General features: G+C 41.0%; 2 protein-coding genes and 1 long non-coding RNA gene across 3 annotated transcripts; all 3 read left to right on the forward strand.

The window, feature by feature from the left end:
• The first annotated feature begins 957 nt into the window (after positions 1-957).
• LOC118709102 lies at positions 958-5,311 on the forward strand. Its single transcript, XR_006740536.1, has 2 exons — positions 958-1,345; positions 5,203-5,311. It is a non-coding gene; the product is annotated as an uncharacterized LOC118709102 (long non-coding RNA).
• A 9,019-nt stretch (positions 5,312-14,330) lies between these two features.
• Positions 14,331-14,563, forward strand: LOC118709474 (60S ribosomal protein L39-like). Its single transcript, XM_036421587.1, has one exon. The coding sequence runs from the start codon at positions 14,393-14,395 to the stop codon at positions 14,546-14,548; it is 156 nt and encodes a 51-aa protein (XP_036277480.1). The 5' UTR covers positions 14,331-14,392; the 3' UTR covers positions 14,549-14,563.
• Positions 14,564-40,335: 25,772 nt separating this feature from the next.
• On the forward strand, positions 40,336-44,609 carry KCNE4 (potassium voltage-gated channel subfamily E regulatory subunit 4). The gene is made up of 2 exons (XM_036421920.2): positions 40,336-41,579; positions 42,131-44,609. Exon 2 carries the CDS (start codon positions 42,157-42,159, stop codon positions 42,676-42,678), a length of 522 nt encoding a protein of 173 aa, XP_036277813.1. The 5' UTR covers positions 40,336-41,579; positions 42,131-42,156; the 3' UTR covers positions 42,679-44,609.
• Positions 44,610-72,089: the final 27,480 nt, after the last annotated feature.

Below are 72,089 nucleotides of genomic sequence, written 5' to 3' on the forward strand. Positions count from 1 at the left end.
AATTCATAATGCCACCAGCAATTTCATGATCACCTAGGAAACTTCCAAGCATCTTTAAAAACATGTTACTTTCCTGTAAGTGTTATTTCCACTAATGAGACTGGAGGGCAAGGTGACCTTGTCTTTTTTCCTTCAGAAGGCAGTCTCCATTCTTCTGCCTGCTATTTATGTTGCCACAAGGCCATCTGTGTTTCTCTGAAATGCCTTCTTGAATTTTAAACAATGTATTTTTACTTCTTTTAGAGAAACAGCAATGACTCAGGCTCAAGGTGGTGCAATTCAGTATAACTGGATGCCTGCAAGGTGGACTCACTCTCCAGAGTCTGTCTTCAAATTGGACCTGCTCATGTGTCTCACATCTGCAACATCCAAGGTCAGTGAGGCCCAGGGTGCAGTCCTGTGGGGAGTGGGAAGATACAAGGTGAAAAGACTAACTGTCTGTCTTCAGGGAGTTAACAGTCTAATATGAAGAGGAAAAAAACAAAACCACAATACAGAAAAACATATGAATGATGTCTTAAGAAAGCTTTTCAGCCTGACTGGTGTGGCTCAGTGGATAGAGTGTCAGCCTGTGGACTTAAGGGTTCCAGTTTCGATTCCAGTCAAGGACATGTACCTTGGTTGCAGGCACATCCCTGGTAGGGAGCATTCAGGAGGCAGCTGGTTGATGTTTCTCTCTCATTGATGTTTCTAATTCTCTATCCCTCTCCCTTCCTCTCTGTAAAAAAAATTACCGTATTTTTCGGCATATAAGACTACTTTTGAAACGAAAAAAAGCCTGCTCAGATTGGCCAGAGTCAGAGAGGTGGTCTATTAAAAAAAGAATTGGTGTTGCCTCGGAAGTGGGGCGTAGTCTTATACAGAGAATATAGGCCTAAACCTATGTTTTAACTGTAAAATTAGGGGGTCGTCTTATACACTGGAAAAAGACGGTAATAAAATATATTTAAAAAAAAAGCTTTTCACCAAAAGTACTTTAGAAATCAAGAGGAGGAAACGGTATTTGCACACAAGGTGTGTAGAAATCCTTCATTTTGCAGAGTTGGCTTCAGTACATGTTGATACCATATAACTCTAAACCCTACATGATTCTAATGCTTTCCTGTGAGTGACCTAAGTTGAAAAACTGAAGTCATTTACCAGTATAGCTTATTCTTTATCCAGGTCCCTTCTTCCCTGCATTTGGCTGGGTGTCCCTGAAGGTCACGCTGATGTCTAGGTCAGGGGGGCAGCATGCCTTCTCCTGGGGAACCAGGCCATCTGTGGCCATTTCTTTAGGGCCTGGATTCTGACGATGGCACCTGATGTGACTCCCACTTACTTTGAATGGAGACAGGCTTCTCCAGTAAGTTTTTAAATCACTCATGTAACTTTAAAAAAATTGTTAAAAAAAATTTCAATTACAGTTTATATTCAATATTATTCTGATTAGTTTCAGGTGTACAAAGTGGTTAGGAAATCATATACTTTACAGAGTGGCCCCTAATGTTTCAAGCACCCTTCTGGCCCCATATACAACTATCATGATGTTATTGACTATATTTCCTATGCTGTAATCTTCATCTCCATGACCAATTTGTGCTATTAAATACTTTTACTTTTTCACCCTGCCCCAATCCCCATCCTCTGACAACTGTCACTGTTTTGTGCATCTATGAATCACCCAAATAACTTCTAAATCTCATAGAAAGTTATGACTTTTCTGTGTATGTTATGTCTACAAATGAGGCTGGAGGGTCTTTCTCACCCATCACCCTATTTCCATCCTCCTTTATCTCATCAGTAAGAACTGCTCTCAGCCACCTCTTGTTTCTCCCTATGCTGCTTTCCTCCGATTTCTCGGCATTCTTTGTTTGTTGCCTCACCCTTCCACCCAGCCTTCAGTGCTGGGTCCTCAGGACTTGCTCATAGACTCTCCGCCTCTGTCCCTGAACCCACCCATCTCTCCCAGCAATTTCCATGGATTCATCCTCCATTGCTCTCCCCCTCATTTGTAAAAACTAAGGCATAACTTACTTGCATTCAAGTGCATGCCTCTTAACATGCAGTCTGATGAATTTTACTTATGTGTGTATACATCCATGTAACTGCCACTTAGACCAATGGAAGAACTTTCCAGCCATCAGGAAAGCTCCGGCACGACTTTCTCATCCAAAAGCTCACCTCGATCACCATAGATTACCTTTGTCTAGCTTTAAACTTCATGTGAGTGGAATCATATAGTATGTACTATTTTTATGTTTAATTTCTTTCACTCATCTTTATGACTGAGAGATTTATTCCCATGGTCTGCATTAGTAGCTTGTTCTTTTTCATTGAAGCGCAGAATTCTGTTATAATATTTCAAGTGCATTTAGTGATTCTACTGTTGATGGACATTTAGGCTTGTCTCAGTTTGGGCCTATTCAAATAGAGCTGCCATGAACTTTCTTCCGGTGGACATAAGAATCCTTGTACATGTGCCCAGGGGTGGGTCATGGACCACACACATGTCTAGCTTTTGTAGGCATCATCACAGATTTCCCCAAAGTGATTGTGCAAATATTTACACACTCCAGGAGTGTAATAGTATTCCAGGTACCTCTTATTCTTGCCAACACTAAGTACTGTCACATTTTAATTTTAGCCATTCTGGTGGCTATGTAGTGATGTTTCATTTGCTTTAACCTGAATCTCTCAGCTGACTAATGGTGTTAACACTCATAATATTTGTTGGCCATTTTGATATCCTTTGTGGCATGCCTGTTCACACCTTTTACCTGCTTTTTAATTGAGTTGTTTATTTCTATTTCAGTTGTAGGAATTTTTCTTTAATATTTATTTTGGATATGAGGGTTCTATTGCTTTTTAAGTAAAATCCAGAATCACCAAAATGCTCTTCAAGTATTGCCTATGACTTCAGCCAGGTCTTGCATCATCTTCTCTTCCTTTTGGCTCCCTATCCTCTCTGACCTTTTACTATAGCACTTCCTGCATCGGGATATTTGCATTTGTGGTTCTATCTGGTCCACTGTACTATTGATAAGCATTTAGGTACTTTTCCTAAACAACCAGCCTGTCCTCTTATTGCCCAGACAAGCTATAGTTGTAGCTATAAAAAAAAAAAAAAATCCCAGAAACCACTTCGGCTATTCTCCATTGATGGTAGAGCATGAGTTCTGCAGTAGAGGGCACGAGGGGAATTCCAGAATGTGCAGTTGCACTGAGATAAAAATATAAATAACACCAAATTTGCTGACTATAATGGCTTGGGAATTCAAAGATATTTTGAGGATTTTGAGATGATCTCAGGCAATGATGGACCTTTGGGGGTTAAAATACAGCCAGGACTATTTCCAGACATGGTTCTTTTGAGCCCAATGGTACTTAAAGTTGGGGGAGGTGGTTTCCCTGGAGGGGGACCATGTCCACTGCATTGTTTCCAGAGCCCTGGTATTTGCTGTGATGTGGTTTAACCTTTGGACACCTAGACTGACAAGGCACAATTTGGGCAGAGAAGGGTCCTTGTGGTCCTGGGAAATGTAAGTTCCCATGAGGAACCAAAGATCAGTTTGTACATCAAGCATTAGACTTGTGAATATTGCATCTTACAACTGTATTTACCACTACTTTTCTAATGTGCATAGATGCTCTTTTTTTTATGCTCTTCTAATTAGTAAATAGACATGTATTAAGAGTATCACTGAATCCATTGCTTTCTACCATTTACATAGTTTTTAGAATGAAGCAATAGGAAATGCACAACCACGTTCTTGTGAAAGGGTTTTGGAAAATTTCTGGTGCTAAGGTTGGTTCTTTATTTTATTTTATTTAAAAAATATATTTTATTGATTTTTTACAGAGAGGAAGGGAGAGGGATAGAGAGCTAGAAACATTGATGAAAGAGAACCATCGATCAGCTGCCTCTTGCAACCCCCCCACCCCCACTGGGGATGTGCCTGCAACCAAGGCACATGCCTTTAACCGGAATCGAACCTGGGACCCTTGAGTCTGCAGGCTGACACTCTATCCACTGAGCCAAACCGGTTTCGGCTAAGGTTGGTCCTTTATAATAGCCACCTCAGTTTGGTTAGCATGGAGAATGTTTAGGGCTCAAGATGTGCTTGTGAGATGTTGAACAGATGAGGCGATGGTGCTCCTGGCAGAGTTTGTGACTAGGGAAAGGTCTCTTTTCAACAAGTGAGAAAACCATGGTGGATACCCATCTTATAACCCCAGAAGGTCTTAGTCTTACCTCTAAGGTTCTTCCTTGGTAGTGATTCCTGGGGAAAAACCCAGCCTCATTATGTGTCTAAGTCTCTGTAATTAGGCTCTCTCCCTTGGATTCCACTGAATTCTCCAAAAACACCACTGAGGATTTTAGGCCTAAAATGGAAAACAATACACCATTTTGTGATAGTGCAGAAGGAAGAATTTAGGAGCAAATGCTATGTTTAAGTAGAATAGCATGATTGCTTTTAATAATTGGGTTTGAGGTGGTTGGAAGGTTATTTGTGCATAAGCAGCTTAATTTGTAGCTCCTAGCAGCCTTGTCTCTATCTCAGTCATGCTGTGAAGGCTCTGTAGGCAGCTGGACCCAAACGACCTGCTCCCCAGCCACTGCAATGCTTGTATCCTGCTGGAGGCTGCTCCTCCCCATCTGTGAAGCTAGTCCCAGGAGTTCTCATTCTCACTAGGGAGGTTCTGTTTCAGTTTCCACTGTGCTCAAAGACTTCTGGGACAAACCTCAACCCAGGTCTAGCCCCTTTCTCAAATGCAGTCTTAAGAGTGTTCCGGGTCCCAGCTGGAGTAGTGAGGAAGATGTCCCCTGTTTCCCTTTGTGGTGAAGTAGCCTGAGACCCTGCTACCCCTCTTTAAAAAAATACTAGCTCATTTTAACAGCTTTATTAACATACAGAGATTGCACAGATTTAATGCATGCAATTTGATGAGTTTGGACACATGCATACAAAAGTCTAAAACTTGCTTTATAATATAAATACAAAGACAGAGAATACTGGATAGTGTAAAGGTTGCATGTTAGTCATTCTTAATGTAATATAAAAGTAAAAAGACAAACGAATTAAGAGCACCTATAATTTCACAAATCGGTTAGTGGATAGGCATTATAAAAAGCTGTAAATTTGGCATCTATCACCCTCTCCTTTGTCAGTCAGGTCTGCTAAGCCATTGTTCATAGAGTGGAACACACTCTCCCTGCAGGAAAAGAACCTTCTCTCAGCTTCATCTGCAGAACTGGGCTGCCTTTACCTTTCCTAAGCAGATTACAGATATAAGATACTGAAAAAAAGATTCAGAAATGGGGACCACACAAAACAAAATAAACAACAGAAAACAAGACAAGATAATACAAGACAAATCTGTGATTGTTTCTTGAATGAAATATGTTTTTATTTCTGGTCGATGGCTCAAACATTAATTTAAGAGATTTAAAAAAAAAAGAATATCTTTGTTGTAAGAGTAAAGAGAATTTCCCTGCCCTAGGTGGTTTGGCTCAGTGGATAGAGTGTCAACCTGAGAATTTAAGGGTCCCAGACCTGATCCCCAGCAGGGGACATGCAGGAGGCAGCATTTTTCTCTAATCATTGATGTTTCTCTCTCTCTCCTTCTCCCTTCCTCTCTGAAATCAATAAAGACTTTTTTTTTTAAAGAGAGAATTTCCCATATAAAATAAAATAAAATAAAATAAAATAAAATAAAATAAAAGGCTTAGATAAAAGAAAGCAACATTACCAGCTCGCTTTCTCCCATTGGCCACACCACTGAAATCTTCATGCCTCGGGATCTCAGATGGAACTTCTGAAAACTCATCTCAAGTCCGGCTTCTGCCCTGGGTGTAATCACTTTGATTTTAGCACTAGATCCGGCAGAACTGACGCAGCCCCAGAGCTTTCCACAAACAACTCCCTTTGCAACAGACCAGCTGTGCTTTTCATTCCGTCCCGCTCTTGCTTTTTCCTCTGATTTTTGAAGGTAGACTGGCCTGTTTGGAAACCTGGCATCTGTACTCTGAAATCCAGGAGAGCAAAGGAGCCTTGAGAGTATGACCAGGTGGCCTGCAAGGCTGATTTTGACTAACATGAAGATTTTTACGACTTTGAAGACTTGTGTATCTACTGGGACTCGGATTCTAAAATGTCACAGTCAGTAGACATCTTCTGATCTCCAGCAGCACATATTGTAAGTTCTGGGTCACTCACCTTCCCACGGCGTCCTGAGTTTTCCCAGAACCTTTGTTGCTCTTAGCAAGCCTTAAGGAAAACCACTTCCTCTGGACGTCTGCCCCTGTCTCCTGCTAGTTGCTGTCTTCCCAGCCGCCCTTGTATAGTGCTCTCGCCAGCCGCCACTGTCCCCACTACTTCCTTTCTCCCCACCTGCTCTCTTAATAACTTGACCCTTTGCCTAATCTCTTCAGGGAGAAGAGCAGAGGTGGAGAAACACTCATCTCGGTCATGCATCTTGGGGTGACTCCCAGGAGCTCTGAGTGCTTCATTCAAGGAGGACATCAGTTTTAACTTTCCCTCTTTCAGCAAAATGCTTTACCCAACAGCCCTTCCACAGGGCACTGGCCACCATGTATCACAGCTTGGGAGCTCTTTCTGAATGACCAGAGGAAGGCCCCACCCCATGGAGCGATGACCTTTTTGAAGCAAATGTGTGCCTCTGATTCTCTGCAACCTTGAACTTTCCTTGTTGCCTTCTCTGGCCAGCCTGCAGCTTCAGCATCTGAATATGGACATGTACAAAGGTTCTGCTCATTGCTCTGCAGCCCACCTTTACCCCATATAGGAGCAGTGATAACCGTGCTGAGAAAAAGGGTGAGAGCTCTGGGGTGACTGGCTGAAGGGAATCGTGGATTACTAGCTGAGTGACTTGGAGTATGTTAATTAATTAGTGGCTCTATGTCTCACCTTCCTCCTCTGCAAAATGGGAGTAACAGTAGAAGCTACTTATAGGTCATTGAAAGGGTTATTTGAGATAGTACACATGAAGAGCTGAAACAGTCCATGGCATATAGTAAATGGTAAAAAATTGTTAGCTGGTAGTCAAAATAAAAGTAGAAGGAGATTTAATTTCATTAAAAAAAAATCACTCAAGTTTGCAAACTCCCAGTCCATCTTAGAGAGGCATGCTGTCATCATCGTCCAAATTTCATTCTTGCCCTACCAGGTAAGAACCCAGAGCTCTGTCCTGCCTTCCTCTATCTGTGAAGTAGTCATGTGAGTGCCTTCTCCTTCTCCTTTCCTCCAGGTGCCCGTGGCAGGATAGGCAGTATATGCAACATTAGGACTCCTCAAATCTTCATGTGCACAGGAATCTCCTGCAAGTCTTAGGAAAATACAGATTATGACCACATAGGTCTCGGTTGGTGCCTGAGACTCTGAATTTCTCTCACAAGTAGGTGCTGCTTCTGGTCTGGGGACCACATTTTGAACCTATACGATGATCTGACACGGAGGAGGGAACCCATCCAGAATACGGAAAGGAAGGCCAGGGGTTCAGCTGTTCTGGTTTGGTGTGGTATTTCAGGCTCCCACGCTTTCTTCTCCAGAGACACGGAGATTGACTCTTGCTGGGAGGTCCTGAAATGGCTATTACATACTTCCTGTGGCCAACATCATCTTATTTTGCCTCAGTCTTTTTATTTTATTTTAAAGATTCATATGTATATATGTGGGAGTTACAGTAAACATCTAAAAAGGGACTCAAATATGCATTTTGAAAGCAAAGGCAGTCGCAATAAGTGCAAGTAAAATATATTTCGAAGAATGATTCAGATATGCATTTTTAAAGAAAAAGCCAGTTTCCCCTGTCCCCATTTTTAAGTTTTAGAAATACATGATAAAAAGTTCTTTTGACTCTGGATGAACCCTCGGTCCCTGACCCTGCAGACCATGTGAGGACAAGTGGAAAGACCTTGGCATGTGATGCTTTATTGCAATTTATATTATTACTACAAGAGCCGTAGGCCAGAGGGTATCTGGATTCTTGTTTGAGAACACGAGGGTATGGGCTAACCTTATTTATGTTGTAATGTCAATGATTCCTTGACTTATGAGGGGAACATTCCCTTAGTCAATTTCCGTGAATGCAAATTATGCATGTTACCTAATTTTTCTGTTTTCTGGGAAAAGCTCATGGCTCCCACCAAGCCGATAAGCTCTTTTGGTATGTACATGACTTTCCCCTTCTATGTCTAAAATCTTTGAATTTGAAAGGATCTTAAGAAATGTAACTTCATACACTTTAGAATCCTTGTATCTTTTTATATTCTTAGGACCTTACTGCACATATCCTATCTTTAGGTAAAGATACCTAAGTTATATCCTATTGGATTTTGCATATTTTCTAAGGCTTTGTCTGATTTGAGACCAGAACTCTTTGTATCACTCTATTATTACCCCTCTTTGAGTTAAAAACTGATGTATTTACATTTATAATTTCTGTTCTTTGTTGTATCAATTACATAAACATAGAAAGACACTGGAGTTATTTACTCCTTTCAGAATGTTTTATGTTAATTCTTTCTCACTTTGTGTATAACTAGTATCTTTCTACACACTTTGTTTCTCAGACCTCTTTGAGAATCTGATATGCTACTGACCCTCTCTCTAAAAAAATCTACACATACATGCCATTTTATCCTGATTCTTAATCAGGATAAAAAAAAAGTTTTGCTGTTGTTGTTAATCCTCACCTGAGGATATTTTTCCATTGATTTTTAGGGAGAGTGGAAGGGAGAGGGAAAGACAGAGAGAAACATCAATGTGAAAGGAACACATTGAGGGTAGCCTCCTGCACCAGCCCTGACCAGGGCCTGGTCCAGGGAGGAGCCTGAAACCAAGATAGTGCCCTTGACTGGAATTAAACGAAGGACCCTTTGGCTCATAGGCTGATGCTCTATTCACTGAGCCAAACCATTTAGGCCTGGATCATATTAATTTTTAATCTGTATTTCACTGTTGGTTGTATTGCTATCTTCCAATGATTATAGTTTCTCACTAATCTGTTCATTCTCTCAGCCAGTTTTTCTTTTTTTCAATGTGATATCTAAGGACTATAACAGTTTGAGCACAGTGTCACAGGCACATGCAATACTAAACAACGAAGTCCACTCTAGGATAAGAGAAGGTTGAGAAGAGGCAGCAATGACCTTGGAGCTGAAAACTGAGAGAGAAGTTGTTTCCCAGGCAGACTAGGTGAAGGAAAAAGCTCCTACTTATATAGAACAGCATGTACAAAGACAAGAGATATGGGAAATTTGGTGAAAGTTTGGTGTGAAGGGGCAAGGTAGTAGAAGACTTTGGGGGTGTGGTTAGAGCAGCAAAGAGAAGAGTCAATATCAACAAGAATGCATATAATGAGGCCTCTCATTCTATATTTAAATCCCAGAATCACTAAATCAGTAGATATTTCTGTTCTTTGATTCTTCAGTGCCTGAAGGTGTCCTGGTTGAAGGCAACAATGGCCTCAACCAATAATGGTGACTTTCTCTTTGAAGATACAACCTCAAACCTTTTGTGGAAATCTTAATTCAGGATAGTTTGAAGTTTAATTTCACATTGTACATGTGTGATTATCATCATCATCAACATCAATGACAATCTACCACCACCACAAACACTGATTTTGTGTGAAAGAGCTTAGTTTAGGCTCAGGGTAAGATAATTTTGAATAAAGAGAAGCAAAGAAAACACACAATTCTTTTTTTTTTTTAATATATATTTTATTGATTTTTTACAGAGAGGAAGGGAGAGAGATAGAGAGCTAGAAATGTCGATGAGAGAGAAACATTGACCAGCTGCCTCTTGCACCCCCCCACCGGGGATGTGCCCGCAACCAAGGTACATGCCCTTGACCGGAATCGAACCTGGGACCTTTCAGTCCACAGACTGATGCTCTACCACTGAGCCAAACCGGCTTGGGCAAAAACACACAATTCTTGCCTTAGGATGCAGATAGTCTCTGGTCTGATTCCACATTACAATATATGGAAAAAAATGTTGCCTTAAGAACTGAATGACAACATGAAGACTTCTCCAAACTGATGGTACCACTTACTCCAGACCCTCATCATCTCTGACTTGGACTTCTCAGTACCTCCTGACTAGCTTTCCTGCCTCTGCTCTAGCCCTGGCTGAGTTATCCCCAGCACCATGCCAAAGCGGTCTTTTGAATATGCAAATTTGATCATGAAGATTTGTAGCTTAAAGCACTTAAATTTCTCTAACTTCCATGAGACAATGTCCAAACCTCTAACCACAGAACATAAGCCCCTCCTCTCCCTGGCTTCTACCTACTTGTGGGATTTCATCCCTAATGTTGCTGTTGAATACAATCTCCTCAATATGAAAGTTATTTTCATCTTCTCATGTTTTAAGATGATTTCTCTTGATCTTGATAGCTTTCTTTCTTTATTTACTTTTTTTTTGACTGCCTAGAGAATTAGTATTCATTCCTTAAGAGTCAGCTCAAATGTTGCCCCTTCCAAAAAGCTTTCCTCAATATCTCAAGGGACAATTAAAATGTTTATTTCACGGAATTCCCACAATGCATTGCTCCTCTCTGTATAAAAACCTTAAGGCACATACACAAATTATTCTAATACTGAGAGTCCTAGAGTAGCAGGATTTGTACTCTATTCACCTTCATATCTTCCTCACAGAACTGGGTACAGAGTTGGTGTTTAAAAGCTATGCACAGAGTGAAAACACATGTTATTTAAGAAAATCTCTAAGGATAAACACTAAAAGTTTATTTTTGTGATGAGAAAGTTATACTTTTTTTTCCCCCCTCCTGAGAATTCTTTTCCCATCTACTTTGGTGAGAATGGGATGGAGACTAAGAACAGAGCTATGTAGGATACAGAGAGGGAGGAAATTAGAAGATATTAACATGTGGAAAGGGAATTAGAGACAAGGGGGAAGTAAAAACAAGGCAGTAGCTCTTTATATTAGTATATCAAGTTCAGGGCCAGAGAGAACAACCCCCGTGGATTTTCAGAAAGTGTGCTGGGGTTCCTAGTCTGAACATGTGGCAGAGCAGTGTCTGTCTATCCCTGCTTCTGAGAGGAGAGAAGAGAACATGTGAGGTCTCCCTGGAGAAAGTTCAGAAGGAACTCGGGCTTCCACACTCCAGCTGTCTCTCTGCTCTGTTTGTTTTCCTTTCTATATTCTCTTCCAGCACTAAGAAACCTTCCCTTTCAGCCTATTTAGCTGCAGTTCACTGGAAAACATAACCTTTGCAACCCCAAAGGGCCTTATGGGGCCCATTCAGGCTTCCTTTATTTCCAATCCAAGAGCTAGATATCAAATCGTCTTCCACTGACAGCTCATTTTGCTTAACTCAGTGTCCAATGCCTTGGCTGTGCTCAGTAGCTATATGAAAATATATTGGCCTCTCTAATGAAATGACTGGATAGGCATCCATGTGGGTGGCACTATTGGCTGGCCTAAACTGGGGAAGCAGGTTTAGATGAATAATATTTAGTGCTGTGCCTTTTTCCCTGTAGGTGTGAATACAGCCAGGAAAAGGTACTCTAAGAACATTTTTCTAGTAGTTTAAAGAAGAGACTCCGCGATAGAGACAAGAGCACCTGGAACCTGGCTGCGCATATCATTGGCAGCGATCTTTCCAGGAAGTTGTGTTACCATGTTTAGCTCTGAAAGCAGAAGCTACCTCACTCACAGCAGATTCTGCTGGGAAGGGGTCAAAGACGTAGAGTGGTTCTTTTTTTCTATTCTGGAATATCCAGACCAATTGCCCTCCATTCAGGGCCATAGCTCTGAAGGGCCGGAGGAGAGGAAAGAGACTAATCCCTCTCCTGAAACTGGCATGTAGACAACTGGTTAATGAGAATGTGCAGAGTAGATGTGATCAGTAGAACAAGAGCATTAACAATAGGAAGTACAGCTAGTGGGAAGAAGTGTTTCTGAACATAGGAACCAGGGAGGGATAAGACTAGATTGTCCTGTTCAAAAGAAACACACACACACACACACACACACACTGTTGTGAAATATACTAGAAGATTGAGGGTTAGTGCATCTATGTTTCTGAACATAGGTACCAGAGAGGTGACAAGGAAACCTCTAACCACAGAGCATAAGCCCCTCCTCGCCCTGGGTGAGGACAACGGTAAGATACCTGTAGTTGCGTTTCAGGGACTAACAGGCAGCAATTCTATTTCAACAACCAGCTGACAGTTGCCTGCTTCTCTATCCACTCCCCCAGAGTGCAGATCTTGGTGCAATCGTCCCTGTTTGCCCTTTCCTGGGCTCCTACCCGCAAAGGGAAGATAAGAATGGAATATTAAAATACTCAAATGTATGATTTATCTAAGGGATTGCTAGACTCAAAATCTCCAATTAGTTAGACATTTTGACCAGACTGTATTCTACTTGCATGACCTAACTTGCTACCCATAGACAAAGATTGCATTTTCCTGAGGGTGTTAGTACTCCACAAACCAACCGGAATTCAGTGGAAACACTGACACACACACACACACACACACACACACACACACACACGTGTGCATGTGCATCCTCTACACATGCATATATCCACTTTATTATGATTACAGTTGGTTCTGGTGAAAAAAGTAGTTAATATTCATTCATTCACATGATCTTTTTTGAGCACATAGTGAGATAATTTTTCTATGAGGAGCTGGAATGTAGCAGGGAATAAATCAGAGGGTCTTTACCCTCATGAGGTTCAAAACTAATATAACCAATATATATACCTTGACACTGGCTCATGTCTGCCAGGTGATCGGAGAAGCCAATGGTGTTTCAGGGCCTTCCCTTTCCATGGTTATATTTAGAAAAAGCCGACACCCACTCTAGCTGTGAGAGCCATTCTGTTTACTCCCAGAGCTGCTGCTGTTCTAGAAAGCATCCGTGATGTTTTCCCTTTGGTGTTTCATGCTTCTGTCCAATGTCCCTGCATGTGGCGGAGGACCACCTGGTCAGAGGTGGCCTGCTCTGCTTCAGGGTGGAATCCTGGCTTTGCCCTGTCCCTTGTTTACAAAGCTCCGTCTGTTCAGTCTCAGATGAGAGGAGAGTGCCGGGTAGCTCTGCTGGCTGCTCTTAGCTCACTCTGCAGAGAGTTCTGGTAATTTTCCTCTGTGACAAAAGGGGCTGGTTGCCAGCCTCAGCCTGCCAGCCCTCTGCTGTCCCCGCCAGTGTCAGCTGATGAAATAAGGGCTTTTGATTTCCCCTTCTCTGACATGGAACCACCAGGGAAATGAGGCTAAAAACTTTCAGGCTATCCCAGGCAGCTCAGAAAGGTCACAGAAACAGGGCGATTAGACTCACTAAATCCCAGAACCCGAATTGTGACGGTATACTAGTGCTTATGACGGTGTTATGTCCATGCAGATGTGCAAGTATGGTTGTTTATGTGCAACCGCCCCCTCCCCCTTCCAACCAGCATTTGTATCAGATGAGAAAGAATAATACTCCCTTTGTATTATCTTTATTTTTCTGGATGCAAAGCAAAAACAGAATTCAGCTCTTGGCCAGAAAGAGTTTCTCCCCTATATATTTCTAGGGCAGGGTTTTGTGGGGAATCTGGGTATCTCATCTTTTTTATTTTTTATTTTTTGGTAGGTTCCTATATTTCAATTATCATGGGGATACTTCCTCTTAGAAAAATGCAGTGGGTTTAGGATCACAGGTGGGTTGATGCACTAACCCTCAATCTTCTAGTATATTTCACAACAGTGTGTGTGTGTGTGTGTGTGTGTGTGTGTGTGTGTGTGTTTCTTTTGAACAGGACAATCTAGTCTTAATTAGGGAGAGCATTATTTCTCTCATTATTAAGACTAATTCTTCCTCTCTTTGGTAAATATTGTAATAAAGTTAACATTATTTCTCTATGGAGAAATTTGATTCTTGTGTTTATTTACCTTAAAGGACCCCCCAGGTTCTGAGAATGGCTCTGGGTGAGCCTCTATAACCAGTGGGGCCAACCTCAAATAGGTTTATTTCTGATTCTCAATTTTCTCCTTTGATGGAAGGACACAGAGGGCAGGGGCTCAGTAAACATTGCCAAGAATCTTTAAATTGTGAACACATATACATGTATAAACAATTCAAAAATATTTGTCAATTTGTTCCATTGATTCAAGTTAGTAAAATATACACTGTAATAATAAAATATACACTTAGACTGATTCCCACCATGACTATGGTGGCTGGAACGAAACCAGCCATTTCAGGGTAGTGGCCACAGTCAGCACTGTATAGCCTAAAGTCATTCAATTGGTCAACCATAGCGGCATAGTATTTCTAAACTGTTCAAACAACAAAATAAGATTGCTTTTAAGAGTTTTTAAGGGCTCTTTCTATGCCACCGTGGTGCACGTGTTTGCTTCTCCTTCACCATGTCTTCCCACAAGACTTTCAGGATCAAGAGGTTCCTGGCCAAGAAACAAAAGCAGAATCGGCCCATTCCCCAACGGATTCGGATGAAAACTGGTAATAAAATCAGGTACAACCCGAAGAGGAGACATTGGAGAAGAACCAAGCTGGGCCTATGAGAACTCACACATGAGAGATGACTCACATATTTGTGCTGCATCCAGGTTGCCTACCCCTTTAAATGATTAAAAAGATGCTACAGTCTGGACAGTTTGGGCATTTTAATTGGAAAATTAATAGACTTGTGATTTTGCTCTGTTGATTTCCCCCCTCTGCAATAGTAGGTTGGTTCAGCAATAAATGCGTGAGACCTTAAAAAAAAAAAGAGTTTTCAAGAAGATCATTTTACCATAGTCTGTTGGATCTAGGAGAGACAACCATGTCGCCTGAAGGAATATTGATAGTGTTCCTCTCTAATAATCAGCTAAGGTTCCATGTGGGGTCATTTAGCTAAGCGATATGCAGTCATTCTGTGTTCTGCGACACTAATTTCAGGCGCTACACTTGTCATACATTACGGGTAACCATGGCAACAGACCCGGTGCAGACAAGCTCTGTGCCTACCATTATCAGAAATGCCACAGTCTTGTCAACAATAATTAATTAAGATCCCCCTACCTCCCAGATTTGTAAGGCAATTGGCATTAGCATTTCCAGGTTGCAAATAAAGACATTTTGGATGTGGGAAAAAAAAGCAGACTTGGTTTTAAAATTATGGCATTCGTGCTGAGAGACAGCTCAGGGAGGCAAATGCAAACGAGAAAGCATCAGCCTGGTCCTCCTTTCTCTTTTCAAAAGAAGGGAGCTTGTTAATGCATCTGTGTGTGAAATCTGAGCTTATGGCTTTAGACACAGCCATGGGTGAAACCACTATTTTTTTTTCTTGCAATATTTAGAGAGAAAACATCCCAGAGAAAATTTTCAATAGTGATACAATATTTTGGACAGCCCTCAAGATGGTTTTTTCTTAGCTTTTCTAATGAGTTGTTTGCAGTTTTATTTCTCCAGGGTTTGTGGTAAGAAGTGTTTTGACTTTCAAACTACTTAATGGTATTTTGACGTGTCATAAATCCTTACACAAGGGAATAGGGCTTCAAAAGAGCTCTGTTTTCTGGTATATTTATACCATAACTAGAGGCCAGGTGCATAAAATTTGTGCATGGGGGCAGGGATGAGGTTGTCCCTCAGCCCAGCCTGCACCCCCTCCAACCTGGGACCCCTCGAGGGATGTCCCCACCTCAGGCCTAAATGGGCAGTCAGACATCCCTCTCACAATCCAGGACTGCTGGTTCCCAACTGCTCACCTGCCTACCTTACTGATTGCCCCTAACTGCTTCTGCCTGCCAGCCTGATCACCCCCTAACCACTCCCATGCCAGCCTGATTGATGTCTAACTGCTCCCCTGCCAGCCCGTTTGCCTCCATCTTCCCTCCTCTGCCGGCTTGGTCACCCCTAACTCCTCTCCCCTGCAGGATTGATCACCTTCAACTGCCCTCCCTTGCAGTCCTGGTGCCTCTCAACTGCCCTCCTCTACTTGCCTGATCACCCACAGCTACCCTCCCTTGCAGGCCTGGTCCTTCCCAACTGCCCTCCCTTGCTGCCCATCTTGTGGTGGCCATTTTATGTCCACATAGGGGCAGGATCTTTGATCACATGAGGGCAACCATCTTGTGTCTTGGAGTGATGGTCAATTTGCATATTACTCTTTTATTAGATAGGATAGAGGCCTGGTGCACAGGTGGGGGCTGGCTGGTTTGCCCTGAAGGGTGTCCCAGATCAGAGTGGGGGTTCCCTTGGGGTGTGGGGTGGCCTGAGCAAGGGGCCTGTGGTGGTTTGCAGGCCAGCCACACTCTCTGGTGACCCAAGCGGAGGCCCTGGCATCTGGAATTTATTTACCTTCTACAACTGAAACTTTGTAGCCTTGAGTGGAGGCTTAGGCCAACAAGGGCAGGTAGAAAGGTTGGCTTCTTCTGTTGCTGGGGAAACGCCTCCCTCCTGCTCTCTGTGGCTATAGCCATCTTGGTTGGGTTTATTTGCATACTCATTCTGATTGGCTTGTGGGCATGGCTTGTGGGTGTGGCTTGTGTAGTGGAGTAATGGTTAATTTGCATATTACTCTTTTATTAGGTAAGATAGGGTAAGGAGAAAGTTTATCTTGGTGCCTGATGTTAAAAGCTGAGAGGTCCTCAGAAAGAAATTTCAGCAGATTCCTGATTACTAAGCATTTATTAAGTACCCATATGTGCCTCAAACAGCGGTAGGTAATTTCACATTTATTTCCTTAGCTAAAAATTTTATATCTTTATTGAGGTAAAAAAAACTCTTACCCTGCTGAAAGTGGTTTGGCTCAGTGGATACAGCATTGGCCTGTGGACTGAGGGGTCCCAGGTTCAATTCCGGTCAAGGGCATGTATCTTGGTTGTGGGCACATCCCCAATGGGGTGTGCAGGAGGCAGCTGATCAATGTTTCTAATTCTCTATTCTTCTCCCTTCCTCTCTGTAAAAAAATCAATAATATATATATATATATATATATATATATATATATATATATATATATATATACTTACCCTTAGAATTACTTGAAAAAAATATATATATTGTACTTCATTAACAAGGGATAATGAAGAAAATGACTTCACCTCATGAATCTGAATAGAGTTGGATGCAGAGAAAAAAAACAAAAAACATAGAACCAGTCCAGTAAATGTTTGGATGATCTGATCTTGTTAACTCTGGGACTACTACATCTAAGACTTTATTTTCTTCTATTAATGTGATGGGCTATTTATTCCACCATGTCTTTAAAGATGGGAAGTAGACACTTAAATACTAATCAAGTAATTTATTGATTCAATGCAAGTATAATAAGTTCTGCAGAGAGAGTATGAGGTGTTCTGAGAGCAGGTAAGAGGACAGTAACATAGCCAAGGGCATGGTCAGGCCTACTCGACCACCATGGAGAGGAAATGCAAGATTATTGGGAGAAGAATGGAAATCTTACAGAGTTCTTGGCACCTAGTGAAGGTTCAAAAAGTTTTGTGAATGCATAATTATGTGAATGACTGCTGGTATTGTATGTATTCTGAAGAGAAAAAGGTCAGCAGGGATTGGAGTACCCAGAGGAGACTTCTTAGAGAAAATGGGCTGAAGGTAGACCATGAGGGTGGGTGGGTCTTAAATGAGTGGGTGGAATAGTGGCTAGCATGGGACCTCTGGAGGACATCTGATGCTCCTGCCTGCCCAGCATCCTTTCTTTCCTTTGGAGGATCAACTATACTTCCTCTGTTGCTTTCAGGCTGGGAGGAACTGCCAATCAAGGACTTTCCTGAACTGCTGTCTTTCCTGAACAAGAAATAGGTGGGTAATCTAAGCTACATTAGTAAGAAGCTCGCTTCCTAGCATATGGATATCACAGGGAATAATCAGAGAGTCATGGTTCAACCGATGAATCCTGATGGCAGTGCCCTGAACAGACTGTTCTTTGGTTCCTCTTACCTAGATCTCCAGAGCATCCCTAAATATTTGCTTTTCTGAAAATTTGACCACTCTCTACTGCTTTACTTTCATTTCTGTGAGTTATTCCATAGCCCTTTTCTATGTCCATGTCCATATCCATGTCTGTGTCATATCTCTATCTCTATCATCTCTATCTCTGTCTCTATCTCTATCATCTCTATCTCTATCTCTATCTCTATCTCTATCATCTATATCTATAGATATTACTTAATGTAACCAGTGTCAATTTCTATGGCTTGCAACCAACAAATCCTGGTTTAAGCAGCTTCCAGCTTCCCAGTCCCATCAGATTTTTTTTCAGATGTCTTGATTGGTAAGTAGCTGATCACAGAATAATTTTGAATGTTTATTTTAGAGAACAGAATTCCCTACACTTTCCTTACAAGCAGACCACTACTTTAGTCATAGACTGAGATGTCTGGAAATTGAATGTTCTTTTTTATGACTCAGTTTTACGTTTTGCTGCCCATGACCCTGTAAGGGTTCCACTCAGAATGCTGCTGAGAATAAATATGTGAAGATAAAACCAATCATCCTGTAGAATTTTGAGAACAAAGACACAGTCTGATAAAAAAATATTCTTAATTCTATAATTTAACTTATTGCTGTGATGTTGCCCTCCCCATCCTTTCTTAGCCCTCACTAATTTCTCCACTAGCTTCATTTATTGCTACTTACTTGGAACACTCCAGTGTGTGCTTCTGATGAGTGCTAATTGAACTTCACTCTTCATTTTTTCTCATGAATCATGGGGAGAATAGGATTTTTTTCCCCCCAAGGGAAAATAAAAACACAGCAGAGGACCGAAGTAGCTATTAAATAAACAACAGAGAAATCATAGAACAGATTTCTGTGGCCTTTGTTCAAAAGGGAGAAGTGCAATTGGAGTACAGGGCTGGGCATGTGGACTTGTCTTTTTCAACAATAGCACGGTATGAGAAAGAAGGAGGGCCTGTCCCTGAAGTGTTCCATGTGAAATGGCTGAGCCAGTAGCTATTATCATAGACCTAGTGGACTCAGGATGAAAGACAATAAAGCCCTAAAGAAAGTAAAAATGGTACAAATTCAAGAGAATCTGTCTGAAAAGGAATATGATCCTCAACAATCTGATTCTCTCTGATTGATTGATAATAAGAATAAGTGCTTTTTAGCAGGGAGAAAATAAGCATAGACTTGGGGAGTGAAATCTGCCCTCTGACTTTAAGGCAAGCAATGTATCCTTTGGTGCTTTGAGAATTATCTACCTAGACTCCCTGCTGTCTGCTCTTACCATCATGGATCTTATTTGAGTACTCATTATTTCTGGCATAATTTTCTATGGTCTCACTTCTTCTGCTTTCTCCCATTCTCAATCTTTCCTCCCTCCTTCCAGAATAAATAAGACATGTCAATCACCTGTTTGGATACCTTTGATGACACTCCTTAGTCAACAGGACCAAAGTCCATATTTCTGTGTTCAAATATAACAAACAAGATTTGACCCATGTGGGTCTCCACATGCCTTCCCAGGAAACATGTATATTCCTTGACCCAGTGGGTACGGGGTCACAGGAAACCCTGTGGAATCTCTGAGAGCAATGGTTGCACACCATTGGCAAACAGCCTGTTCTTTAATCCTACACTGTTACAACCTCCCCAGTATGAGAGAGATAGAGTCTGCAGTGAAGACTCTTGGGATTTCAGGATGAAATTAATCAACACAAAGTACTGTAACATGCATCTAATGTACTATAAACAAAATCTCTTCTTCCAGAATAGAATTCTTAAGAATTATTTAATGACTTAAAACATAAATAATGGTTGCATCTAAAATAATTATCCAAAACACATAGTTTTGCATGCCTTAGCTAAAATAAGATCTCATTTCTAACTGCTAGAAGATAACATTCAGATGACACTCTTGTCATTTCTGTCATCAAATTCACCATTTCACTTTGACTTTCCTAGTGATTTTATGTTTTAATCTGTTTATCCAGTCACTGATTCATTTTGAGTCAAACTACAAATGTATCACTTGCACTATGATTCACATGGGCCTTGGAAATGATGAAAATCATTCTAGATAATATTTTGGAGAGTGTCTGTTATTTTTCAACATATAGATATGACTGGAAACAATTTTACTTGTGCTGTAAAAGAATCAAAAGCTATAGTCAAAAAAAAGTAAAGTAAAAAGAGGCAATGACATTAGAACTTTGGCTTCTTTCTGTCTTCTCTCCCGAAGAAGAAACTAGACACTGAGAGCTGCAACAGACAAGGTCTTGGTGGACAATATCGAGTCATGTGAGATAGTCTTGCCTCCAGGTGTGCACATCTCAAGACCTAACAGAGCAAACTCTTTCATGTGCTGAGGAAGGGAATAACCAAATATGGAATAATAGTGTCAATTTTCAGGCCATTTTGAATCTAATAATAAAGCAATAATGCAAATAATATTTAAAAAATTAAAAGTTCAGGTTCAGCCGAAACCAGTTTGGCTCAATGGATAGAGCGTCAGCTTGGGGACTGAAGGGTCCCTGGTTCGATTCCGGTCAGGGGCATGTACCTTGGTTGCGGGCATGTCCCCAGTGTGGGGTGTGCAAGAGGCAGCTGATCAATGACTCTCTCTCATCGATGTTACCCTCTCTCTCTCTCTCTCTCCCTTCCTCTCTGTACAAAATCAATAAAGAAAATATATATATATACGTAAAAAGTTCAGGTTCAGCCCAATTATTTAAGCATGTACTTGTCTTTTTTAATTTAAGTATAGTTGGTGTACAATCTTATCTTGATTATATTAGTTTCAGCTGTACAACATAGTGATCTGACATTTCCATATCTTACAGTGTGATCATGAATCCAGCAATCATCCATCAGCATATAAACTTATCACAATGTTATTGACCACATTCCCCTTCCTCTTTTCACTCATCCTTCCCCCCTACCTTCTGGTAACCACACTTTGGGTCTCCGTTTCTATGATTCTGTTTTGTTTATTTACTTATTTTGTTTTCAGATTCCAGTTATAAGTGAAACCATATGGTATTTGTCTGTCTCTGCCTGACTTATTTTATTTGGCATAACACCCTCTAGATCCATCTATGTTGTCACAAATGACAATATTTCATTTTTAATTGCTGTATAATATTCAATTGCATATATGTACCACATCTTTTTTATCCATTCATCTTTCAATGGACACATAGGTTGCTTCCATATCTTGGCTACTGTAAATATTGCTGCAATGAACATAAGGGTGCATATATCTTTTTGAATTAGTGTTCTTATTTTCTTTGGGTAAATACCCAGATTTAGAATTGAGGTGTGTTTGCTTTAGTATGTCTTTTTTTTCTCTAGACTCAGACATTAATAATATGAATGAAATTTGGGACTTGTCTAAATATAAATCAACATCTAAAGGTGAAAGTGCACTTGAAGGGGCTGTCCCACATGGCCCCCTAACCTCCCAGCCAGGACAGCTCTCATGGTTTGCTGGAGAAATGCTGCAGGTTCCATAGTGTGTCCCTGCCTTGTTTTTGCCCTTTCCCCACACATCCCATCTATGTGGTGTTGAGCTGGGATGGAGATCAGACTCTGGTGTCAGACAGACCTGGGCTGTTTATTTGGCTTCCTTATCTGAACATGCTGGAATTCTGGACACAATAATATTATTTGTTTCAAATATGTCTGCAAATTCTATGACATTTCGCCATCAAAAGGTGGGTCTAATTCCTCTTGAATGTGGATTAGCTTGGTGACTGCCTTGTAACTGATAGAATGCACTGGAAGTATTATCACACAACTTCCAAAAACCTTTTCTTTATATTGTTCTTTTCAGTATACATATACCAACTTAAATCAATGGTACACATTCAAACTTTAAACATTTTAACGGAATTTGATGGATGGTAAATTTAGTTGTTTTTTTCCCCCCAAGAGCCTAACAAGTAGAAAAATTCTACGCCCTCCATTGCAGGCTATCAACGTTGGGATATTTATTAGACCAACTAACAGAATGGTTGGCGTGGCTAATTTGGAACAGCATAAAACTAAAACAACTTTTATTTGGATTCTCTTTGACTTGGCTAACTTCCAGTACATAATATCCCTCCATGGTGAAGGTCAAGTATGGAAAACAGTAATAGTTTGCCCCCAATTTTAGAAAAGCTAATAACAAAATTAAAATGTACTAAGCAAATGAAATAGGGGATAGTCATTTTCTTGGACAAGAGAAATATTTAGATTATGATTTAACCTTGGGTTCCTTTAAATCAGACATTCTCAGTGGAACCAAGTCTATCCTCTAGGGAGCATTCTGAGTGTGACAATAATTGAAGTAGTGTTACTGGCATTTAGAAGGGAACTGGTGGTGCCTGGCTGTCTCAGAGCCTGCACAAATGACTGGTCTCTTGGCCTTCACAATTATCAAATGCCCAATGGGACATTCGTTCAGATGTAGACCTGTTTATAATGAGCTGAGTCTAGAATCTCAAATGAATATAATGCTATATGTCAATTATATATCAATAAAATATACTTATGACAAGAAAATGGCATTGAGTTTGCTCAGGTTAAGATGCGAGCATCATTAGAGTTAAATGTGAAGCACATTTTAAATTTTGTGTTGCTTGGACTCCACTCTGAGAGATTCTACTTTGGGTGGAGTGTGGCCTGGGAGTTGCTAAGCTCCCCAGGTGATTCTGATGTATAAGCAGGATTGAAAACCACTGTGGGGGCTTTAAAGTTAACTGCCATGCATCCAAAACAAAAACCACCCTCACATGCCATGACATTTTGAATTTAATTTAAAAAATAAATTTGCAATAAATATTGTAAAAATAAATATATTACAATTTGGATGTTCTTGAATATTTTCAGTTGAAAATTTTCACAAAAAATAAATTTTAAAAAATATCTGTAGACGCTTATGGCACACCAAGGTTTAAAACCCATTTGTAAATTCTTCGGCACTCCTTCCATCAAGACATGGATCAAATTACTTTTCTATGTGGACAGATTCATGACTGACTTCTAACCAGATTCATGAATGTACTGGAAGTATCTCCACACAACTTCCAAGGCTGGCTCATTAAAGGTGATACAGCGTCTACCTGGCTCTTGGTTTCTCTCTGTTCTCCCTGCCTCTCTCGCCCTCTCCCCATGTCCTTAGGGCCCTGAGCAGCCATGTGAGAAGAACTACACTGAGGCCACCACACAGGAAGGATCATGTGTAGATACCACCCAGGGAGTAGAGAGGGATGACTGAGGAGCACCAGCTGTTCACCCCCCTGCTCTTTGGTTCTTCCCAGATCCAGTACCAGTTGTGTGAGTAGACAAGCCTTTAAGATGATCCCTGATTGCCACCGTGGAGAGACCTTGAGCAGAGGAGGACTGCCTGATGGAACCCAGTCAACTCTGGAACCCTGAGTGGTAATAGGTGATAGTTATTGCATTAGGCCACGGTTTGGGGTTGTTAGTTGTGTAGCAATAGAAAAATGCAACAGGCTTTGTTGGAATTGCTAAGCACTTTCTTTGATGGAATTAGACTTGTTCCGTGCCTTCATCTTGTTCTCTAGCTCTTATTAGGGTGAGAGGCATCTGCCTTCACTCTGGCAAGACTACCTGAGTCTGCTAGATGGATGTCTTCCCTTGGAGTTATGTTTATCAGGCCTCATTTATTTATAATGTGAATTGGAGGAGACCCAGTTGCCAGTCCAATACAGAAGAATTCTGACCAACTCTAGTGTGAAGGGATACACCGGAGGATAACATCGGTTAAAAGGACACAGGAGTAGAGAAGCCTGTATTTGCTTTGCTGCCTGATTAGTTTGTATTGTACACTCTGCATTTCCAAGAGCTCTTTAAACATTTTCCTTCTCCCACACATTTCTGGCCCATTTGGATAAATGCCAAATAGTCCAATTCTAGGCACATCAGCGCTGAAATTTCAAGTCTCCTCCAGTGATTTTGCTGCAGGCTGCCCAGGTCTGACACAGCGAAGGGTAGTGGGCAGGTCATCACTGTCCTCAATATAGTAAAGTGATACAGAAGGACAGTCCTGGCTCACAAGTAGACCCTGAGCACCTGACTGAATCCTGCAAGGTGCCCAAGGTCATAAATACAGAACGTGGCCTGCTCTTGAACAGTCACCCAGAAGGCAGAAGGAACCAATACTCTAGTGATGGAGGATGCATCGTGTCTTTTAGGAGAGCACTTTCCCTTGTCAACTTCCATGTATTTCCTTTCCAAAAAATAGTTCTGTGCAATTATCTCTTCCTCACCCAGAGTTCAGTTACAACCAAGCTGAGTAGGAGGTTGGGTGGTCACAGGAGTTATGGTTTTCTAAAAAATGATGAATGAACACATCTAGAGAGGAAACACTGGCAGCAGCAACCCATTGTCTGGCAAGAGCATGGGGTTAAGAGTCTGGAGAGTTTCTAGTCCTGGCCCAGCCACGAACTTGCTCAGGGGATATAGGCAGGCCACTGTGCCTCAGTTTCTTTCTTGGTAATAAAAAGGATTGACTAGATGGATAGTTTTCAGAGTATGATCAAGGTTTGGCAAAGGAGCCCTATGGGGCGTCATAGAGAAAGGGGGGCAGTGGTAAAGGGGCTCTGGTGCCACCAGCTCTGCCTTCATTGCAGCAGCTCAGAATTTGCCTACTTGCTTTATCTGGGTTCTTTTTAGAAATGTGGGCTCCGGTGCTAAGCAATTGCTTGAAATGCCCAGGGCTTTGCTTTAAGGCAGGCTGAAGTTTCAAGTCTCTAAGGCTAGTCTTGCCAGTGTCTGTGGAACCATTGGAACAGAGTTTTGGTGATTCCCCTGAATTTAAATGCAAATAAAAACATCATACACATTTAATTCATTGGTTCTGCTTCTCTGCAAACTAAGAACCCCAAGTTCAGGTGAGCAGATGGGGGTTGGACTATGTTAAGGCCAATAATTAATTTAAATAAGCACAGCTGAGCAAACAGAGGGCTTTCAACTAGGGCTGTATTTATAGTAGCCATTTTCTCAGGGGGGCAAGTGCCAAATGAATTCAATGTCTTTTTTACCTTTTCCTTTCTGATTTGAATTTTTTGACTCAATTTTTTAAATTAAAAAGTCCATTAATAAAAAACTGGGGAACCTTTTTTGTAAAGGGCATTTTTAGCTAAGCCTCTCATTGTTAAGTGGGGTAGAACAGAGGGTTTAAGGGACTTCTAGAAATTTAAAACAGAATGATTTGTGTATCTTAATATTCTTTGCAATTTTTAATGCAATTTTTAATTCTTAATACACTTAAGAAAGGGGGTTTCATGTTGACACAATCGGGCTGCCGTATCTTGGGCAACTCTGCAGAATCCTCCCGAGTGGCTATTGTGGATTTTCCTGGGACTGACCTGAGTTGGATCATTGCTGTTTCTTAGGGGCGAGCACTGATGTCATAGCCTTGGGATCTACAGTCTCATCACTTCATCAGCAGAGCATGCAGATGGCATCTCTGTGTAATTAACTGGGTTGGGATATCTTTTTATGTGTTTGAGATGCTTCCCATTTGACTTATGTGTTAGTAATAGAGCAAGCTTCTGTAACAGCTGAACCCCTAAACCTCAGTGGTTTAACACAACAAAAGTTATTGCTTACTCCCATAAAGTTTAAAGTGGGTTTGGCATCCTGTTTTTCATGCAGTGTTTCAAGGATCCAGCCCCCTTTCACCATGTGGACAGGTGCACTGGCTTCTTTCCCATTTATCTAGCTGTGACATTCACCATGTTTATTCTTGCTCCAATGATGAGAACTGGCCCTCCCAAGTGTAAAACAGACTGAGAATATCATCCTGGTTGGCAGCCCTTTCCCAACAAAATCTATATAATGGAAAGAGGGCATAAGTTTCGGTACACAGCTAGTTATCTTGGCCACAACTGGCAACAAAAAGCTAAGGGATGTTGGATGATTACCAACTAAGCATGGCATTTTGATACTTAATTCTCAAATAGTCAAGTTGGTGGCATTTTCGACCTTAATCAAAGCAAGAAAGTAAATACCGAAGGAAGTGGCACATTGTGAGGCTTGTAGAAATGTCCCATCCATCCAACCTGATATTACTTTGGGCAAAAACTCATCTTTTTGAGCAGCTCAGGAGAATGTGACCAAGCAAAGGTCAGTTTCTTCTGTAGATTCAAGGAATTCCTTTAGCTGTGCTTCGGAGATTTTCTATAGAATGAAATTATTGGATTAGGTAACACTAACGGCAATATGAGTTTCATTTCTTATGTTATTTATTTATTTTTTAAAATATATTTTATTGATCTTTTATAGAGAGGAAGGGAGAGAGATAGAGAGCTAGAAACGTTGATGAGAGAGAAACATCAAACAGCTGTCTCCTGCACACCCCCTACCGGGGATGTGCCCGCAACCAAGGTACATGCCCTTGACCGGAATCGAACCTGGGACCTTTCAGTCCACAGACCGACGCTCTACCACTGAGCCAATCCAGCTTCGGCTTCATTTTTTATGTCATTGAAAGCATTGAAATGAGCATATCTATCTTTGAGTTAATCGTGGTCCTCCAGGACAGGCATAGAAAAACGTGTTCTAAGAATTACTCAGAGGAAATGGTGAGCTAAATGTTTGCTTTATAAAAAAATGAGTCTTGACTGTGTTTCCAAACATTTAAATGTAAAGTATGTATCATTTAACCACAATTTCAATGCTAAGAGCAAACATGAAGCAGATGGTTAAATGACATGCATCTTAACGTTTTAATTCTAAACAATCTACACAGGCAATTTTCAAATAAAAATAAGCCTGTTAAGTTTCCACCAATATGAATTTTAAGAATTATTACTTGATCAGTTTCAGGTCTAATTTTTCTAAGAATGAATTTTCTCTCCCTTTACTTCGTGTCATTCTTGGTTTTTAAAAAGGCACATATTGCCCATTGTTGGTTTGGCTCAGTGGCTAGATAGTGTTGGCCTGCTGGCTGAAGGGTCCTGAGTTTGATTCTAGTCAAGGGTATATGCCTCGGTTGCTGGCTCAATCCCCAGTAAAGGATGTGCAGGAGACAGCTGATCAATGATTCTTTCTCATCATTGATGTTTTTCTCTCCCTCCCTCTCTGAAATAAATAAGAATATATTTTTTAAAAAGGCTCGTATTTGCAAAGGTACCAATGGTGAGATTCCCTCCTGAGTCACTGTGCAGAATGGCATTTGATCCTGAGCTGTTGGGCCAATGCAGTTCGTCATTCTGTCTGCACCAGAAAAGTAGCCCTTCATCAAAAAAGGCTTTCCCACCTTGCTTCATCTGAAGACTTTGACTTGTAAATGCAGAAAAACATCTAGGTTTTGGTGCCGAAATGCCAACTTGTGTGAGTTAAAACAGGAGAAAGATTCATGATGCACAACTGTTGGCAAGGTGAAGGGAGAGCCCTTCTGTTTTTGCCTAAAATTGTAATAGCAAAGGATCAGACCTGAGCCCTGGAATATATATATCGATGAGAGAGAATCATTGATCAGCTGCCTCCTGTTCACCCCCTACTGGAGATGTACATGTCCTTGACTGGAATCAAACCTGGGACCCTTCAGTCCACAGACTGACGCTCTATCCACTGAGCTAAACTGGTTTCGGCAGCCCTGGAAATTTTTTCTGTGAAGATACATTTAGGTGACTGTTTACTTCATTTCTTCTATTTGAACCTCAGATATCTTGTCTATAAATGGGAAGGGCTGCATGCGATGATCTCTGAGATCTCTTCTGTGGATTGAATAAAACACATGCTCCTGTTAGTTCTCCAGTAAGGTAGTAATAGTCTGCAGAAAACCTTCATTCAACTGCTTGGCAGATAAAAGCATCACTAGCTGTTGTGTCCAATAACAGAATGTCCCTCCTTGCTGCCCTTGAGGAAGTGACCAAAGTCCACTCTTTTCCCTCAGCATTCCAGGAACTTGTGTCTTTCTTCCCTGAGAATGAATCATAGAATCACCCCACTGGATCTCATCCAAACCTCAAACCAATCCAAGCCATTCATTGTCTTTGAACTTAAGATTTCCTCTCCCCTCCCCCCAGTGTCTAATTACTGAGTCAAGAATATGGCCCCTTTCAGACTACAAGTATGTTTAAGAAGAAGAGTTTTGAGGGGGCAGGGCAGCAGATGAATGCAGACTTCAAATATTTGATGGCTGTCATGTTGGAGATTGAGGAGAATATCTATAATTATGACAGTCATAAGAGGAAAGGTAAGACTGACTGAGGCTCAGAGGCTACAGGGATGCAATTTAAGGCTTATACAAGAACTTTCTGGCAATTCTAGCCATTCCGGGAGGAAGCTCTTTGTCCAGAAAGGTGTCAAATGCTAAATAATGGATTAGGTCAGTAAATATATAATATAAATATACTACTAGTTGAGATCTGGGCTGGGTTCTATGGGGGAAACAAATATGAATAGGATGTCATCTTAATAGCCAGAAGTCTACAGCCTGGTGGAGATATATCTCATTCTGCTTCATAAAATACAGTACTTAGATACCCATCTTTAGGACCATAAGTCAGCCATAGCAAAGCACTTGGGAAGAAGATGGGGTGGTGGCCCCTGGAGCTAATGGCTCTCTGTTGCTTGAGCCCTGACTTATTTTCATACTTAACTCTTAACTTCTTGGAGCTGGAAATGGATCCTTACCTTTGGACTCTCCTCCACCAACCAAAAAACCCCTCTGGGAGTGGGTGGGGAGGTGAATGGTGTCCTTTGCCCAAAGATGGTGCTCACTATTTGTTTGTTAAATGGAACTGCTTAAGGCAGGTGGCAGAGGAGGCAATAGCTGGGAGTTGGCCTGCAAGGGTTTTGTACCTACTAGTTAAGTGCTCATGAAGACAAGGTGAGAAGTTTGGAGTTGTGTCTTCTGGATGTGACCAGATTCTAGAAAGAGGTGATATAAACTATAAACATAAATTAGAACAGATGAAGGAATCTTCTTCCTCTCAATGGTAAGTAAGGGTGAAAATCAAGAAATAGAGAAAATGACATGCTTCATCTTATTGATTTTTACTCCCTCGAGTCATTTCTCCATTTGTACTTTTCGTTTGTTAGGCCCCCTTTAGTCTTACTTTGTGCATCCTGTATGCATAGCCTGTCTCTCCCTTCCTTCTCTGTTGTGTATACTGAGATGGGGAGGTGCAGTGGGAGCCTCCAGGCTCAGGGGATCAGTGTTCACAGACTTGGAGCTCAGTCTTTGTTATATTTGTCTTCAGGCCTTGACTTTTCTTAAGGCTGGTGAGGGGCATATGAAGCTGTAAACTTGGGGATCCTCTGGTATGATGGAGTGTACAACTATGTGACCCCTGGCAAGTTCCTGAACCTCTCTGTGCTTCCCTTTCTTCGTTTGTCAAAGAGATAGAATTAATAGCACCTTCTCCAGCAATGTTTAGAAGAATGAGATAACAACAATAACAATAATAGCAGTACCAAGAATACCAATGTTTATTGAGTAGTTACTAGATGCTAGGCAGCACACTAGGCTTTCTTCAGGTAGTATTCACTTTTCTTCTTTTTTAAAATTCTCACCTGAAGATATTTTCCCATTGATTTTTAGAGAGAGTACAAGAGAGGGAAAGACAGAGAAAAACAACAATGTGAGATAAATACATCAATTGGTTGCCTCTTGCAGCCTGGAGAGGAGCCTGCAACCGAGGTATGTGCTGTTGACTGGAATCAAACCCTGGACCCTTTGGTCCAGAGGCCAACGCTCTATCCACTGAGCCAAACCAGGTATTCACTCTTAATCCTTATGACAATCCCATGGAGAAGATGCTATCATTATGTCTCTCCTTAGAAAAGGCTGCTAAGGCACAGAGAAGTTAAAACACTAGATAAACGTGACAAACTAGAAACTGGTGGAGTTGGGATTTAAACCCAGGCAGTGGCTACTAGAGCCCAAGCTCTGAACACAATGCTATAATGCATAGGAAATGCTAGGCAGAATAAGAACCCCTGAAAATTCTCTCCTCCATAAAAACAATAAGAAAACTGGCAAAAGTGGTCAGAATCAACTTTTTCAGAACTGAGGAAATTAACCAAAGGCATACAGCAATCTGGGAAGTGTTTATGCAAGAAAAATGTCCCAAAACTCAGCAAGTTCAGCAAGCTTTAAGGTGTTTTAAGTTGCTCTGTTTCCATCCTTCCCTTCATCTCAGCAGTAGCCTTGAAAATTAACAGCCCGAAAATGAAATGACACTGAAATCTAGCACTCTGGCAGCCACCAGAGGGAGCAGAGTGGGGTGGGAGCTGCTTTAATCTGTTAACCGAGCGGGACGTATAAATACGTCAAACGTAAACAATATCGGGTACGGGTAGGACGTATGAATACGTCCTTGAAATGTATGTTGCACCCTGAAACCAGCGGGACGTATATTTCCGAACAACAAAGGTATTAGTAATCCATACATGTCGCCACATGAATTTAAGACATGGAGGGAATCAGTATAATTTCGCTAGTGAGAGTGGTGGATGTGTTCAACAAGAATTGTTTTGGAGTTAACACATGACTTACTGAATAAAGGGTATAGGATTTACTTAGATAATTTCTATACATCAATTCATTTGGCTGAACTCTTGTGTCACAACAATACAGACATTTTTGGAACAATGAGGATAAACAGAATCAAAATCCCCAGTGAAATAAAAACAAAAAAATTACAGACAAATGAACATATAGTAAGATTCAAAGACAAACTTAGGGTTTTAAAATGGAAGGATAAAAAAGACGCATTGATCCTCAGTTCTATTCATAATGACAAAAAGAGAGGAAGAAGGCAAAAAAAACCCGAATGTTGTCCTGGATTATAACAAGAATATGGGCGGCGTAGATTTGGGAGATGGAGTTATGGTGGCCTACACGGCTGCCCGTAATAGGGTAAAAAAATTTTTTTCTACGATTAATTGCTATGTGCTGCTTCAATGCATATATTATATACAAAAAAGATAAAGGTCATTTGGATTAATTACACTTTTTGATAGAGTGTGTAGAGAAATTGGTAGATAATAACATAGTGAAACCCCCCCCCCCCCAAAGACATCAACAAAAAGCTGTACATCTAAACCATCACACTTACTTGAAAGGCATTTTCCAGAACAAATGAAAAGCGATATAGGAAAAACTAAATCCAGGAAATGCCGAGTTTGCTACAAAAAAGGTGTTAGGAAAGAATCTACATACTGGTGTCCGGATTGTAAGGTAGCACCAAGTATCAACAATTGTTTTATTTTTATATTTATTTTAAAAAAATATATATTTTATTGATTTTTCACAGAGAGGAAAGGAGAAGGATAGAGAGTTAGAAATATTGATGAGAGAGATACATCGACCAGCTGCCTCCTGCACACTCCCCATCAGGGATGTGCCCGCAACCAATGTACATGCCCTTAACCGGAATCGAACCTGGGACCTTTCATTCCGCAGACCGACGCTCTATCCATGGAGCCAAACCGGTTTCGGCTGTATCAACAATTGTTTTAAAATATATCACACGGAAGTTGAGTTTTGAATTTTTACATCTATATTTTAATTTTTTAAACTCAATATTTCTCTTTTATTTGTGTGCTTTTGTTTATTGTTCTGTAATTGTTAACTTTTTAATATTTTTTATTGTGTATGGAAATAAAAAATATGTATTTTTTGTAATCTTTATAATTGTTTGTAAAATTTATAATTTTTTAATTCGATGTTTCCATTTTTTTGTTGGTATTCTTTTCTATTTGTTTGTAATTTAGTATTTTCCTTTCTGCTTTATATATAAATAAATGAAAAAAATATATATTTCATGGTCTTTTCATTTTATTTATTTATTTTTTAAAATATATTTTATTGATTTTATATAGAGAGGAAAGGAGAGAGACAGAGAGCCAGACACATCGATGATAGTCATCGACCAGCTGCCTCTTGAGTACCCCCTACCGGGGATGTGCCCGCAACCAAGGTACATGCCCTTGACTGGAATTGAACCCGGGACCCTTCAGTCCCCAAGCCGAAGCTCTATCCATTGAGCCAAACCGGTCCTGGCAGTCTTTTCATTTATTTTAAGTATAAATAAAAAAAATAATAATATGAAATTACATCCCCTGGGCGTGACGTACTGACACGTCCTAGTGAAAGATTACGCGCCCCTTATATGTTGTGTAATTAAAAAGGGAATTCCCCTGTTAACAGGTTAAACTTAAAGCTTCATTAGCAGAGAACTGTCATTATTTTACCTTCCTGCTTGTGCTCTGGGAGACATGTTGGCAAGACCCGGCTTTCTTTGCTTGACTCCTAGCTCCTCCAAAGAGAAAAGCCTTTACCCAGGAGCACTTGTTGAAACAATTGGAAGCAATTGATTAAATTTGCAATTGCCCAAGGCAGTGGATAATAGTTGGGCAAACAAGAAACTTACAAGGAAAGCAACAGTAAAAACTTAAAAGAAAAAGAAAAATGAGGGATGTGATATTGATAGGGGTTTTGTAAAGCTCTGACATATTTCTGGGAATCTAGAAAGTCCCACATACACGAGGGAGGGGGATGGGAGAGGCGTCTGCTCAGGAAAGACCCGAATAGACCCACATTGTCACCTTTGGGTGGAGGCTCGGGGCAAGTGAGGACTGAAAGCCAAGGCAGAGCTGTAAACTGTCTGAGTGTTGAAAATATCCCCTAACATGCACACAGAAATCCATGGTAAAGACTAGGAAAATTATTGGTTCTATGAGTTTAAGTAAAAGAAATCTCTGTCCAGTCATTAGCTAATTACTAAACTGAGAAGAGAATTCAGTGGCCACATGTGACAAAGAATACAGGTGGCACAGAATGAGTGCAGAAAAGTCATAAAACAGCCCTAACTGGTTTGGCTCAGTGGACAGAGCGTCGGCCTGTAGACTGAAAGGTTCCAGATTTGATTCCGGTCAAGGGCATGTACCTTGGTTGTGGGCACATCCCCAATAGAGGTGTGCAGGAGGCAGCTGATCGATGTTCCTCTCCCATCGATGTTTCTGACTCTCTATCCCTCTCCTTTCCTCTCTGTAAAAAATCAATAATATATATTTAAAAAAAGAAAAGGAAAAAAAAGTTATAAAACAAACATTTAGACAAAGAAAATTAAAATCACCCCGATTGAAAATAAATATATCTTTATTTGACACAACCTTATGTATAGAAAATTTTAAGGATTCGCAAAAAACAAACCTCCCATTAGAACTAATAAATTTAATATGGTTGCAAGATATAAGAACAATATATAAAATCAATTGCATTTCTACACATTAGCAATGAACAATCTGAAAATAGAATGAGAAAAAAAATTTCATTCACCATGGCATCAAAAATAATAAAATACTGAATAGTAAATTTCTCAAATAAAGAACAAGGTTTGTACACTGAAAACTACAAAATGTTGTTGTAAGAAATCAAAGAAGACCTAAATAAATGAAAAGTCATCCTGGTTTGGAAGACTTAATATTATTAAGTTGGCAACATTCCCCAAATTGATTGACAGATTCAATACAATTCTATCACAATTTTAACTCTTCTTTTCCAGAAATAGACAGCCTGATCCTAAACCTGTATGAAATTACAAGTAATCCAGAATAATCAAAAACAATTTTATTTATATTTATTTTTTTAAAATTTAAGTTTATCTATTTATTTTTAAAATTTATTATTGTTGAAAGTATTACAGATGTCCCCCCACCCCATTGACCTTTCTAGCCCACACTGCCCCCTACTCCAGGCCTTCACTACACTATTTGTCTGTGTCCAGAATTTATGCATATAAATTCTTTAGTTCATCTTGTCCCCTTCTCCTACCCGCTACCCCTTACCTTCCCTCAATTTAAAAAAAGAATTCACACTTCCTGATTTCAAAATTTACTATGAAGGTATAAAATTTAAAACATTGTGGTTCTGGCATAAGTTAGATTCAATCTTCCAGGGTTTGAGCTTTTTTTTCCTTGGCTTCTTGTTGGACGAGGCATTCCACTCTTTGTATGAAGAGCTGGCTTTGATATCTTTGGGTTCCAGCTGTGACTGATGTGATAGGCCAATCCTGCCTGAATGATGTCAATGGGCAAGCTATCCTCATGAGCTGCCCATCTTCCTGCCCAGCTAGGCTGACCCTGAATGCTTGTATGTGTGGCAAAATCTACTTTTTATGGCCTGTTGACCCTGGTATGCTCTGTGTTTTAGATTCTATCTCTATCTCTTAGTTTTTTTTATACTTTACTGAGGATTAATTGACAGATATGATTGTATACTAGAGGCCTAGTGCATAAAATTTGTGCATGGAGGTGGAGGAGGGTTTCCTCAGTCCAGGCTGCACTTTTTCCAATCCGGGACCCCATGGACATCCCTCTCATAATCCTGGACTGCTGGCTTCTAACCACTCACTTACCTGCCTGCCTGGTTACCCCCAACTGCTCCCTCCCTACCAGCCTGGTTGCTCCTAACTATTCCCTCCCCCCCCCCCCCCAGCCTGGTCACCCCTTACTGTCCCCCCCCCCCCCTGCTGGCCTGGTTGCCCCTAACTGCCCCCCCCCCCCTTTGCTGGCCTAGTCACCTCTTATTGCTCCCCTGCCAGCCTAATTGCCCCCAATTGCCCCCATCCCCCTGCTGGTCTGATCGCCCCTCACAGTACCCCCACTGGCATGGTTGCCCCACATAGCATGCTGTTCAGTCATTTGGTCATCTCTCACTAATCCGCCTGCTGGCCTGGTTGTAGGCAGCCATCTTGTGAGGGCAGAATGGTCAATTTGCCTATTACCTCTTTATTATATAGGATATTTAAAGCATACAACATGATGACTTGATATACATGTACATTGTAAAGTGATTGTCAAGAGCAAAATAATAAACACATCCCAACTCACATAGTTAACCTAGCTAACATTTTTTTTTCTGTGCTGAGAATGCTTAAGATCTACTTTCAATAACTTTCAAATATACAAAACTGTAAATGTTTCTCTCTTTTCCGCATTCCGTGCGGCTAAAGAATGGTCCAGTTCCTGAGTAGGGGCAGCTGGGGGTTGCAAAAATGAAGGAATGAAACAGACACAGAGATAGAAGGAAAAAGCTGGGGCTGGGTGGGACCACTGTCCTCTGACAGGGACAGGGACAGAAACAGTGACTCCGAGCCCATACAGCATGTTCATTTTATACAGCGAGAAAAACAGGAAGTTTTACTGAAAGTCAAGACAAAGGAGACCATGCGCATTCTAGGCTGGGCCCCGGTTGTAGTCATTCCTGGTGCTTGGCTGGATTGAAATAACAAAACCCACTCCCTGACACCTGGGCTGAAGGTCAAGCCAGCAACCTTCTGGCAAAATGTGTTTCCAGGGCGTGGATTTGCCCACGCCACTGGATTCAGCTGACAATAATTAAAGAAATGCCCATGTGCCTTCCCAGGCACTCTCTACACAAAACCATTTTATTAACTATTGTCCACTTCTTGTTCTTATTGGGTTCTGTGTTCTAAGCTGGCAATCTGGTCCTTAGAAGGTTTAAGAAAACCTTTTAAGGGCTTCAAAACTTTTTTTTTTTTTTTAAAGAGAGTCAACTCTGTCCTTCATTAGCACCCTTTTCCCATGGGTTTCCAAAGCTGGTCCTGACCCTTTGAATAGCAGGGAGCAGAGGAAGGGACCAGCGTTGAGAAGTGCGCATCCCAGGAATGGAGTACGTGTCTGGCGGGGTTTCAGTAGGAGGCAGTCCCTAATCTCCACATTTATAAAAGTCTGCTCATAGCAGCTTTCACGCGACAGTTGAAAAGATTAAATAAGTATGTCTGTGAAGAACATTTCGCATTCTTTCTGTTATTCATTCAACAAATATTTCTCAAAGGTCTCCTGGGGGCCAGAAACCATTCTAGGCACTGGGAACAAATCAGCGCACCATCTCTTATGGTTCCCTAACTCAAGTTTTAGTTAGGCAATGCCATGGAGCTCCCCAAATATTGTCTTTTTGAATTCTGTTTGTTGTTTAATATTTAAGATAAAAGAACACTTGCTAATTCTAGGTACTGCTTCAGCACTTTGCACATGTAATCTTATAATACATTTGCAGAACTTGCAAGGGGTCACCAAAAAGCAAACATTCACAATGAGTCCCACTACTTCTTCACACTCATTCTTTATTTTTTCTTTATTTTTTTTATAACAATATTTTTTTTATTAAATTATTATCTGTGTACATATACTATTGCTCCCCCCTCCCAGAGATGCCCTCCCTCCCCAGAGTTTTGTGTCCATTGGTTGTACTTATATGCATGAATACAAGTCCTTAGGTTGATCTCTTATCTTCCCCAGATCTCCCTCCCCTCCCCGCTGTACACACTCATTCTTTAGGGCCAGTTCCTCCCCTGCTCTGTGATGGATATCTTAAGGCAGATCCCATGACTCTTCTTCTCACTCTTAGGAGATAAAAATCCCCTGTAGTATCCCCAAACAGCCCCAGTTCAGCAATTAAAGTGTCCATTCCAATGTGATAGTCAAAGCTGCTCAAGTTCATTTAGAGTTGAAGCTGTTTCTGCCAACCTTCCTTCCTCCTTCGTTTGCCCCCACCTCCTTTAGACATTGGGTAGACTGGAAGACTGGTGGGCAGGGCAATGATTTCCTTTGGATGTGGGAAAAGCATTCCTCCCTCAGCCCTAGATGCCATCCTGGGAGAGAACTAGCCTGTGTCCCGGGGCTGTGTGCCCCACCCCTCCTGTGTGGCCTACTTCTGGCCTATTGGAAACAAACACTTCAATGTCAAGAGTAGGGTAATAGCTACTAAACTTGCTTCTGACAAACTCTGGGAGCATGGGTTTCCCAAACTCTCGAGAGCAGGGTCTGGACCCAGTCCTTCAGCCTTCAGATTTTTCCAGGTGTGGGTATGACCTCAGTCCTCTGTGTCCAGCTAAGTCTTAGTCTCCAGAAGCATTCCATACTTAGAAGAGACCACAAGGTGTAGCACTCAGATACAAACACGCTGGGATTAAAATCCCAGATAATGCCAGCTCAGCCATGACCTAGCTGTGTGATCTAGGGCAGGGTACTCCAAGCATTCTTTACCTTGGTTTCCTTATTTGTATAATAGGGATGATAATAGAGGCTGCCTCATAGGATTTTTAGACACATTAAATAAGATAAAATGTATAAAGTGCTTGGAACAGTTCCCAAGACACTTTAGGCATCATGGAAGTATTTGTTAAAAAAAAAAAAATGTTTGAATAGTAAATAACAAAGATCAATTCACGGCAACTTTACCAGGCACTTTAAATTTCAGGAGTTCTGGGTCTTTCCAGTCCAGTCAATTTTGGATGATGTCCAGGCAGAACCTGCCTAGAGCCACATGGCCGGTGTCATAGGAGGCTCTTCGGGTCTTGCTACCCAGTATAAAACACCTAGTCCGGTTTTATTCCATGCGCTAGGAATGTAGCAAGCATGAGTTGAGGAAGGGTGACAAGGTTTTAGAAGGAATGAGCACAGAAAGAATTCCCAGACACGACTTTTCAGAAAGGGTATTTGGGAAAAACAAAGCCAAGGGTGGGCATTGAGGGCACATTTCACACCCTCTGCCAGCCCTGCAGCCTGGCTCTCCCACGTCTTGTTTTGCTCTGTTCCTTGCTATCTCTGCAGGGAAGGCATAACCTCGTGGATTATGGGACTTTCTGAGTATCTTGAGACAATTAATTATCCTACTCTTGACATGCCTGAAACATAGAGAGATTATGCAACTCAGCCAGTCACGTAGCACGGGTGAGGCCGAGCTGGGTCAGGTCTGCGGACTCCAGATTTATGTTTAATCTGATGAGATTTGCCAGTGTGCTGTTATCCCAGCATGGACTTTGTTTAGTCACAGAAGCTGCTAACATAATTTCAGAAATGTGTGGCCAGGGAATCCAGGTCATCTGGTGAAAATGACATTACCAGGAAACTAAAACACTCAAAGTTTGGAGAAAATTGTGCGTCAGGATTAAGTAGGGGGGGAAAAATAAAATCAAAACAGGACCAGAAATCAGCAGTGTATGTAAACAAAAGGGAATTGATTTACTATGAAAAATATGAATATAGGACAAAAGCATTACCACTTCACTGATACCTTCGAGGACATACTAAGCTTGGTGCAGCCTCCAATATTTAGGATAGCATGAATTCAGAAGAAACAATTTGTAATTGCATGTTTGCATTTATGTTTGAGTAACTGGCTATTCATGAATGTACTTAAAAAATAGTTTTGTGAAGACTCAAAGGAAGTTGGAAAAATGCTCGTCTTTTATTTCCTATTCCTTCCCAGTTCGCTGGTTCCTACTGAGTGGGACACACGGTGGTGGAATGAGAATGAGGCCTGGATTTGTACAGACCTGAGGTCAAATTCTTACTCTACTAAAATGGCATGGCTTCGAGCCATTTGCTTAGCCTCTTTGGCCTTCAGTTTCTTTATCTATAGAATGATTATAATACTGACCTCGCAATACTGAACTAAGCAAAGTCTCTTGTTACAAAATAGACACCCAGTTAGATCTGGACTGCAGCATACCTTAGACTTCCTTAAAATGCCAGTTCAAAATGGATTTTTCAAAAGCCTGACCCTGATGCAAAGATAGACAGATATGTCCACAGAACAGAATAAAAATCTCACAAATACAACTGCACATGTGGTTAATTGATTTTGTAAATATTTCAAGATTATTCAATGGGACAAGGACAGTCTTTTCAACAAAAGGTGCTGGAACAATCGGGTGTCCTTATGCAACAAATAAATGAACCTTGACCCCATGCCTTGTGTCAATATACAAAAATAACTTGAGACAAATTAAAAACCTAATTGTATGAGCTGAAGCTATAACATTTTTAAGAGAGTAATAGGACAAAATCTTTGTGACCGTGGGTTAGACAAAAATTTCTTAGGATACCAAAAGCACAAACCATAACAATATTTGATAAATTGGACTTCAACAGCATAAAGAAACATTTGCTCTCCAAAGAAAATGAAAATGCAAGCCACAGACTAGGAGGAACTATTTGTAAAATGCATCTATTTCTTTAACATTGCTGTGTCCTGAAACTGTGGCACAGAGATGTAATTAATAATTATTGTGTGCACTCATCCTCCTCCCTCACTATTTAGGCCACTGTTCCCTACCATTCTTCTCATAATACTGTTATGATTGAGGCCTGGAGGGAAGATTGGGGTGTACATTATGACATTTTAAGCCTCACATCTTCAATTCCATTCTTGGCAAAAGAAAAAAGAACAACAATGAAAAATCTGGAGACAGGCACATATCCAACAGGAAGCAACTTGAAGTCCTTGGTAGCAATAGGACACTCTCAACAGTGACAACAAGAAGCACAGATGGCCGAAACCGGTTTGGCTCAGTGGATAGAGCATCGGTCTGCGGATTGAAGGGTCCCACGTTTGATTCCAGTCTAGGGCATGTATCTTGGGGGTACATGCACAATAGGGGATGTGTAAGAGGCAGCTGGTCGATGTTTCTCTCTCATCGATGTTTCTAGCTCTCTATCCCTCTCCCTTCCTCTCTGTAAAAAATCAATAATATATATATATATTTTTAAAAAAGAAGCACAGATGAACATACACATACTGCAAGATATGGCCCTCAGTGCTGTGCTTGCATCATTGCATTTAACTGTTGGTGAGTCAGCACAGAGTCCGGGAGGAAGCAGGGTCACCATCCAGGCGGCCAGCAGAGCTTCTTTTGGGCCGTTCCTTCCCTGATACCTGCAATGGATTTTGTTCTTCCCATGTCTCTGAAGTGCTTTGTCCTTTGGAATTCACTCTGGATTCATCCATGTCTTGTCTTGGTTTTACTGTCTTGGGACTGTTGGCTCAATTTAGGAGATTTATCTTTGAAAATTCAGCCTCTGTTTGGCTTCCTGGCATCAAGCTTTGTACTTCCTTGCTCCTTAATTCTGGTAAACCCTTCCCCCACCTCCTCCCTCTGCTTCCCTTGGCCTTCCATTTGCAGTGCTTGATATCCCTGGGTCATTATGAATCTCATATGTCCCCCAGGTACACAATCGACAATATTGGCATCAACGGGCATCCTGCTCACAGGTCTCTCTTTTCTGCTGTCCTTCACAAACCACTGTATGCATAGCTGAAGCTGGAGGTCCTCAGACACGTAAGATGAATACAGATTGGAAAGGTCATACCTACCTTTGTCAGGGTAGCTGTGATGTTTTAAAAATATTAATATAACTGCGAGGATGTCTTTATTGGTGAGCAACGTTGCAGGGTGTGGATGGTCTCAGTGTTGGGTTGTCAGCTGATACCTCAGAGTCAGCTGGGGCTTTGAGGGTGAGCACAGCCCGAACCATAGGTGAGTGGATCAGCATGTGCTCATCATCCCGCTTTCTGCACAGGTGCTGACCCAGGTGGGTCCAGATAGCAGCACTGGAAGTCCCAGGGCTGCATGTGTTCCAGCTGGGGCAGAGGGATGCCGCCAGGCTTCCACTCCGTTTCATGTAACAGCAGCCGAACCACGAGAGATGCTTTTTCTAGAACTGATTCCCCAAGACCGTCTGACTGACTGCAGTTTATGGGCCACAGGCAGCTGGGGCAGAGCCATCCTCCCAGTTTACTTCCACTTGCATGAGAGGCGCTCAGAATAAACATCCCGGGAAGCGGATGGACTGACATCAAAGTCTTCAATTCCTTTTCCAATTTTGATCTCAGCAGTCCTTCCCACACAGGTCTACGTAGGTTTTCAAAGCACGAACTGTGCTCAGTTCCTCCCCAGAAGGATGCTCGCTCCTCCTGTGACCTGTGTGGATGGTCTCAGTGTGAGGCAGCCAAGAGCAGCTGTGCCCGCAGAGCTGGAGTGAATCCTACCACAGTCTCTTCACAGTAACCCGCTTGCACTTCACGCAGACTACTGAAAAGAATCTCATCATATATATAAATTTATAAATAAATAAAAAAAATAGGTTCACGAGCTTGCTGCAGAAGATAGGGAGATGCTCTCTGTGTTTTTAAAGGGCCAGCTTGCAAGGGCCAGCCTTAAACCTCAGCACAGGAAAGCTGACGGGTCACATCATTCTAGGTGCTGAAGCCCCCCAGGTCCAACCATTGCACACACCAGGAATGGGAGGCGTGGGAAGGTTCAGTGAAGATTTAAAAAATTTGCATAGTTACTGGAAGAACAGAGACTTAAGCCCTAGTTTCCTGACAGGAAATCCTGCACTTGCTTCCAACTGCCTTTTATCCAGATGATGGTCTTTGTGTCTGAAAAAGCCTGCAGATGGCAACGGGGCTCTTCCCCAAGAGGGAGACGAGACTCGAGGTAATTGTCGGTAAGAGTGGACTTTGGGGGACACTCCTTTCTCCTCTTCGGATTCCTTTTCGTGGCCACCTGAGCACGCCGGCTCCGGGGCTGGGAGCAAGGAGCCATCCGCCGGCTCCAGGCTCTCCTCACACACAGCTGCTCAAACAGTGAGCTGAGCTGCAGGGCTTGGAGTTCACTGTTCTCCCTGCCAGACCGACCTCTGTTGTAAATTTCCCTCCCGGAACACGTGACGATGCATTTCTTGACTATATATCCCCAGGGCAGCCGCGGAGCCGAGCTGTCAGAGGCTCAGCCCGCCGCGAGGAGGACGCTCTTGGACTTGGCCACTTAGCAAACTCAGGGCTTGGGACGAATTTGCCAGCGTTTGGTAAGTCAGCGATGCCACGGGGCTTCAGACACCTTTTGAAGGGCCATTTCTACCAGCTAGCAGGCGAAGTTTTCCTTGCCTTTTGTTTTTGTTTTGTTCCCAAGGAAACTTTGTTTTGAATTAAAAAAAAAAAATAGTTTTAAGCAGGAGAAGCAAAATGTAAACGTTCTCTTTCCTGCTCAGTTAAAAAAAAAAAGACGTTCTCAGTAGTTACAATGTCAGTTATGTTGTCTGTGCTTCCTTGTCTTACACTGATCTCCCCCCCTCCCCCTTCTTGAGTTTTTAAAATGGTCAAAGTGATGCTTTTTAGAGTGACGCTCTCTCTACAAATTACAAATATGATGGACACGTAGAGACGAAGTCATGGAAGTCCTTCTTACGCACCTCCCTGCCTTCTCCCCGAGGCACTCCAGCCTCTGCAGCCGCTTCCTTTCCTCTGCGCCTTCATGCATGTAGAAGCTGTTTCGCTATTGCAATCCCACACACCTCTGCTGCCCTCCTCTCTGCCCCGTGGGCCGTGGGAGAGTGCTAACCTGCAGCTTTCTCCCCAGACCCTGGCCCAGCGAGCAGCGCTTCCATGCTGAGGATGGAGCCCCTGAACAGCACGCACCCCAGCACCGCGCTCCCCGGCACCCCCCTCGAGTCCCACGACACCAGCGGAAGGGACAGCGGCAAGGGGAACGAATACGTCTACATCCTCGTGGTCATGTCCTTCTACGGCATTTTCTTGATCGGGATCATGCTGGGCTACATGAAATCCAAGCGGCGGGAGAAGAAGGCCAGCCTGCTGCTGCTGTACAAGGACGAGGAGCGGCTGTGGGGCGAGGCCATGAAGCCCCTGCCCATGATGGCGGGGCTGCGGTCGGTGCAGGTGCCCGCTGTGATGCTGAACATGCTGCAGGAGAGCGTGGCGCCCGCGCTGTCCTGCACGCTCTGCTCCATGGAGGGGGACAGCGTGAGCTCCGAGTCCTCCTCGCCCGACGTGCACCTCACCATCCAGGAGGAGGGGGCCGACGACGAGCTGGGGGAGGAGAACTCGGAGACGCCCCTGAACGAAAGCAGCGAGGGCTCCTCGGAGAACATCCACCAGAATTCCTAGCACTCCCAGGGCCTCCGGAGGTGGCCCCGTCAGCAGAGAGGAAGGGCGCTTTTCACGTCTGGTTTCACTTTTGCAGTGAGGCTGCCTCTTTGAAGAGACCCCTCGGCAGGCCCCTGCGTGGGGATGGTGGGGGCACAGGAGTCCGTGCCGTGCCTGTGGTGCGAACCGCCACAGCCAAAGCCCTGAAGACGTGCCGGGGGCACATTTACTTGGGGCCTGGGGCTGGGGTGCCGGGTCAGAATCTGGCAGGTCCAGGTGCTTGCTCAGTGTTTTCTCACTGGATGCCCTGGCTAACTCCGGCAGCTTCTGCCCACTCCCAGGGACATGCTGGGACACTACTTTTGATTGATTGATTTGCCTAGAGCTTTGTCGTTCTCCATCTGATTGGCTGTAAGTACCTCTGTGGTGTGCCTGTGGCATTCATTCACCAGTGACAGTGCTTCTGGCCTCTTGGGTTGGGAGGGTGACGTTGAAAGGAGGACTTTCCATGGGAGAAAGCTGGAGATCTGAACTCGGCCCGTTTGCATATAATAAGGGTAACAGAGGGCAACCTTTAAAAGTGTTAACATTGGCTAGGATTATAAGGCTTGACCCTTTCTGTAACCCACAACCTTGAACTCTGACCTGGGACCATCCCACTGGCATGAAGTTTTTTTTGGTTGGAAGAGCTCTCCAGAATCTAACCTGCACTCCTAATGGCCATGCAGGGGACTCCTCCTGATCTTCCCAGAAAGGGTACTGATGGGGTTGAATGAAGCCAACCCTTAGCTCTACTGCTGCTCAACTCTCAGCCTGATTTTCTGAGCTGGGAGAGGACATATGGCGGGCCGCCTTTTGTCACGTAGCCGAGACTGAGAAGGGCATACTCAGGCAGAAGTCACACAAAGCTGGGGTCCACGTTCTGTCCCTTGACCCCCGAGCCCTGACACTGGTTTGCTGTGTGGTCCCGGGCATGTCATCAAGAGGCTTACCGCCTGCCTGAGACTCCTGACGGTCTGCGTCCCCAGGGGGCTGGGAGGATGTCTTTAGATTTTAAGCCTCTGTGATAAATCCTGCATGGCCTGGTGTGAGGAAGCTTGGACCAGATATTTCCCCCTTGGCCAGTTAGTCTGCAAAAGGATTTGCTTATTTAAAGGAGCAGTTGGAGACTAGGAAGGCAGGGCACTGGGAAATTCAGGGAGAATCACCCCCTCATCCAGGCTGTCGTTTTTTCCCAGCAGTGAACCAAAATGCGGATGCCACATTTTACGCGGTCTGCAAAGTTCTCTCTGGGTGCTGGAATGTTAACCCTCCAGCGGAGGGAACGAGAGACCCAAAAGGAAACACTCAGGAATGCTTGCCGACATCTCCGGGTATTCCTGTGGTCGGAATTCCTTTGCAGCAGACCCTATGGGCCCTTGAATATGAGAACCAAGAGAAATACACCAAAAGTCAAATTTAATTATAGTAAAAACAAAATTTTTTTTTTTAAATTAAAAGAAATATTCTCCCTGGGTTGGAGACAGCAATAACTACTGTTCCCATGGAAGGGTTAACAGTGGAGGAGCTGGTTTACCAGCTCGCCTTAACACAGTGCTAGAGGAAATTTATGTTTGGGGGGGGGGGGGAGGGAAGGGGCCTCTGTTCACTTTAAAATCCAGAATGTGGATTTACTCCAAAGGGGGCTGTTTAAGGTGAAAGAAGCCAAGTTCAGTTGGCCCCTTGCCTGGAATCACTTGAATTCTGAAACTTTACTGCGACGGACATGTGCGTGGTCACATTTTCCATTGCTTCATCCTGAAGTTCGGTGCACATCTAGCTGCGCCTATTAAAATAGTGATGTATATACTTCCTTCTTATTCTATTAAGTTGTATAAAATGGTCTTCTGTATTTAACAGTTTGTCATTTTCACTATATTTTTTAATTTAAATAAACAAACACATTTCCCTGAGGAACTTCTGAGTTCTTTCTTTGATTCTGCAACATAATTCCTAGTTTCTAAGACATCCCAGGCACATTCTCCCAGCTGTCTCCGGATCCGGGTCATTTTCCAAGTTAGACTCCCATGAAGACATATTTTATTTCTGTCTGAATCACGGGCTGAACAAGGGCTAGGCGTTTCCATCTTGTGACATGCTTTGCAATGAATGAAAAACAAGTTGCAAATAGTTTTGCATCAATTTCTCTTTAAATTTGATGGTCATGGGGGCCTTTGAACTTGAACATGCAACTGCTACAAAGATGTTGCTCCAAATTTGTTCGCAAGAACACGTTTGCTTTGGTTGTTGGCTCGGCAGATATTATCCACGTAGGACCGCAGCAGCAATGTCTGATGGGCAGGAAGTTCCTCTATGTTCAGCCACATACACTTAGGAAAATACTGGAGCACAAAATCTCTGGTATTTAGATGGCACCTCCTTTTATTCCCAGTCACCTCTGCACGAAGACTGATGTTCGAAGCTCTTCCCACCTGGTCCGGCTGTAGCTCAGGCCCTCAGATTTTATTACTTTATTTACACAGCCAGAGGTGCTAAAGAAAAATGACCCAAGCCAGGGACCCATTTTTGAATCAAGCAGAGGATACAGAACATCCTTACTTTTATGTTTCTCTGTGTCCCGTGAGTTTGGCTTTTCTGTTTCAAGTAAATGTTTTCATTAGGCGCACAAATAAGTGTCTCCCTAAAGGATTTATTGGGTGAAGGTTACAGGGCAGCCCGGGATCCTTCCCAAAACACTTCAACGATCTCCATCCATCAGTTGGTACTTTGACAATGTAAGATGAGAAGATCAATTTAAAAGACAAGAAAGCCCTTCTGTTTATCCCAGCTTAATGCCATTCTTGGTAAGGAAATAGTTAAGGAAAGCATTATTACCACAGGCAGAAGAAGAGGGAATTCTAAACTCTAATTGTCCTAAAAATATGCAGAGTACACTATGTCGTTTTAATGGCATATTTGTTTTCTTTAAACACACACACACACACACACAGACACACAACTTCTAAGCAGAACCTAAAGCCCAAGGGGTTTAATCTGTGCGGATTTACTCATGCATGTGAAAAAACAGAAAAGAGAATTTGGCTCCATGTACCTAGGATATTAGAAACATATTTTAAAGCACTTAAATGTTAGGCATGAGGTAAATGAATCATCCATGCTGTTCCAATTACACCTTTGTACGTCAAAGTCAGACAAGGATGCTGTAGAGAAAACTTTCAGGGACAGAATCTGGGATCAAAATTACCGGGAAAGGCTGAAGTTGGGCCAAGGAATGAGTGCTCTTGGCTCATGGCTCTGGTTGGAGAGTAGATCCTGTGGTACATTTGAGAGCTGCAATTGGAGGGTTTTGCGGTCAGGCATGTACTTCCAGGGCTCAGCTGAAGAAGGGTCATTTATCTTCCTATAAAACGCTGCTCTGATCCTAGAGACGTTGTGGAACAGACAGAACATTGAGCTTGCGATGCAACTGATACTCCAGGTTTAGACCGAGCAAAATGTGCTCAACTGCCTTAGCCCAAATCTGGGTGCCCTGCTGGAGAAAATCACATGGAATATCATGGGTCAAGGTCAAGGGTGGCCAATAGGGCTGGAGGGAGACATATCAGCCGACTGACCGGGAGAGTGGGTCAGCAAGCACTGGACCTGGGGAAGGGTGTAAAGGGGGTTTAGGGGAGGCCCAGCCTGCTCTTCTAGCTTTCTCGGCTAACCCTGCTGTTGTGATGCTCTGTGGCTCACAATTAGAGGACATGCTGGGCTTCCTCTCCTGGGACCTGTCAATTTGAAGAACGGTGAAACACTGAGAGATATTGAGCTCTGCTTGAACCTAAAAGAAAAGCAGCTTCATGTTTCTACTTTGTAAAACGTGTCCTGGCACCTGTATGCAAATAAAGCCACTGAAACCTCTTTTTCTGTGAACAGTTTCCTCAGGAAACTGATGTTTAGGGAAAGCGCACGATTTTCCAAAGGAGAAGGGTCATAAGAGAGAGAAACCACTGTTTACTTCTGCTTTTCCCTGTTTCTGAAGTGTTTCCTTCCACACAGGAAGGAACAGTTTGGGATGTGAGCTGTTACCATGGAGATAACCAGCCAAGGTCACTTGTTTGAAGGAGCCCAGGGCCTCACAGCATTGGATTAGAGACTTGATGAAGTTGGTATTTGTTTCTTGACTCAGGCAAAGAGCTTTGAGCCCACGGCCACCTCCACCCACGACATAGAGGAGTACCAGGGAGTACCCTGCTCTCCTTTTATCCTGGACAACCCCTTCTTTCTTCTCCTAGTACCTTCCTGGCCCATGCAATTCAGGGCTAAGCTTTGGTTCTCTCTGCTCTAGGGATTTATTTTCTTGTCTTTCATTTGTTGCTAAGAAACACTATAAAAGGCCTTAGCTGATTTGGCTTAGTGGATAGGTAAGCCTGTGGACTGAAGTGGATAGGTAAGCCTGGACTGGCCCCAGGTTCAATTCCTGGTCAAGGGCATGTATCTGGGTTGCAGGTCCATGGCCATGGCCAGGCACATGCAGGAGGCAACCAATGGATGTGTCTCTCTCACACTGATGTTTCTCTCTTTGTCTTTATCCCTCCAGTCCACTCTCTCTAAAAATCAGTGGAAAAATATCACTGGGTAAGGATTAACAACAAGAAGAAACACTGTAAAAGAATTCTTCACATCAGCAACTATACTATTTCCTGTCATGAATGATTTTTCCACCCCGGTTCAAAGATGATGCATCGCATGTTCTCTCTTGTCTTAGTTCTGGCTGTTATAGCAAAGTACTGTATACTGCGTGGCTTATAAACATAAATTTATTTCTCACAGTTCTAGAAGCTGTAAGTCCAAAGTCAGGGTTCCTGCATGGCTGGGTTCTGGTGAGGACCCACTTCCAGTTTGTAGACATCTGTCTTCTCATTGTATTCTTACCTGGCAAAAAGAGAGCAAACTAGCTCTGTGGTTTCTTTTTACAAGGGCACTAATCCTACTCATGAGGGCTTCACCTTCATGACCTAATTACCTTCCAAAGGTCTATCTTCTAATACCACCACATGGGGAATTAAATTTCAATATATGAATTTTGAGGGACATAAATATCAGCCCATAACACCTCTTTCCCCAATGTCCCTTGCTTGTTTCCCCTCTCACTTCCTTCTCTTATGCAAAAGGAACAAAAATAACAATGACCACAATGCAAAATACTTATTAGGCACTTATGACATGCTAAGCACATGCTACATGCAAGCTTTACAACCCCATGCTTTTTAATATATGTAGATTCCAGAGAGGAGGTGAGAGGGAGAGAGAGATAGGAACATCAATGATGAGACAGAATCATTAATCAGCTGCCTCTTGCACGTCCCACATTGGGGATCAAGCCAGCAACCTGGGCATATGCCCTGACCAAGAATTAAACCTTGTGACCTCCTGATTCATGGGTCGATGCTCAGTCCTGAACCATGCCAGCCACACACAACTTCATGCTTTGATTTTCTACCTTCTTCTAGGTACTTATAGGTGCTGGGAAAAAGATAACCCCTGCCCAAAAAGATAACCCTTGCCCTAGTTTTCATATAGATAAATTCCAATAAAAATAACTTTATATCTGGTTAATTTATAACATTAGAGAAGGATTTCTATGTGCAGGGTCCTCTGGCTCTAAAAGAACTTAAGAATACATGGTTTTTGAACAGTTGAGGACCCCAAGAAGTGGTTAGTTGAATGAAATGTATAGTTTATCTAATGTTTGCTTTACTCTGTGATAGGCCCTTTCCCTTTGATTATCTTATTTATTCTCCCAAAGAAACTCTAATACCGTAAATGTAGGGTATGAAAGTTGAGGCTCAAAGAGAAGGTTGTCATGAAAAGAATGATGAGGATTTCAATGCAGCTCTTCTGATATGAGATCTTTATATTAGGATCTCTTTATATCTTGAAGAAGTAAGAGAGCCAAAGCCATGGAATCTAGACCTATTCCAGACATTCGGCAGCTCTCTGACATTGCATATGTTGCTCAATTTTTCTGGGCATGTTTTCTCACCGATAAAATGGAGTTATGAAGAACTTTTCTATTGACCTCAAAACAGTCAGAACTGTTTATGAAGCAGCTGGGAGAAAAAAGTGTCATTGAAAGGCAGCTGTGTGTAGACATTTCTTATATTTACCGTTCTCCAGTATTTCTCTCCTTTTGATACCATGGATATTTCCACTGCTCAACCCCTTCTCCTGTCTGTTCTTCCATACCACCAGTGGTCAGGCAGGGATAGGACTCACTGTGGTTGTGAACTGAGTAGAAGTGATGTATGTAAATGTAGGCTGAATCAGTGAAAAGCCTGTGTATGATTCCCTCTCTAGTTACCCTCTTTATCTGCAGCTGGCTTTGCATAAAGCAATAATAATCTAAGTTATGGCAAATATTGAGAAGTTGGGATTTTTGCTCCTGTAGTATAACTCAACCATTGGATTTATACAGAGTATGGCCACATTAGAGAGACATGGAATGTTGGAAGGTGCCCACCAGATCATTAACCCAACCCCTCTCTTTAATGATGTGGAAATTAAGGTTCAGAGTAGCTAAGTGACTTGTTCAAAGTCAATGTGGGAGATGGGGTTGCAACTCGGGTCTCCAGGCATCTCGTTCAAGGTCTCCAAGAGCACATGGCTATGGAGGGCTCTGCCAAAGCTTAATGAAAACAAACTTCCCAGAGTGTCTTCTCCCTTGAGTGTCTCACCTTGGGCTTCCCTGAGCAGCATTAGATCACTGGTGTTATCTCTATTTATGGCTCCATGAACCCTGCTTGGAAGTGGCTTCTTTTTTTTCCTGGTCAAACCCTGGCACTTACTGCTCTTCGTGGGGTGTTGGATCCAAGTGGGCAGAAGTAAACACATTCCCCCAAAGCAGTGCCATGTGACATCACTGGAAACTTGAATAAAAGGGAAGAAGCTATAAATAGGAGGAGGAAATACTCAAACATGGCTGAATGTAGTTGTCTTGCATGCAACTTACTGGCTTTTGCTTTTCAGTTCTATTTGTTTGTGTGTTTTGGCTTAGCTCCAGTGCCATAGCGAGTCATAGGCAGAACGGTTTCAGGACTGATGTCCCTAGGTGCCTGGTAAAGTGAAAGTAAATGCTGGAGAATCAGCTCTAGACAGAAGTCTCAGATGATGAAGAAACCATTTTACCTTTATTTTCATACTCTTAGCCCTGATATGGAAGAAACAGTCTCCCTCTCATTTGTCTTTTTTCAGCCAGAACTTTTGCCAAAGCACTGGACATGGTGCTTGGAGGACAGATTCTGTTTATTTTTTTTAAAAAAATGTTCTCCTTTTTTGTATTCCCATCATTCTTTCCTCATGCCTCAGTTACAGCCGAAGTTATAATTTTTCCCATAGGGTCGGAACCATATATATTATTTTTGTAGTTTACACGGCTAGTCAACAGCAGAACTGGGAATTGAACCTGGCTGGCAATCTGGCCTCAGAGTCAATAACACCTCAATGCCCATTGGACTGCCTTTGTATCTCCAAGTCCCAATAATTCAGCTCGAGCCTAGACTTTTCTCATGAGCACCTATGCCTTATGGCTATACTCACCTGATGTCCTGTAAGCACTTCAAATAATTTCTGACATCAAAATTTAAACTCGTTATCTTCCTACAAAACCTGTCCCCAACTTATATTTTGCAGGTGTCAGAAATATAAGTAGAACACAAGCTTTTCTCCTTCCCTTAGGTCACCAGACTCTCTCTGTAATCTCATTCCATTAACATGTTTATTATTTACCCTAAAAGTATTTCTTTCATTAAAAATGTACTGAGGACCAGAGAGGTGCTAGAACAGTAAAAGATAAAATGATCAGAGCTGTGCTTTCATAAATAAAAATTTAATATTTAGATGGAGCGTGCAAGACACTGGTTGTACAAGGGTAAAAACCCACTTTCTGACATCATGGTGCTTATAGTTTTCCCATTTTGTAAGATGTACTTAGGAAGATAGAGGAGGGAGGTAAAGAAAGTAGGATTTTGATGACAGGTGAGAAGTGGCTGGACTGGGGCAATAGCAGGTGAAATGAAGACATGGAAGCTGGAAATACGGAGAAATTGAAATTGATAAGATTTCACAAGTAGGTGAACCACAGAGAATGAAGAAGAGGGTGGGAGAAAATATGACCCTAAGGTATTGAGTCTGCATAATTGAGAGAGTGCAAAAAATGGGCAGTCAATCCTGAGAAGTCAATCCTGCATTTTGCATTTTGAGTTGGAGGCACTGACATGATATCCAGAAAGTGCTTAGAAAATCAGCTGGAAGCCTTTGAGAGAAGTTTGAGCTAAAGACTAGATTTGGGAGCCATGCGCATGAATACACAGACCTGAAACTTCAACTATGGCTGAAATAGCCAAGGAGAAGTGGGAATAGAGGAAGGCAAAGAGCAGTCCTTTGGGGACTTCTTGGGGGTTGGAAGAGGAAAGGCAGAAAGAATAGGAACAGTCCAAGAACTAAAGTCCTGATGGCAGCAAGCCAAGCACACAGGTTTTCCAGAAGGAGGAGGTCAACCATCAGGGAGATGGAGGAGAAAGAAGCCTCCTTTTGATGATGTGAGATTCATTTCTATTTTCTATGAATTGCAGACTATGTAGAGTGGTGGGGTGAAGATATTACAAGTACAAAAGACTAACTAGGGAAGTTTGGCTATGAAAAGCAAAGTATAGTGTGGTTAATTTAAGGAGTCAGAACAACACAGAGCTCACATTCTTTTTTACTTGCCGTGAATTGCTACTTAGTTCAGGATGCAAGCTTACATTCACTCTCTTTGCTAGTAATGTGTGCCTTAATTTTTTTCTTTATGTGCTTTTATAAGGGATAATGTAAAGCAAAACAAAACAAAACAACAAAAACACAAAAAAACCCCACAACTCACACGTTTCTGTGGGGGCGGTGGTGGGTAGTATTACAGGATTCACAGTCACATAGTGGCCTTCCACCGTAATAAAATGCAAAATTAGAAGTAACTGATTGGTCAAAAACTCTCCTTGTGTTTCTTGGGCCATGAACAGGCATACACCAGCCTGCAAAATCACATACAAATAAATGGAAAGGAGGATGGCTTTAGGCTACCCAGGGGCAGATGCTATAGACCAGAGACATGACGCTGCACCAAGAACTTCAGGTGAATTCAGACCAGCTTTATCTCTCTTTGCATTTTAAAGAATGGCATTATTTTGTGGCTATAATGACTAGACATTTGGACTTGGAGAAATTTGGAAGGCTAAAGACATATTATCATAGTTCTATTGAAAAGATAAAATGAGACAATGAAATGGTGGTTACCAGAAGGGAAGGGGAACAGGAGGCTGAATTGGGTAAAGAGGTCAAATATATGGTAACCATATGATAACCAAGGAAACCAGAATTTGGATGGTGAAAAGACTATAGAGTACACAGACTTGAATTATACAGTTGTATACTTAAAATTTATGTAATGATATAAACTAATGTTACATCAATAAATTTAATTAAAAATAAAATATAATTTTGGTCTTTAGATAAATCAAATGATACTATTAAAATAAATATAAAAATCAGGGGAAAATCTAAAACTGGCTTGCAAATGTCAAATGTTTGTATTTTATAGTTGAATCCCTATTTTTAATAGAAATTGGGGTTTGATTTTACTTCAGAGATTAGATGCTAAAATAAGAGTGTAAGACAAAATTATATTTCAGTCTCTTAATTGCTCTTAAAATGTAAACTTCTGTGTTTTCTCAGAGTGGCCTCCCTGTCACTGGGTAGTATAGTCTAAGGAGTTTGAACAGAAGGGCACAAGGGGATCCTCTCTCTCTCTCTCTCTCTCTCTCTTTTTCTCTCACACACACACTTGAATTCCCATTAATGTAACATGCCTGCATTTTTGCATTTTGCTATGAAATAGATGAGTAATTTCTCTGTGTTGTGATTGTTTCTTGTCCTGAAAGTAATCAACCTTGCATTTTTATGTTGCTCCCTAAGTAAGAGACATTGCATATCAGCTAGTCTTTTCTTCTTTTAAAGAAAATATATAATTTAATTTATTTAAAAGTACATATGTCAAAAACAATTAAAAAAAACACACCATAGAGTTTTCCTTTTAAAAATTAATTCTATTGGGGTGATATTCATCCTATATAATAAAAACATTATATGCTAAGTGTCCAGTTGTCTGGTCAGCCATTCAACCAATCAAAGCGTAATATGCTAATGATATGCTAAGGCTGCTCAACTGCTCAGATCACCTGAGGCAGACACTCTGATCAGTAGGTTAGCTTGCTGCTGAGGTCTAGTCAATCAGGATTGAGCAAGATGGTGTGGACATGCTCCAGAGCCCTCCCACAGTCCCTCCCCAGCTGGCCAACCTCCGATGTCCCTCCCTGAATCTGATCATGCACCATTGGGGTCCCTTAGCCTGGCCTGTGCTCTCTTGCAACCTGGAACCCTTCAGGAGATGTTGGAGAGCCGGTTTTAGCCTTATGGTGGAATGACCTTTAGCTATGACATGCACTGACCACCAGGGGCAGACACACAGAAGCTGCCCCCTGGTGGTCAGTGCATTCCCACAGGGGAAGTGCTACTCAGCTGGAAGCCAGGCTCATGGCTGGCAAGTGCAATGGCAGTGGCAGGAGCATCTCCTGCCTCTGTGGCAGTGCTAAGGATGTCTGACTGCCGGCTTAGTGGGCCTAAGCTGTCAGTCAGACATTTCCCAAGGGCTCACGGCCTGGGAGAGGTCACAGGCTGAGCTGAGGGCCCCACTCCTCCTAGTGCACAAATTTTATGCACCGGGCCTCTAGTTGATTAAAAAAGTTATATAGGTTTAAGTGTACAGTCTATAATACATCATCTGTACATTGGTTGTGTTCACCACATCAAATCTCCTTCTGTTGCCATATATTTGACTTCTTTTGCCCTTTAGTACCTCCCTCCACCTACCTTTCCCTTTGGCAACCACCCTGTTGTTGTCTGTGTCTGTGAATTTTTGTTTTTTGTTCATTTGTTGTTTCTAATGTTATATTTCAGATGAGTGAAATAATATAGTTCTTGACTTTTTATACCTGACTTATTTTGCTCATGTAGTCTTGCTTATAGTTCTGACAAGAACATATTACTGAGGAATAAAACAAAGTTGCTTTTTTTTGAGGCATAACCTCAAAACTCAACCAGAGATGTCATAGAGTTTAGGGTTTATAGTTCCAGTGGTCACTTCTTTTTTCTCTTAATTATATGTGCTAGGTCAATTAACATTGCTAAATGTCATTATATGCCTCTAGTCCCGTTCAGTATGTAATCTCATTCTGTCCTCACAAGGGTTCTGATGTTCATCTCACATGAGATATGACTTCAGGAAGCATCCAAAGTCAAATTACTATTGAGGAGTATAGTTGGGATTTGAACCCATATCTACCCCAATGCAAACACAGGTATTTCCCCCCCATTCTAATGAATCTTATTTTCCACAAAATGAGAGTAAAATTATATATATATATCAGAAAATTATATATGTATAATTTTATATATAATTATATAATTATACATATATAATTTTCTCTGTTTTAAGAGCATTCTTATGAGGTTTTATCTAAAGTGAACTTTTTTTTTCATGAGTTTGAAAATTATATCCAGTTAGAAAAGCTATGAAATCTTTTAAAACCCTAAACTACCCCCCTAATTATCTCAACTGCCTTCTCAGAATCATTCAAGAGAGAAAGAGCAGTACTGTTGTAATACAAACAGAAAATGAAAATGAAGCCATGAATTGAGATTACAGTTCTCTGAGATGGTCTCCTATGGTGAGAATGAAGACTCTGGTTAAGAGGAGCCATCGGGGCCCTGAGGGAATAGAACCAGGTGGGTCATGGAGGGAAGAGAGAGGAGGCTCTGAGATGCTCGCCTGAAGACTGGAGTGGCTTGAGCAGAACCTGAGAGACTCTCTGGGAGAAAAATTTAGTAGATGTTGATTTGCATAGAATAGTTATCTAAGGACTTATTATTGATGTGAGAAATGACTTGAAATACGTGAAAAGGTTGGAATTCATTTATTCATTAATTAATAAACATTAATTTTTGAGTTTTGTGTACAAGACTGTTTTGTTCTTGTGCTCCAAATGATTCAAAGAAAAATAAAGGGTACCTTTTTCTTTCTTTCTTTCTTTTTTTTTTTTTTTAGGGTTTGATATATTAAGTATCTAACAATGATGATAAAATGGTACCTTTAAAATGCTTGGAAACATATTTTTATTAAAAAAAAGAAATGTCATTAATTTTGTGTGCCAAGGGGTTTATTATTGAATAAGTTCAATTGAATTTAGCTTTTATGGAAAGAGTCAACCAATTCTTTTGTTTTTCAGTTTTCTTTTTTTATGGAAATTTCCATTCCAGTCATTCTGATTGGAATTCATTTGTCAGGTTCATACTCTGTCTTATCTACCAAATCTTCTCCAGCTCCATGGTGACAGACAACACAGTGAGGGAAAACATTTTGGGCTCAAATTTGGGAACACAGGCCTCATATAAATTCACTCTGCGCATAGTTCTAGATAGATTTTAGAGTGCACATTGTCATTGAAAAAAATGTAACTCTTATGTTTTTGGCCCCTAATACAGTTAATCAAAATGTCATGATAAAAAATGATTTGACATCTAAAGAATATTTTCAGTTTTTTAACTGTCTGATTTTTAAAAATTAAACATCATGATAGGTTGTGGGCAAGAAACCTGAAAATAGCCCTGGCGAGGTGGCTCAGTTATTAGAGCATTGTCCTATACCAAGAGGTTGTGGGTTTGATACACAATCAGGGTGGTTGGGGCACATAAGAGAGGCAACTATGCCTCTCTCTCTTCCTTTTGCCCTCTAAAAATAAATTAAAAATCATATTTTCAGTGAGAATTATAAAAAGAGAAATCTGAAAACAAAGTTTTTTAGGGAAAGTTTGAAAACTATTATTTAAAATATTATTTGTTTTGTTTCCCTTTATTTTTGATTTAAAAACTTTTTGGCTTACCAGTGAACTTTATTTATTTCTTCTCCAGTATTATTGAGGTATAATTGACATGTAATATTGTATAAGTTTAAGATGTACAACCTAATGATTTGATTTACACATATATAGTGAAATTATTACCAAATGTAGTTAACATCCATCACCTTTGTTTTTCATTTATGCAGGAGACAAGGATAAAATTGTAAAATCAAGTTCCACATATTTTTAGTGATAAGCATAAAAATAAATGCTTTCCAATTAGTTAGATGAATTAATGCACATACTATAATTCTTAAAATAGTGCTTCATGTATGATAAACACTCATAATAGATAGTTACTATTACTATAACATTTATATTATTACAGAAAATATTTGTTATTTTATTTTAATTTCCATAAATTATAATATTCCTATTATACCAGGAGCTGTGCTGGCTATTACAGTTTACTTTGTTAATGTTCTCTTTGTTCAAAGAACATGAAATCTCAGGATGCTCAGGTTTTAGTGCCTGGGACTAAATGTAATTCTAAAATTTCTATTGAATTTTATTATCACCATTTCAACATGGGGATGGAGAAAGAATGTATTTGAAGTTCAAGTTTATTTAGATTCTCAACCCATGTTCAGCCAGTAATCACTCTTCGTGTATCCCCTATCTACTAGGATTTGGGTGTACAGAGCTTATGGTTCTGTATTTAGGTAATTTACAATATAAGCAGAGGAGACAAATGTATAAAGAAATACATTGCATGTAATTAGGGTAAGCATTAGAGTAGAGTGCTAGCTGTCTGCTATGGAAGCCAGAGTAGAGAACAGTCTGAGAAGAAAGTGTCTCCAGTGGAGATGGCATTTGATCAAGGATGAATAGACTTCTTCATCTGTAAACAGTTGAGCAGGAATTCTTTATGCTCCAAACTTCTATGATTTTAATCTCTAGATCCCCCTTGGTCAATAATGAGGGGCATTGGCATTTTGCATTTTGATTTTTGCAGACCTTATCTGCACTAGTCTAAGCCTCACAATCCACAGCAGAAGCATCAGTTGACTGTTCAGCTGTTCTGCTGTCTTGCCAAATAGCTGAACGTTTAGATTTCAGGACGAAGAATTCACACAACTGGCTGCATGTTTCACTTTTCATCAGGATATTTTGGCATCAGGTAGAAAATAACCATGGATGGATTTCAGGAATTTGAGTGATTTGGATTCAGTATAGAGAAAATAATAGCTTAGATTCTGATTTGAAGTGAAGCTCAATTATTCTGAGCCAAAAACATAGCCCTTCTTCTTCCAAGTGGTCTAAGATGCTCATTAGCTCTGGCTTTGGTCCTGGGGTATTTTTGTAATGAAGTCTGCTGGAAGTTTGCAGGACAGATGGAGTTGCCATCCTTCATGGGGCTGTAGAGGAGAACAGAGCTGAGTTAGAGACGGGAAGGAATAAAAAATTCTATGAAGAGAAAGGACCAAATGTCACCTCAGTGATTATATCATTGGGCCAAGTTCTGCCTCAAGAGTTGTATGGTAATTGTTATCCATGTTTTTAGTAAGCCTTTTTGAAGTAAAATGCACACATTTTATAAGTGTAAAGTTCTCCGAGTTTTGACAAATTTCTGAACCCAAGAAACCAATGCATAATTGAGATATAGAATACAATTCTTAGCCAAAAACTCTGAATATGTTCACAGACCTTCTCCATCTTACACCCCAAACTGAACCATTAATATGCTTTAAATCACTATATATTAGATTTGTCTTCTCTAGAATTTCATATAAGTAGAAGCTTGCACTATACTCCTCTGTGTTTGCCTTCTATCACTCAGCATGTTTTTGAGATTCATCTATATTGTTGAGTATATCAGTAGTTCTTTCCTTTTAATTGCTGATTAGTATTTCTTTCTATGCAATTTGCCCACAATTTGCCCACTTACCTGTTCATAAATTTGGGCTAGTTCCAATTTTGGGCACTTATGACTGAAATTGCTGCAAACATTCATTTATGTCTTGGTATGAACATATATTTTCATTTCTGTTGGGTAAGAACTTAGGAGTGAAATTGCTGAGTCATATGTGATAATGATATGTTGTAACTTTATAAAAAATTCCACTGTTTTCCAAAATGGCTATATTATTTTGTATCCCCACTAGCAATGTTTAAGGTTTCCAGTTACTCTGCATCTTTGCTAACTTAAATTTTAGCTTTTCAGCCCGGCCCACGTGGCTCAGTGGTTGAGCTTTATCTGTAGAACCAGGAGGTCAAGGTTAAATGGTTTGATGGTTTGATATGGGCTTGATCCCCAGTGTGGGGTTTGCAGGAGGCAGCTAATTGATGTTTCTCTCTCATCATTGATGTTTCTGTTTCTCTCTCCCTCTCCCTTCCTCTCTGAAATTAATAAAAAATATTAAAAAATTTTTCTTTTGCTTTTCAAGTAGGTATGTAGTGATCTTACATTATTGTTTTAATATGTGTTTCCCTGATGATTAATAATTTTGACAACTTTTTCTTGAGGACTGGTTCCTATCTTTCCTGCAGTGGCTTTGAAGTTTTTACATGGCACCCATGTGGTTCAGTGAATAGGCCTTTGGACTTCTATGGTGAGTGAACTGGGTTTTGCCTATGCTAATTTTGAAAACAAGGTTCCATGGTTAAAGAAAAATTTGAAAACCATTGGCTTAAAGGAAAATTGGAAAGGAGCTAAATTTGACTTTTGGTGTTTCCATTTATTTTTTTCTTCATGAGCTCATACAGTAAGTAGGAAAGTTCTGGGCCCTCTGGGTAGTATAAGACTTAGAACTAAGGCTCTGAATTCCAGGAAGCCTAATAGTGGAGAGAAACATGTCCAGGGTCTGGAGTCACAGAGATATGAATATGTATCCAGATTCAACCATTTGCTAGCTCTGCAAACTTGAACACATATATCATCTCTCTTGAGTCAATAGTTTCATCAGCTATAAAATAATACAGCTATTATAGTAATGTTAGAATGGAATTAATAATATCTAACCAACAAGTTATTTTGAGGATAAAATGAGAGAATAAATGTAAAGTACTGTATCTAGAAGTGTGTCCAGCACCTCCTCCCATTGAACACAGTTTGTCAATATCAAATTAAAAATGTTTTTTAAACACTTTTTTCTTTTTTCCTATCCCTAAATTGCTTTATTTCTCTTCATTATTTTAAGATCTCAGGATTCTTCACTGTGGTACCCCATCCTTCCCATTCTTCAGTGGATCTAGACAGATTAATTTTTCTTCCATTCCAACATTAATCTATTTGTATTCTCCTCTCATAGAGTTCTGCTCAATGTGTCAGTAGCCAGTCTAATAAAACATAATTTATATTAAGGTGGTTATCATTGATAATGTTTCAAAGTTTTAATAGATATGTAATCTAAGAGTAAACCGACCGAGTAAGATCAGGGAAAAATGAGTAACGGGAGAACTTGAGGCCTGTGGAAGGCTAATTAGGGTAGGTACTGTTTTTGGTATGGTTGACCTTTCCCAGAACCCCACAAATCACATTACATAAATTGTTTTCTCCAGGGAGTTTGCCTGCATTTGGATATTTTCAATGAGTGATTCTTTTCAAAAAATTCCCCCCTGTTTTATGAGGTCTTTCCCATTATCCTCTAGCAGGACTGAGCCATATGAATGACTTTACAAGCCAAGCAGTGGTTCTTCGATAAGTGCCTTGTTTTTTCCAAATTTGTGGTTTTGCCATGCTCCAGTACTTGTTGCTTGCTTGTGATTTAGTGGCATATTTCATAAAGATTTAAGATGTCTAATAAAACTGTAATTATCTGTAATTGTAGCAAAACCCTGACTGAGGAGGCAGATCTAATATAGGTCCTCTGGATTATACTTTGAGAAACCATCTAGTATTTAGGCCAACAAAATTTTAAAGGTAATTTAGATGATAATTAGCTCTAAAACAAAGATGTATCATTATAGAATAATACAATATTAAGGATGGAAGGGCCTTTGGTACTAATTAGTCTGACCCCAAGTCTAGTTTTTAGATACATTATTGTAAAAAGCAATTTCTTGATGTTCAATCTGTTTCATTGGTCATGATGTTGACCTAAATATCACCACTGCTAACCATATTCGGAGATAGCTGATTCATTGATTTCTTGGATGCCACTTTTCATAATTAAATTCACAAGCCCTGATTCTGATTACTGCTAGTCTGTTTAGTTTTTGCTCACCTTATTTTTCTATTGCTTTCTGAGCCAGAGAGCTCTGCAGAATATTAACATTATGCAAATAAAATGTTACCCACAATAAATCTCAGGTCCTAAAGTGAGCTGGCTCCTTCCTTGCCAAATTATTTCTAGGGACAAGTAAACAAACAACTAAAAAAAAATGTTTGTAGCTAATGAGATAGCTGTTCATGAATGGCTTCTTACTTTGAAACTCTATCCACTTTACAAACAACAACAAAAAATGTTTTTCTAGATGACTAAAAAGTATTGCCTCCAAACAGGGTAGCTGGACTAATATACTTCCAAGTTTTCCCAATTGAATATTCCTGGAAAACTCAGCTTTCTTCTGAGAATGAAAAGTTATAAGGGAAAGAAATAGAGTTTGGCACTATCTGCTCTTAGTTGCCGCACCAGGCCACTTTTTGTGGACCACCCTAAATATTAAAATGCCTTCCTAACATGCTATACACCTCCACCCATGGAACACAATTGGTCAATATCAAATCCTTATTGGAAAAAGAGAAGGAAACTTAGAAGAGCACAGCAATGGGCCAGATATGATGATTTGGAACTAGATAGCAGGAGCAGTGTTGGGAAAGAGAAAGATTTAACGTCCAAGTGCTGGGAGTGTGGAAAGGGAATCAAATTTTTAAGAAAATTTAAAAGTTATTTTTTTTCAATACTCAGAAACAATAAAAGAGGAATTGCAACTGTGGACATATATCCAATTTGGATTCCCTGTGCATTCTGGCTAACACTATCTGCCAGGAGTTCCTCTAACTCATCTTGCTCCTCATTGGCCTCATGTGGTTGGTGGTCGTCGTACTGTTGAGTTAAGCTCAAGGTATATTTTAGAGGCTGCTATTTCCCATGGGGAGGGGATACATGCTATTTGTTTCATATTGTGTGAAATGATAAAGAACCCTGGGGGAAGGAGGTTCTGTGAAGGCAGGCACTTTAATATGGAGCCAATCATGAAAAATAGGTAATCAGGATATGAGAAAATTTACTGGAAAGAACCACCACTACATTAGCTTATAAAGTAACATCAAGCATAGCTATCATTTAGTACAAAGAGATATAAGTACAAAATATTTTTAAAAGCCCCTAACCTTAGAGAGACTAAATTGTAACAATTTTTTTGCAGGGTGAGGGTGGGGGTCTGGGATTATAAAGTATTGTGTATTGCTTACAAAACTTCAGGAGGTTTGGCTGAAAGAATAAAGATTTTCTTTTGGGATTTGTGTTGACCTTTACTTTTTTGTTTGTTTTAAGGAAAAGACTGAATGGCTGGTTAAAACTCACATTGCTGGGGCCCACTTCCCAAGTTTATGATTCAGTAGTCCTGGAGCAGGGTCTGAGAACTTGCATTTCTAAAAAGTCCCAAGATAATGCTGATGCCGCTGAGTATGGACCACACTTTGAGAACCAGTTGCTGGCCAATTCCATCATTTCAGAGAAGCAAAACTCATAAAGGCTCATTATATTATCCTAATGATACAACTAGAGTTACATGGTTAGGTCTGGTCAAACCAGGACTAAGCCTCTGGATGCCAACTCTGTAAGCACTCAGAAGACAAGATAGCTCTAGAGAAAACAAAAACAAAAACAGGATCAAAAAACAGTTTTAAAACCAGAGATCTTTGACTTCTAATCTGATCCTTAGGATTCAAATGTATGGTAACCAATAGCAATAATACATATTAGGCCAGCCAATGTGTTCAATAGAAAAGGAGAGTGAATTTAGTCTAAGGCAAGCGCTAGTGTAGAGTTATGGGAGGGTCTCAAGAGCAGTAATTCTTTGTGAGTTATATTTTTAAGAATAATTTGCTTATTTTATTTATTGGCTGTCTCCCCAATGAGCATGCAAGTTCCCAAGTGGCATGTATCTATTTTTTTTTTGCAGCATCTCATGCTTACTGTGGCTGATACATAGTAAGAAATCAATATTTGTTGAATGGGTTCAACATCAATATAGGAACATTTTCCCTTTTGAGAATGGGTGGTGTTGGTGGTAAAGTAAACTCGACCTTCTTATCATGACCAAGAGTTTTGTTCCAGACTGGATATACATTTGGCAAAATCCTATCAACTTCCGCAAGACTCCCAAACCAAAAGTTAATAGCATGTCTATGTGAGGGGTGACCAACCTGTTAGTTCTATCTCCAGGAGTGGATTTTAAAACCATTTTAAATAATAATAAACATTCACTGAGCCCTTATTACCCTTCCAGGGCTGATGCAAACTGTCTAAAACTTACCTTAATTTAAAAGTTCTTGTGAATAAAAGTGATAGGAGGGTTATAGCAGGGATGACAATGAAATGTCAGGAAGAAAATCCAACATGAAGAGAAGTATATATAAAATCAGGAGCCTGAAAAACACAAAATAGCTTTGTGATGTTTCCTTTGAAGTCCAGCGGCTAAGAGTTCAGAGCAGAATTCTTTTTTAAAAAAATAGTATGTAACCTATCTGTCTATTGAGTAAAAAATTTAGGCACTTTTTCTCTCTGAATTTGAAAGAGAGAGAGAAAGAGAGAGAGAGTCCAAAAGATCATATAGACTTGAATAAGAAAGTTTTTCTTAAACTTTTAAAAATACATGTTTTTATTGATTTCAGAGAGGAAGGGAGAGGAAGAGAGAGATAGAAACATCAATGATGAGAGAAAATCATTAATTGGCTGCCTCCTGCATGCCCCACATTGGGGATTAAGCCTGTAACCCAGGCATGTGCCCTGACAAGGAATAGAATGGTGACTTCCTGGTTCATAGGTTGATCTGAATCAGCACTCTGGCTGGGCCCAAGTGCTGTTCTTATCCCAGTCAGCATTTCTTTTGAAGTTCCCTCTCCCCCATTGTGTGATTTCTTTATCTCTGTGCTTTATGTAATACTGAGCTGCCCAGATTTGTTGATGCCTTGCAACTGCTCATTAAAAATTGTTGATGGATGGGCACAGACAATATGGGGCTGAAGACCTGGGGTGGGGTCTGGGGAAGACTGGAGGGGATCAACGAGGGGAATAAAGGGACATATGTAATAAAAAAATTTTCAACAATAAAAAATTATGTTAAAAATGGTGAGTGGAGTTCCTCTTCTTACAGGGTGATATGCTGTGGTTTTTAAGGAATTTGCTTGTTAATTGCTATTGGGTGTACTGGTAAATTAGTACAAATTTGAAAAAAATTATGCAGCATAATAAATAATCTCCACATCTTGTATTTTATATAATAAAAGGGTAATATGCAAATTGACTCTAGTGGTGGAAACACCGAAAATGACCGGTCACAATGAGTGCACTGACCACCAGGGGGCAGACGCTCAACGCAGGAGCTGCAAAGTGGGCTGACGGCTGTGAGTGCAGTGGCGGTGGTGGGAGCCTCTCCTGCCTCCTTGGCAGTGCTAAGGATGTCCAACTGTGGCTTAGTCCCCTAGGCCTAAGCCACAGTTGGATATCCCCTGAGGGATACTGGGTTGCCAAAGGGATGTCTGATTGCCAGCTTAGGCCCAATTCCCTGGGGAGTGGGCCTAAGCTGGTAGGTGGATATACCCCCATGTGTCCTGAACTGCGAGAGGGCACAGACTGGACTGAGGGATCCGCCTGAGTGTACAAATTTTCATGCAACGAGCCTCTAGTGTTTGTAATAATGATATGTCCTTCATATAGGTTATTGGGAAGTTTAAATATATTAATACATGTAAATTGCTTAGACCAATGACTGGCATCTTAAGTCCTTTGTGAGAATCTTAAGTCCTTTGTCAATAAATAAAAAATGAATATATTTAAGATTACATGTATTAATCTTAAATATATTAATACATGTAAATTGCTTAGACCAATGACTAGCATCTTAAGTCCCAGTGGTTCTCACTTACACATCAAGTTTCTGTGTTGCTTTGGAATTGTTTTCATTTTCTATTTCTACTTTACAGCCTACCCCAAAACTTTGTGGCTTAAACAAACAATAACAATGTCTTACTTCTCATATTTCTGCAATTTGGGCCGGGTTCTTCTTGTGAGTCTGCTGGGCTAGAATGTGTAAGATGGCTTCTTTACTCCCAAACCTGGTACATTATTTGAGATGGCTGAGAGAGCTGGGAGCTGGTCGGGCATCTCTCTCTCTCTCCCTCTTTTTCTTTCATTCTTGCTCTTGCTCTTGCTAGTTTGGGCTACCTCATAACATGGTGGTTTCAGAGCAGTTGGATTTTTTTAGATGGTGACTGCTTCTCATAGAGAGAGAACAGAAGCTACCTGCCCTCTTAAGCCCTGAGCTTGGGTAACCCAGAATAATATCACTTCTACCACATTGGTCAAAAGCTAGTCACAGAGCTAGACCAGTTGGAAGGAGAGGGTACATGGCATTAACTTCTAGATGAGTGGATCCACATACATACAGAAAGGGAAACAAATGATGGAGCCACCTTTAGAGACTATCTATAATACCACAAGAATATTCTTGAATGATTTCAAGAATGTGTATTTTATTTTTCAGTTAGACTGTACTCACCTTGAATCCTGGGACAATGCATTTTTTCTATCTTCTATACTCCTACCAAGTGCTCTGTAAATACCATGCCCTCAACAAATAGATATTGGTAAGCTGATATTAGTACAAAAAGTCCAAGGTTGAGCAAATGTGGAAAGAATAATTGATCTTGTTAAATGGGAAAGAAACCAGAAAAGAGGAAAAATAGATGGAAATTCTATTAGGGGAAACATGAATTTCCATGCTGTGTCTTGATTTCTAGGGGATAATACATACCTTCAAATTTTTCTTCCTTTCCTTATTTTTTCCTTTTTATTTTTTTGTTAGATAACTGATCTCCAGTTGCAGAGAAATCAGGGGATGAGCTCATGGGGCTGTGCCACCTCTGTATGTGTTACCATAGTGACGGGAGGAGCTCATTCCTATAGCCTCAGCCTGCAGGCATTTCTAAAAACCCAAGGCCTCTTGTGTTTTTCATCAATTCTGGATGCTAGCACTTGATAGCTACACAGCCTCTTTCTTGAATTGTATTTCAAAGATTAATGGTTTGTGAAAGATCATTCAAGGTTTAGATTTCCATCAAGAGACTCATAAAATAAGCATGTAAAATAGAGCTGTGGAAACAGAGCATGGTTCCTGAGGATTTTACAATACGAATCTAAAGCTGTTTATATGCGGATCTTTATAAACTGGGAACTAAAATGGTCCATTTTTAACATCGGAGTGTATACAACCTTTGGGCCCAGAGTTAACAATGCCCCATAGGCACATATTTTTTTCTAGACAGCTCTTTACCTAATCTCTGGTACGCACCCATGGGTCATGAATGTTGAAAAGGCAAGAGGTGTAATGGGAGGGAATAGTTCCAGCTCTAACTTGTGATTGGGAGTTGTCAGATATTGGGTTGCAAAGGCCTTTGCTTCATCTCAGAAATTTTGCTTGTCTAGGTTTTCCCAGGAGAATATATGTATATATATTCTTGTGGGTTTCAATCCTACCCAATTATATGCACCTGAAAACTTTCTCTCTCTCTCTCTCTCTCTCTCTCTCTCTCTCTCTCTCTATATATATATATATATATATATATATATATATATATATATATATATATATCAGATATGGGGTGCTGGTGAAGCAAATGGGAGATTCACTCATTCTTGCTGGGGGAGCATAGTGGGTAGAGAGGAAGATAACAAAATAGACTAGCTTCTGGGAGCTGAATTTGAAAGGCTAAGACCATTTTCTAAGAGAATTTGGTGATTTCAAGAGAGTTTGCCTTTGCTTATTTTCATCCTTAAGTCAAAGTTGTGACTTCCTTCTGTTAGGAATGAGTCTACATGTATGATGAGCAGGTGTCAAAACACCACCTTGTTCAACACTTAATTAAGAGTTCAGGTGTTCAAAGCAGACATACTGTAGTTCCTAGCATTTTTTCTATTTACTTTAAAGGATTAATTAATTAATAAATTAAAAATTATAGTTGACATTATATTAGTTTTAGGTGTACATTTATGTACCTTATGAAGTGATCATCACAATAAATCTAGTAACCATCTGTCACTGTATAATGTTATTAATATGCTATTGACTATATTCTTTGTATTACATTCTATGATTATTTTTAGAATTGACAGTTTGTACTTTCCAATACTCTTTACTGTTTTCACCTGTGGTGAGCCGCCTCGGCCATGGTTTCCTCAGCCCCAGCGCGCCTTGTGTGCTACTCCAGCTCAGCCAGGTTCAGTGACCCTGAGAGGGGGCGGTGAAGGATTGAGAAAAGACAGACAAGAGAATAAAAGCTGGGTCTGGTTAGGATGCTGGTCCTGGATGGAGAGACAGCACCTTGGACTACAAGCCGTGTATTTATTTTGTAGCCAGATGCCACAAGGCAAAGTAAGGGCGTGGTCAAGATGTTTACAACATTCTGGTGGGTTTCAGTCCTACCCAATTACATGCACCTGAACTCTATCAAGCCCACATCACTCAGGCACATGAGGACACGTGTTAGGAACATAGGTTCAAGCTTACAACTATAGCTGTTGGCTATAATTGTGCAGGGAGGGCTCTGCCCTCCAAGCTGGGACTTGCACATGGCCATGAGAGGACTGTGCCCTCTCATTAGTCCGAGGCTTGAACTTATTCAAACACTGAAGCCGCCCTCCACATTCACCCATCCCCCCCCTGTGGCAACTCAGTTTGTTCTCTGTATCTATAAGTCAATTTGTATTTTGTTTTGCTTATTTGTTTGTTTTGCTTCCAGATTCCACATGTAAGTGAAATCACATGGTATTTGTATTTCTCTGTCTGACTTATTCTCTTGCTATACTACCTTCTAGGTCCATCCATGCTATCACAAATGGCAAGATTTCCTTCCATTACTTTTTTGATTGTGCAACCTTGGGCAAATTACTAGTTTCTCTAAACTTTGGTTTCATTGTAATAAAATTGGGATAGTGTGCACACAGTACCCTGGAGTTTGAGCATAATTATGGCTTAAGACTCACTATAACTAGCTTCTCACCTCATAGGCCTTTATGGAGCATTGATGAGGAAGAGAAAAACAAGCTACTTGTTCGGGGTAAGAGTTGGGAAGCCCAAATTCTAGTCCTGATTCTGCTACAGTCTTACTACATGCCTTTAATCAAGTCCTTGAACTCTTCTGGGCCTCAGTTTCCTCATCTTTAAAATTAGTCCATCAGCCAGGCCTGTACGCTCAGTGGTTAGAGCACATTCCTGGTCAGGGCACATGCCCAGGTTGTGGGCTCGAATCCCAATTGAGGGGGAGGGGTATAGCAGGCAGCTGAGCCATGATTCTGTCTCATCATTGATGTTTCTAGCTCTCTCCCTTGACCTTTCTCTCTCTGAAATCAATAAAAACATTTAAAAAAATAAAAATAAACAAATCCATCAAACAAGTTGATAGTTCTGCCTGTGTTAGTCTGTTAGGGCTACCATAACAAAATACCATAAACTGGTTATTTAAACAACAGACATTTATTTTCTTACAGATTTGTGCACGGGGGTGAAGGGGTGTCCCTTGGCCTAGCCTGTGAGGATCAGACCAAAACCAGCTCTCTGACATTCCTTGAGGGGTCCCAGATAGCAAGAGGGTGCAAGCCAGGCTGAGGGACCCCATCGATGCACAATTGGGGCCAGGAGGAACCAAAGGAGGGCACCAGGGTGTGTCTGGCCCATCTTGCTCAGTCCTGATCAGCTGGACCCCAGCAGCAGGCTAACCTACTGATAAGAGAGTATTCCCCCTGGTGGTCAGTGTGTATCATAGTGACTGGTTGGACAGTGGAACGGTCAGAGGGGTCAGAAGGATACTTAGCATATTAGGCTTTTATATATACAGATAGTTCTGAAGGTTGGAAGTTGAAGATCAAAGTGTCACAGGCTTAGTTTCTCCTGAGGCCTCTGATTTTGGCTCTCAGATGACTACTTTTTGTCCTCAACATGGTCTTTCCTCTGAGCACATACATGCTTGGTGTCTCTTCCTCTTCTTGTAAAGACATTAGTCAATAGGATTAGGGCCCCATTACTATTATCTCATTTAACCATAGTTAACTCTTTAAAGGCTCCATTTCCCAAAATAATCACATTGGGGCTAGGCTTTCAACATAAGATTTAGGGGAGAGAATCATGATTCTGTGTATAACACTGTGAACCCAGGACCTTCCAGTCCACAGTCCAAAACTCTATCCACTGAGCCAAATCAGCTAGGGTCATATTTGAAATGGCTTTAACCATGGAATTTAATTTCTAAACATTTTATGACTGTTCCCCACCAGATTTCTGAGCACAAGACTGTTGGTTAGAAGTAGAGGGGCCGTGCTGTTGAAGGCCGTGCGGTTGTATTTCCCATAGAGGGGTATAGCAACGCTTCTCTGGCTCCTTAGGACTTTCTAGACCTTATGTATTTGGTCATGATCATTTTGTGAACCAGTCGACAGCTTCTTGGAATATGTTTGGGAGCTGTGGAAACATAATAGGCCCTAATATAGCAACATGGCTGCCATTACTGTTGTATGTATTGAGAGAGTTTGTATGAAAAATATATTCCCTTAGCAGTTAGCACCTGAATTCTTTTAGGGAAAAAACTGTCTTTGTTTATAGTAACACTCTACTGAGACAGTTGGGAGAGGAGGTGCAAAAGAACCTGAGGTCAATAAAATAAAATAAAAGCAATAAAAGAGATGGTTACAATGTGCAGAACAAGAAAATAAAAATTGTTTTGCTCTCAGAAAAGCAGAGTGAGTCTGGGTGCCACTGGAGAGTGGGGGGAGGGACTGGTCAGTGGAAATGTCCAGTAGGCAGGTGGCTTGACATTTAAATAAGTTGGGAGTGGAGATGCCTAAATTTTAAATGGATTATTTATATTTCTGCTTATATTTCTTGTATCCCTTTTCGATCTGTAATAATTTATTTTAGAAATTGGAGAGATGGAGGCAAGGTTGTGTTTTACATCTAGGTCCATGCAGAAACAATGATCCATCCACTGAGCAAGCCCAATTGGTGCCAGAAGTTCATGAGGCCAGTAGCTCCTCTAGGAGTTTGTAGAAATTATGGAAGATGGGTGTAGATTGCAGAGGGTTTGGAATTGGGATTTTGATGTAATCTATGTATATCTCATGACAAAAAGAGGTATCACCTGAATCTTGATTACATAGAAATAGAAACAGAGGTCCTAAATGAATAACAAAACAGCAGTGATCCATTTATTAAAGAAATGTTCTTTTGACATTAATTTTTAATAACAGGATATTAACATGAGAAGAAACTGCCCAGATCTCCCCTCTACTGTCTTAATATTTTGCCAATGAGGAAACAGTTCCAGGAAGATGAAATCCCTAGCCTTAAGACACAAATAAGAAACAAGTGTACTTGAAACAAATTTCATATCATGAAAATTGTAAAACAATGCCTTGAGAGGAAAACTGGCAGTGTCCTAAAATGTCTCTGGCTTAGGAAAGAGAGTCATCATTCTTCCACACAATGATTTGTCCTGCTAATCCGGCATGAGGAAACTCACTTTGTGTCTTTACATGTCCTGTTGGCAGATCCAATTCCTTTTGCGGAATTGCATTTTCTTGGGACATTTAATGTCTCTTTACAGGTGAGAAAGCTTATAAGAACTGCATCCATTCATTCCTAATGTTAAGGCTGACCGGGGATCTATATGTGCACCCAGAGCTGAAACGGACTGTGTAGAAACAAGAAGTACAAAAATCAATTCCAGGTTCATGATTAATTTTTGTTAGGCCCTTCCCTCCCCCTTTTTTAAGATTGCTTTTTTTTGGTTCTGAGTTCTTTAGGCAAGAAATAGGTCCAGGGTCTTTGATCCCAGTAAACTTAAAGATAATATCACATTCTGATGACCAAATTACTTTTTGGAGATATTAAAAATATGGTTTATTTTATATATTATATTATAGAAACATATAAAATATATATATATATATATATATATATATATATATTTGTTAGGATTTTCTAGAGAAACAGAACCATTAGAATATATGTATATATCCTACTATTAAACATATATGTAAAGAGATTTATTTAAGGTTTTGGATTATGTGATTATGGAGGCTGACAAGTCCCAAGATTCATAGTCAGCAAACTGGAGACCCAGGAGAACTGATGATGTACTTCTAGTATAAAGGCCAACAGGCTCCAAACTCAGGAAGAGCTGATGCTTCAGTTTGAGTCCAAAAGCAAGAAAAAAATGATGTCCCAAGTTAAATACAGTCTGGAGGTCAATTTACTTGCTGGAAGGTCAGCCCTTTTGTTCAGATCAGGCCTTCAAGTGATTGGATGAGGCCCACCTACATTAAGGAGGGCAATCTATTTTATCCAGTTTACTGATTAAAAATTTTTTAAAATATATTTTATTGATTTTATACAGAGAGGAAGGGAGAGAGATAGAGAGTTAGAAACATTGATGAGAGAGTCATCGATCAGCTGCCTATTGCACACCCCCTACTGGGGATATGCCTGCAACCAAGGTACATGCCCTTGACCGGAATCGAAACTGGGACCTTTCAGTCCCCAAGCTAGGGGTGTTGAACTCAATCAGAGAAGGGGCCAAAATCTAAAATCCAGCCTAAATTGCGGGCCGAATGGTTTACTGAACAGTCATAAACTGTCATTGTGATGGAAACGCAGCGGAGTGCAGTGATGACAGCGCGGTGCAGGCCACATTGCAAGGCCTGGCGGGACGGATTTGGCCCGCGGGCCTTGTGTTTGACACATGTGCCCCAAGCCAACGCTCTATCCATTGAGCCAAACCAGTTTCAGCTGATTTAAATGTTAATCTTATCAATAAACACCCTCACAGACACAATGTTTGACCAAATGTCTGGGCATTCTGTGGCTCAGTCGAGTTGACACATAAATTTGACCATTACAATATATGTATCAGTTTTCTCATATGGTTTATGGAAATTGATCCTTGTAACATTATTCATAATAGTCAAGATGTGGAAGCAATCTAAGTGTCTGTCAATAGATACAGTGGTGCCTCGCATAAAGAACGCCTCGCACAACGAACGCTGCACACAACGAACTTCATTTCATGATTCATACAACGAACTTCGTTTCACACAATGAAGTCACCTGAGCTTCCACGACCGCTTTGCCCGAGCTTCCACGACTGCTTCGCCCGAGCTTCCACGATTGCTGCTGCTGTATTGCATCCTTCCGCGCAGGCACTGCAGGCAGTCGTTAGTCACTGCGCTTAACTTAAGCACGTATCGCGGCAATCGTTCTTCATTACGAATTAAATCACGCACGTATCACGGCAGTCGTCCTTTTAAGTTAAACTCAATACTTTTTTTATATCATGGCTTCTAAAAAAAGCAGGAAGGTGATTTCTGTTGAAATGAAACAGGAAATAATTAGAAGGAGTGAATGTGGGGTAAAACAGTGTGACCTCGTCAAAGAGTTTGGCCTCAGCAAGACCACCATTTTCACCATTTTGACAAATAAGGATGCAATCAAATCAGCCAAAGTAGCCAAAGGAGTATCAAAACTATTTCATGAAAAACATAGGTCTTCAATCCACGAGGAAATGGAGAGGCTATTAGCGATTTGGATTAAGGACGGGCAGGTGAAAGGTGACGTAACAACCCAAGATATTATCTGTCACAAAGCCAAGAGAATTTATGACGATCTAAAGAAAAACGTCCCTGGAAGTAGCAGCAATCAAGATAATGAAGAAGAATTCAAAGCCAGCAGGGGGTGGTTTTTTAGATTTAAGAAAAGGTGTGGAATCCACAGCGTTACTATGCATGGTGAGGCTGGCAGTGCTGACAAGAAAGAAGCAGAAAAGTTCTCTATTAACTTTCAAAAATGTATTAAGGATGAAGGATACTGCCCACAAGTGTTCAATGCTGATGAAACAGGTCTTTTCTGGAAAAGAATGCCGAGCAGAACCTTCATTACAAAAGAGGAGAAGAAATTGCCAGGACACAAAGCCATGAAGGACAGACTTACCCTTATGTTTTCGTCTAATGCCAGCGGAGACCTCAAGATCAAACCTCTATTGGTTTATCACTCTGAAAAATCCAAGAATTTTCAAGAAAAATAACGTTATTAAGTCCAAACTGCCCGTCCATTGGAAGTCCAATCAAAAAGCCTGGGTGACCCAAGTTATCTTCAACGAATGGATTCTGGAAACCTTTGCTCCTGCCGTGAAGAAATTCTTGCTGGAAAAAGAACTGCTGCTCAAAGCCCTTCTGATACTTGACA

The sequence above is a fragment of the Pipistrellus kuhlii genome, unplaced genomic scaffold (assembly GCF_014108245.1).
Source record: "Pipistrellus kuhlii isolate mPipKuh1 unplaced genomic scaffold, mPipKuh1.p scaffold_m20_p_7, whole genome shotgun sequence".
In the NCBI taxonomy this organism is placed as follows: Eukaryota; Metazoa; Chordata; class Mammalia; order Chiroptera; family Vespertilionidae; genus Pipistrellus; species Pipistrellus kuhlii.

Coding starts and splice junctions, on each gene's coding strand:
- LOC118709474 (XM_036421587.1), top strand. CDS start 14,393: ATGTCTTCCCACAAGACTTTCAGGATCAAGAGGTTCCTGGCCAAGAAA.
- KCNE4 (XM_036421920.2), top strand. CDS start 42,157: ATGCTGAGGATGGAGCCCCTGAACAGCACGCACCCCAGCACCGCGCTC.